At 34.9% G+C, this 72,089-nt stretch overlaps 4 protein-coding genes across 39 annotated transcripts in view; 2 read left to right on the plus strand and 2 right to left on the minus strand.

Moving 5' to 3' along the window:
* Nucleotides 1-4,602: 4,602 nt before the first annotated feature.
* Nucleotides 4,603-24,750, minus strand: LOC148861497 (ubiquitin-like-specific protease ESD4). Of its 33 annotated transcripts, none has more exons than XR_016113276.1 (11): nt 24,423-24,693; nt 23,395-24,305; nt 23,234-23,313; nt 23,026-23,119; nt 22,802-22,900; nt 21,927-22,019; nt 21,705-21,824; nt 18,032-18,135; nt 14,748-14,820; nt 5,223-5,480; nt 4,603-4,977 (listed from the first exon to the last, which is right to left on the minus strand). XR_016113276.1 is itself a non-coding variant. In XM_088986307.1 (11 exons), the coding sequence occupies exons 3-11, from the start codon at nt 24,241-24,243 to the stop codon at nt 5,418-5,420; spliced, it is 1,575 nt and encodes a 524-aa protein (XP_088842433.1). In that variant the 5' UTR covers nt 24,244-24,294; nt 24,423-24,509; nt 24,632-24,688; the 3' UTR covers nt 5,020-5,417. The 33 variants fall into 33 exon arrangements, 20 of the variants coding, with proteins under 20 accessions (XP_088842433.1, XP_088842434.1, XP_088842432.1 ...); XR_016113273.1 differs by having other exon boundaries at nt 23,395-24,294; nt 24,423-24,688; XR_016113272.1 differs by having other exon boundaries at nt 23,395-24,294; nt 24,396-24,681.
* A 17,869-nt stretch (nt 24,751-42,619) lies between these two features.
* On the minus strand, nt 42,620-49,878 carry LOC148861498 (heparan-alpha-glucosaminide N-acetyltransferase-like protein (DUF1624)). The gene is given in 14 exon segments (XM_088982189.1): nt 42,620-42,767; nt 43,286-43,431; nt 43,748-43,836; nt 43,927-43,990; nt 44,029-44,095; nt 44,950-45,040; nt 45,167-45,287; nt 46,129-46,245; nt 46,348-46,470; nt 46,566-46,641; nt 47,898-47,976; nt 47,979-48,157; nt 48,569-48,576; nt 49,837-49,878. Coding segments are annotated over 12 exon segments (1,260 nt in total). The 5' UTR covers nt 48,118-48,157; nt 48,569-48,576; nt 49,837-49,878.
* Nucleotides 49,879-61,109: 11,231 nt separating this feature from the next.
* LOC148861499 (HSP20-like chaperones superfamily protein) lies at nt 61,110-65,365 on the plus strand. The gene is made up of 6 exons (XM_088983713.1): nt 61,110-61,171; nt 62,520-62,706; nt 63,249-63,402; nt 63,519-63,556; nt 63,644-63,698; nt 64,970-65,365. The coding sequence occupies exons 1-6, from the start codon at nt 61,167-61,169 to the stop codon at nt 65,062-65,064; spliced, it is 534 nt and encodes a 177-aa protein (XP_088839839.1). The 5' UTR covers nt 61,110-61,166; the 3' UTR covers nt 65,065-65,365.
* Nucleotides 65,366-71,956: 6,591 nt separating this feature from the next.
* The window catches only part of LOC148861500 (Transducin/WD40 repeat-like superfamily protein), a 13,858-nt gene continuing 13,725 nt past the window's right edge, over nt 71,957-72,089 (plus strand). For all 4 annotated transcript variants that reach the window (XM_088983714.1, XM_088983715.1, XM_088983716.1 and 1 more), the window contains exon 1: nt 71,957-72,089. This exon is cut by the window's right edge and continues 107 nt beyond it. In XM_088983714.1, coding sequence (XP_088839840.1) covers nt 72,075-72,089 — 15 coding nt within the window. In that variant the 5' untranslated portion in view covers nt 71,957-72,074.

Consider the following 72,089-nt stretch of genomic DNA (forward strand, 5'->3'; position numbering starts at 1 on the left):
GAAAAAATGGTCTTTTCAGTTTCAAATTTCTTGTTTTTTTTTTACATTTTTAGTGTTTTGTTATAATTTCCAGTTTTTTATAATTTCTGTTTTTTTTTACATTTTCTATTTTCTACAATCTATAAATTTTCTTGTATTTTTCACTATTTATTTGTAATTTTTGTGTTTTTCTATAACTGTTGGTGTTTTTTCTATAATGTTTATTTTCTGATTTTGCTTTTCAATTTCTATAGTTTCTATAATTTGAAAATATTTTTTTTATTTTGTTTGCAATTTCTACAATTTTTTATATTTTTTGTAATTTCTATGTTTTTATGTATTTTGTTTTTGAAAATATTTTTTAAAACTTTTTCCTTTTTTTCATGTCTAAATATTAAAATGATAATATATTAACACCTGTTAATATATCTTATATTTTTCTATGAATGTTAAAATGGTAATATATTAACACGAGTCCGGATCTCTTGCCTATATAAACTCTCCCCACGTCTATCCACATAACATCGCAGCAACACATGGAGAACATCTCATCCTCCTACATGGTATTATGCAAGGGGAGATGTTCCCAATTCACCAGGGTAGTGTGTTGTGAGTAGAGGTGAGCATAGTTCTCGTGGACAAGTGATCCGGAGTCTATTAGGACCTGTTATTCTGTTTAACGTCAAGTTAGTGACATGGTGAATTTTAGACATTTTGGAAAGTTATAGTGAGTTTAAGAGAAATGCTGAAAACTCATTGTGAGTTTTAGAAAATCTCCCTTTACTCAATTACTCTAGGCTGATTTATTTATTTATTTACCATTTATTTTTGGGCTTATAACAGATAAGGGCAACTTTAGGGCTTTAATATCAATAAAAGTAATATTTAAAAAAAAATCAAAAATATGTTAACTTTTTAAAAATAATATCAATTAAGGGTGAAACACTGTTCATCATCTTCTTCTTGCAATTTATTCATCAGCACCGCTGCCCGCCTCTGCCTATCTCCGTCCACCTCCGCCTTCACCTCCGGCAACGTTGCCGAAGGTGGGCAGAGGCAGAGGAGGCAACGGTGCTGGTGGTCATTCATCTGCCCAACGCCGCCACCTCCTCCCACCTCCGCCTCTGCCTTCAGCAACGTTGCTAGAGGTGGGTGAAGGCAGAGGCGGCAGTGATGCTAGTGGTCATTCCTTTGCCCAACGTCGCCACCTTCGCCCACCAGCGCCGCCGCCTCTGCCTCCGCCACCTCCGCCCACCTCCTGCAACGTTGCCGGAGGCAAAGGCGGAGATAGGCAGAGGCGTTGCTGAAGGCAGCAGCGGGCGACAATAGACAGCAATGCTCATAAATAGATTGCAAGAGGAAAAAGATAAACAATATTTTTGCCCTAAATTGATATTATTTTTAAAAAACTAATATATTTTTTATATTTTTTTAAATATTGTTTTATTGATATTAGGCCTCAAAAATTATCCTTATCTGCTATTTCCTTTATTTTTTTCTCTAAGGTCCACCAATAACAATCATGATATTAACGACAGGGCATATAAAATAAAACGTCCAAACCTGCTTCGCTTATTCGTCAGGCCGATGCGGCGAGTGTATGGTTAGGATAGAGTTTCCTAGGGGTATTAATGCGCACCAAACCCTCTACAAAGTCAAACCACTTACGATTGTGGGGCAGGAAGGGATGGAATCGGATAAAGGATCCAAATTTCATTCGTGTATAACTTAAATTTGATTCGAATAATCGGATACTATTTGCTATGACAGTTTGTTAAAACAGTGTGGTACTGCCATTAAGGTTTTTAAAACTAAATCGGATATCGAACCAGTTAGGGGTCCGCTTTTCAGGTTGAACGGTCCGATTATTTGAATCGAATGAATGGTCCATTTTATAAAAAATAAAAATCAGTTAAACAGTCAAATGGTTCGAATAGTTCAATTTCCCATGTCAATAGTTTGTTAATTAAATCAATGATTTTTGGAAAAATAATGGTTCTGGGAATAGAATCAATCACCTAACCGGTTCCCAATTTTTTCAGTCCAATCTGATTTTGAAAACCATGAGTGCCATGCTAAAACAATGAAATGGAAGTTCATGTCGTTTGATTTGATAACGCACAAGAGGAAATGCATTAGCATTTTAGAGTGAGCTACATTGGGTTCCTGATACTGAATTTATCATTAAATTTGAACCACAACAAAATCTGGTATTATCTAATGCTTTAGTCCTTTAGAATCCACCACACTTTAGAACGCTTAGGCTATGCTTGGTTCTGCGGACAATTACTGAAAAAACATCATCACATCAGCATCACATAGGCATTGTGTTTATTGTGCATGAAACCACTGATTGGTTTCAACGTTTATCAAATAAATATTAAAAAATATAAATGCTTGGTTTTTATGTGAATGGCATTTGGAGAAACATCAAAACCTTGTTTCCTCCAACAGCCAAACATTTATTGAAATAAAATGCTTATGTGGCATATTTTATAGAGTATTAATTTGAGGTGGAAAGTAAGTAATGTTTAAAGTTATGCTCAACCAAACAACAAAAGAAATAAATGTTTAAAGTGAAAATTTTCAAATAAACGTTTAAAGCAATAAACACCCACAGAACCAAGCACGTACTTATAAAAACAATAACTAAAAATATTTTAATAAAAACATATGTATTCCAAATCATCAAACATAATCATTCCATCTTTTCTCTTCAAATCATCAAATAATCAATCCACGATATTCAATTTTAAATGGTTTTTGACACCAATGTGTTCCTGAAAGAAGCCAGTCACCCTACCAAACCAAGCCACTATCAATTGGTTCACCTTTAATTTTTAATTCAACAAATATCAATTTTCAAAAAATCCCCTTTTCACAATGAATACCAAAATTATTCATTGAAGCAGCTTTTTTGGGGGGGGAGAATGACTGCTCAGAATTTTTTAGCCCCACTTACAGGGGGATAAATCTTGACTGTGAATTGATGTCAAATTCACAGGGGATGTGGTTTATGGGGGGCTACTAGTAGACTATGGGGGATTGTCATTCAGAATTCTGCATTGGGTTGCAGTGTACTTAACCCTTTTTTTCTTTGATAAAAACAGCCTGTCAAATGTGATTAAAGAGGGTTTTTGTTTTTTTCTTTTGATCTAACAAGCCGGAAAAGGGACCACTCAGAAAATACATTGATGCCACATACCCACCCAGATGCGTAATGAATGCAAGTGTGGTGGATTGGGCCGGGTTTAAGCTCAATCCAGGCCAAACCCTAGGAATTGGGCCCAAGGCCCAAACCCGGGGTCAAGTCTCATCTGTTTAATCCAGGCTTAGTGTGTATGTGTGTGTGTGTGTGTGTGTGTATATATATAGGAATTGGGCCCAATGCCCAGACCCGGGGTCAAGTCTCATCTGTTTAATCCAGGCTTAGTAGTGTATGTATGTATGTGTGTGTGTATATATATATATATATATATATAATTGGGCTAGACTCAAGCTACCTAAGAACTAGGTTCAGGCCCATCTTGAGGACTAAAAATCCAAGCCCAATCTGTAAAAAATTGCGGACTGAATTGGTCCAAACTTCGATTAGGCCTGCCCAAGTTGTAACCTGCAAGGATTGTGTCAAGAAAGAAGGTTACATGATCTCGTCATCCCTGCTTCCATCTCACAGAATTTTTCATTTGCCCGCTCCCCCAATAATCTCTGTCCAACATAGATGGAACAAAAGTTAAGTTTTCAGCATTGGAGTTATCTTTGATAGGGCTTCTCAAGTGCAGGAAAAATGTTAGTGCAACCGGAGGGTACAGTGAAGTTTGAATTATTCAATATGAGCATGGTAACTAAAGGAAATGTAACAATAAAGTTATGGTTAAGCGAACCATCACTGAGTGGCATACCGTTGCTGGCATTAACAGGGTTTGACAGATACAGATGGAGCTCAAATCTGTAATGGACAGAGAAGCAATGTTTTAGAAATCAACCCAAATTAGAACTGCTTTGGTCACCAGTTTTTGGGTCAGTGGTTCGATCCTCCTGTCTGGATGGATTGTTTCAATTTGAAAATAAATAATAATTAAAACAAAAAAAACAATTAGAAATTGTTGTTCGGGTCAACAGTTCAACTGCCTGAATCAGTGGATCATTGACCAATTTAACGGTTTTTGGCAAAAAGCGGTTCAGGGGTGAAATGAAATCAGTTGTCTGAACCATGGTTTTCAAAACCGGACTAGACCATATGGTCAGACCAGAAAACTGGAAACCGGTCAGGCATTTTACCTGACCCGTCTTTTTGGCTAAAATCCATTGATTTGGTCAGTAAACCAGTGACCCGGATGGTTGAACCATTCAAAGCATCCAACAGTTTTTAGATGTTTTTTAATTTTTTTATTTCATTTGTCAGAACGGGCTGTCCATTCAGTTCAAACGGTTGGACTGTTTGACCCATGAACCGGACCCCGAACAGTTGGTTGTGCGGTTCGGTCGTAAGAACCTTGACCTGAACTATTTTTGTTGCAAATAATCCGACTATCTGGGTCAGCCATACGACATGCACCGATGCATTTAAATATTTTGAACTTGGCCTCCAAAGCATATTGGGATGCGCATCTTGAAATCGTCTTTGCAATAAGGGAAAATCCATGCTGTCATAATGGATCAGCCGACAATATTATTTGTTTATCCGGGGTTGAGAAGATGACAACATTATTGAGGTGGTTTTGGGCATTTCTTTCGGTCTGCAAGAAGCTCAAAAGACAAAAAAAATGGCTTTTCCCCGTTTGTTATCAGTATCACATAGACCAAAAGACCCAATGATGAGCGTGCAAAAAGACTGAAAATGCCAAAAAATCAGGAAGATCCAAATGAAACTTTTGATATTTTCTGCATTGAAAATAGCCTTCCCAGCTGTTTTAAACAGCCCGGTAGACCGCAACGCGAAGCAAAGTCTCGGTCTTTAAAAACAAGACCCCAAAAGTTGAGTGAGTCCTCTCTCGTCTACAAATGGGCAAGAAAACAAGAATCAGAAACTTGCACAAGTGACTGGAAAATGTGGAAGACAATTTAATAAAAATCATCATACGAGGAAAAGGAAAAGAAAAAACAAAAACAAAAACATAGGCCGCCCATGACAATTTACCTCTCCAACATCAGATTCGTCCTCCCGGCACCATTACTCTCACAAATACATAGAATATACAATCCACACCATCCCACCCTCTACATCAATAATTAAGCCTTACCAGGTAGCAGGCAGTCAAGTGAACCACATGTGGAATCTCAGACCCCGTGAAAGTCACTCCAGGACCTCAACTGAACAGGAGTAAGGCATCTCCTATCATGATGAGCTCATCACTTTTCGCTTCTCCTTACCCTATTGATGCCATTATATATGTTAGGCGCTTGGTGATATCAACTTGGGTGCTCATCTTCATGGATCACTCAGCTTTTAATCTCAGAATCTCCTTGGCGGTTCTCCTCCGAAAATATGGCATGTGTTCCTGCAAAATAAAAGAGGTAGGCATGGATTCAAGTTCACCCCATAGGTTTGTTAACTTTTCTTAAAGCAGAATATCCATGTTTTTCATTAAAATGTCTAACTTGGTATTGCCCCAAGGAACATAATTGAGAACATCCAAGGGGTGATATTTGGGGAGCAATAAATGAAAAGAGAGGCAAGGAATGTTAAGTGCGTTTCAGCAACCTTAGTTTCAGAACCAACTAGTAATCATCTAAGGATGTGGAAGTACTGTGACATTAATTAGGCTTGGGCTGGTACACCCCTTTCCCCAAAAAATACATGTAGTACAATTTATTTGGTCACTATGTTCCTCTCCTTCCCCTTGGCACCTTTTATCAGTTGCACTTCCCTCTTAATCACAACCATCTGCTCTACCAATGTGCAATGACCCAAAGCAGAAATGATGTCAGCAGCGGACAGAGACAATGAAGATGAAAGCAACAGGCATTGTAGCTCTCTCGCTTAAATTTTATCAGGTTTTATAGTTGCAAGATTGTGACCCAAGTCACAATGGTCCTATTTAAGTTAATGGAACAAGCCCTACACAAACATTCTGCATCATATCCTGTCTCAGTTCCCGTTTCACCAGTCTTCCCAGACTCCTACAGCAACCATATCCAGAATGAATCATCTATCCATAAAAAAGTGAAAAATAATCCATAAAAAATGAATATACCTTTTTCTCGGCATAACAGCTAATTTTTTTCTGCTTTCGCTAGAAACATACATTGCACTGTTTCCAGCATCAGTTTCTCAAATCAGCATTAATCTATTTGCTTCTATCTCATTCTCCTTCCGGCATCAGTTCAACTAACAATTTTTTCAAGAACATGTTTTCCTATCCAGCAGCAACTATTTCATATCAGTATGTCAGATTTGGATACTGTAGACTACAGCTTACTTTCAGAACCACTTAGGTTGATATTTTCAGAACCACTTACAGGTAGCATATACCTCTCTTTTCACCATATGTGAGATATCCATTAGGTTGATCTTTCAACAAATAAAATGGTCAAAAGAAGATAGCTACAATTTAAACACCCACTTAGGCTTCCATGTTTAATATTCCTATGACATGAAACCCATTATCTATACACGCAATGGGTTATTCTCTATGTATCATTTGCTTGTTGGATATTGTACAGGGCAGTTGTTTCACAACCCACCCCTCCATCCATGTTAGAACTTATAAATTTGCACCATGTTGCTCTCAGCAATGGCACAAAGGGGTTGTGTCTTGGCTTTCGACTTGAAAAGCTTTAGTAACTACTTGTAGGATGTAAAACACTGACATGGAAAGCATTGTGCACCTGGCAAACTGAGAAGGTTTCGTAGACTACTCATGCCATCTCTTCATGTGGTAAGAAAGTTGGCATAACTTCAGCTTCCTCCAATCCTTTTTTATCAATAACACAATTCATTAATTATCACAATAAATTACAGAGAGGAAGACAAACTTTCTTATCTTCCAGCTACATCAAGAGCCCCAAGAGAGGAAACAAGAGAGAGAGAGAACAGAAAAAGAAGAAAGTTAAATTACAATTTTGCCCAGAACTTGACATCTCTATCCACCTCTTGTTTAGCTAGCCCATTAGCAAAAGAATTAGCTGATCTTTTTACCCAACTAATTTTAACTTCCATTTCTCAAACCAGCCATCTGAATTTGCTCTTCAAATTACTACAACTCCATAAACCGCTATCTTCTTTGTTCAGCCACCCAACCACCACCTCCGAGTCCCCTTCAATTATGAGTTTTCTGATTTTCATCTCCCTAGCTTTCTGGACACCTTCCAAAACTGTGTGGATCTCAGCTCTGAGAGAGTCACCCACTCCAATTGGGCCTGAAAACATGGCCAAAACAACCCCATTCTCATCCCTGAAGACACCCCCAATCCCTGATTGTCCGGGGTTCCCTTTGCTACTTTCATCAAAGTTTAGTTTCATGAAACCCACAGGTGGGGGAGTCCAAGACACACTCATCCCTACTTTAATCTGGGTACAGCTAGCAATCTCACCCCACTTCCTCAGCAAGTCATCTATTATTCTGTGAACAGCTCTAGGGACTTCATCCACTGAATAACCCTTATGTGAATCAGGGCCCTCAACTCTTCAGCACCTCTCTCTACATCAGAGAAGATTTTGGAATTTCTTTCTTCCCACAAAGATCAGCATACTTCTGCCCTCAGTCCTTTCCAAATAGTCTTTCCCCTTTTCGTATGCCACCTGAAAAAATGAGCAAAAAGGTTTTACAAATTTGATGGAAGAGTCCAAGTACACCCAAAAAGAGATAAAGTTCACTCCCAAATAGACTTTGCAAATTGGCAAGACACCAGAAGATGAAAACCAATCTTCCCATCAACTTTACAAAGAACACACCAATGAGGGGACAAACAAGTATTGGGTCTCTTCTTTTTGAGTAGATCACCAGTGTTGAATCTTTCTAGAAAAGCTTCCCAACAAAAACTACCAACCTTAGGAGGAATTGGTTTACACCAAACCTCATTAACAGGGAAAGGGGGGTTACAGGATTGGAGGGCTGGCATAGAACTTTAAAGAAAGAGGCACAGGAGAAAAAACCAGTAGGGGTGGGGGTCCAGGTTCTAGAGTCATCCTTAGTAGGGTCCAAGAAAACATTATCAAGAAGAAAGAGGAGACTCGAAATACTGTCCAAGTCAGAGTCTCTCACAGCCCTTCTAAGACCCAAATTCCAACCAAACCCAGAAATAGAAGAGGAAGGGGTCAAGAAGGAGGAAACTGGCTCATTTTTAAAATCAGGAAGTGCATACGAGGAAGGAAACTAGTCCTTAAGAGGTGCATTCCTCACCCAAGTTTGTTCCCAGAATTTTATGGAGTTACTTGAGTTCAAATAATACCTGATACAAGGGGAGAAAACTTGTAATAAGTCATGAATGGCTTTCCAAGGCAAGGCGCTTGTGGTCCTAGCCAGAATTCCAGCATCCCATCCATTTAGCTCTAGCCCATGAATGCTTACCACTATTTTGGCCCATAATTTCTCCTTCTCTAGTGGAAATCTCCACAAACATTTCCCCAAGAGTGCCAAATTCCTTTCTCTAATGTTCCCAAGCCCTAAACCACCATTGTTTTTTACTCCTGGTCACCACCTTCCAGCTTACCCTATGGTCCCTCTTCTCCTCTCCCGGTTCCCAAAGGAAGTCTCTCATCATCTTTTCTAGCCTGTTAGCAACCTTTACTGGGATTTTGAACACTGAAAGGAAATAGATGGGTAAATTTGCTAGAGTTGCCTTAATCAGTGTTATCCTACCTCCAAGTGAAAGATAGTTCTTTTTCCAAGATGCAAGTCTCTTCTCAAACCTTTCCACCACCGGATTCCAGAAACTCTCCCTCTTTGGGTTGTCACCCAATGGCAATCCCAAGTAGTTCAACAGTCATCCTGTGACCTCACACCCTAGCACTTCTACACTCTCCCTAGTTTCTTCCTCCAAATTCACAACCACTACACAACTTCTCAAAGTTCACCTTCAAATTTAACATTCATTCAAAAAGTAATACCACCAGTTTCAAGTTCCTAATATACCCCAAATTTCCTCCTTCACAGAACAAAATCGTATCTTCTGCAAACTATAGGTGGGTGAGGGGGGTTTCCTCCCTTCCAACTCTCCATCCTCTAATGAGACCCCTAGACATCCTTTTTGAAAATCTCAACACTCTCATGAGCAATTAGGATTTGGTCAATAATTTGTCTTCCACACACAAAGGCTCCTTGATTTGGTGTAATGATATCTAGCAATACTTCCTTCAATCTCAAAGATAGCACCTTAGCCAGAATCTTATACAAACTATTTACCAAACTAATTGGCCTAAAGTCCTTCTGGTGGGACGCATCTTTCTTTTTTTGGAACCACAGCTAAAAAGGTGGAATTCACACCGGAGTTAACCACTCCTTTCCTGTGAAATTCCTCAAACACCAACAGCAGATCATCCTTCAAAGTATCCCAATAATCTTGATAAAAAGCCATTGTAAACCCACCTGGACCTAGAGCTTTTGTTCTATCCATAAAAAAAAACAGCCTCCTTAATTTCTTCCAACTCAAACCTTCTTTCCAATCTTCTCCTATTATCAACCCCCACATATGGCCAGTCCAAACCTTCCACCCACACCCCCTACTCACAAACCTCCTTAAGATAGATTTAAAATGCCCTACAAAGGCCCCTGCAATCTCATCTTGGTGTGTAAATTCAACTCCATCCACCTCCAATTTGGAAATAAAATTCCTCATTCTCCTTCCATTAGCTAGAGAATGAAAGAACATGGTATTCCTATCCCCCTCTTGCAGCCATTTACATCTAGATTTTTGCCCCCAACTTATTTCCTCCTAAGGTAGGCATTCCTCTAACTGTCTTCTCAGACTTCTTCTATGCACCTTGGCTGCCTCTCCAAACTCTCCCCTCTCTTCCTCACATCTAAGCTCTCAATTTGGTCCATCAAAGTTCTCTTTCTTTCCTCAATCCTTCCAAACTCCAATTGATTCCATTCCTTGATCTTTGTTTTCAAAAATTGTAATTTTTTATGGAATCCCATCCCTTCCCATTCCACCATTGGATTGCATTCACTCCACCACTCCCTTACTCTTTTAGTAAACCCCGGATGTAGTAACCACATATTTTCAAACCTAAAAGGGGAAGGTCCTCTGCTCCTTACATATCACAATAGGCCAATAAAAAGCCATTGTAAACCCACCTGGACCTAGAGCTTTTGTTCTATCCATAAAAAAAAAACAGCCTCCTTAATTTCTTCCAACTCAAACCTTCTTTCCAATCTTCTCCTATTATCAACCCCCACATATGGCCAGTCCAAACCTTCCACCCACACCCCCTACTCACAAACCTCCTTAAGATAGATTTAAAATGCCCTACAAAGGCCCCTGCAATCTCATCTTGGTGTGTAAATTCAACTCCATCCACCTCCAATTTGGAAATAAAATTCCTCATTCTCCTTCCATTAGCTAGAGAATGAAAGAACATGGTATTCCTATCCCCCTCTTGCAGCCATTTACATCTAGATTTTTGCCCCCAACTTATTTCCTCCTAAGGTAGGCATTCCTCTAACTGTCTTCTCAGACTTCTTCTATACACCTTGGCTGCCTCTCCAAACTCTCCCCTCTCTTCCTCACATCTAAGCTCTCAATTTGGTCCATCAAAGTTCTCTTTCTTTCCTCAATCCTTCCAAACTCCAATTGATTCCATTTCTTGATCTTTGTTTTCAAAAATTGTAATTTTTTATGGAATCCCATCCCTTCCCATTCCACCATTGGGTTGCATTCACTCCACCACTCCCTTACTCTTTTAGTAAACCCCGGATGTAGTAACCACATATTTTCAAACCTAAAAGGGGAAGGTCCTCTGCTCCTTACATATCACAATAGGCCAATGGTCAAAGGTCAATCTGAGAAGAACCCTAGAGTCTAAATTCCCCCAATGTTCTTCCCAATCCAAAGAGAACAGAAACCTATACAGGTTGGATCATATGGAGCTTTCTTGGAGATTTGACCAGGTGAATGTCTTATGGGCTAAGGGAATCTCTTTAAGTTCAAAAGCATCCACAAACCAGTTAAACTTCCTCATACTAGTTGTCACTCTTTGATTGATATTATTGGTTTCCTCCTTGAATCTTATCACATTAAAGTCCCCACCCCACACACCAAGGACCATCTCATAGCCCTCTAATATCATCCAGCTCCTCCCATAATTCTTCTCTCTCTCTATAGTCATTTGGTCTATAAGCATTTGTGAGCACCCACACAAATCCATCCTCTTGCTGCTTGAACTTCAGTGAGACTGAGTATTTTCCAATTAGTTCCTCCAATCCTTCAACTACATCCCTCTTCCACATTGTCACTATCCTCCCTGAAGCACCCCAAGAGAGAGCAACCACCCAACTAATTGCTCTAGCTTTCCAAACACTTCTTGCCCATCTATTATTATTAAACTCCATTCTCTTGGATTCCCGCATTAAAACAATGTTTGGGTCATACCTCTTTATTACATCTTTGATCGTAGCTCTTTTCGTCGCACTTCCTATGCCCCTCACATTCCAACTAAGTATATTCATATTCACTCCTTCCTTAGCTCCCTACTTCAACTCACCACTACTTCCCCCCTTTCCTTCTATCTCCTTTTACCTCGAAGCTCTTATCTCCTTTATTTTGAATTCCCCACAAAGTCTGCTATCATGTCTTCTCTGTTAGATCCCTCCACCACTATCCTCTCTCTATATATTCCTCTCCATTTCTCCCCTCCTCTCCTTCTCCCCTCTCAACGGATCCCTCCCCTGTTCTCTCCTCTAAATCCTTCCTCTTCGTCATGTTCTGTTCAACTTCACTGAATATTTTTTCAATAATTTCCCATACTTTCACATTCCTATATCTTCCTTCCACCATTTCCTCACAATCCATCAATCCCTTCTCCATACCTTTATAAGACCCACCATCTTGACTGGCTACACATACATTCCTATATCTTCCTTCCACCATTTCCTCACAATCCATCAATCCCTTCTCCATACCTTTATAAGACCCACCATCTTGACTGGCTACACATACATGAGCTGTTGAACTTGGAATGGGAGCAGAATCTGGCACATAGGACACAGAAGCAACATTAGTAGCACAAAAAGAATTTACATGATTACCTGGGTTTGATCGGCATGTTGGAAAAGTACACAGGACATTATTCCCAGCCTTCCTTCCTTGTTCAGAGGATTGGTCAATAATTGTCTCCCTGGGTTGGTTGAAAAGCATTTTTGTCCTTTGGACAACATGGCAAACTCTCCTCTCTACCCTTGGTTCACCCTTATTAGTATATTCCTACTCTGCCTCAGGATCTCCCAGTTATCCCCTTCTTTTGCACCCTGTACAATCTGAAATCTTGGGAATGGGTTATTCCGACTACTCTCTTTATCCCCATTTGCTTCACAAGACCCAAACTTGCTTCCATCATCTACCAGACCTTCCTGGCCATCTGGACTATACATTTGTTTCTCCTCTAAGTCCCCCTGAAAAAGATTTGCACAATTCAGCATACCCATCTCACCCACATCACAGTCGCCACCATCGTTCACACTTCCGATGCTTGTACCTTCGTCCGAACTCTCACCCAAATCTTTGTCGTTTACGCTACAGCACACCCAGCCTTCGTCCACCTCCTCCCTCTCTTCATTTCTTTCTCTTGCATACCTTGGATTCGATTTCTCTGAGAAACATTGCACTGAGGTATGATTCTGCAGATTTCCGTAAGGTATCCATTGCAAACCACCCTGTTTGCCTTCTCTCCGCCACTGCAACTTCTCATCAGCAAAACTCGCGAATGAAGAAGATGATAGACCGAATTTTTTATCTACCATCGCTGCCTATTACAAACCCTTGTTCCGACCCACGTGTGTCACTTAAAATGCCTCCCGGTTTAATGGTCAACCCGCCCATCATTTTAAGCGGCTCGAACCATGCATTTTGCCTATTCTGTCCTTTAAGCTTCTTCGCCACATCAACAAAGGAAAAGAGGTGCGCCCTGACATTGATTAATTCAAATGAATTCGAATTTATTTCCTTTACAGGCATGCGAGTCGTTTGGAATACCCCAGACGACTGATTAAATGCCTTATTAGTTCCTCCCTACATTTCCTTTTTGCATCCCACTATCTTTCCTCCACGTGTCCACCACCCTGCCAACTCAGCTTCGTCTTCAACCTTGGGAAACCTTCCCCAACATGACTGCTCAACTTCTGATGCCACCCACACCTTATACCACACACCATCTGAACAAATTTCAAAGAGCCTGGGCAATTTCTCATGTTTGATTCTGGCGGCCTTAATCTCCACGGCACCCAGATGACTTTTGCCAGTCTGCAAAAGCACCCCTTCGAAGCTCTGAACAATATGTTCAAGAACAGAGTCTCGCCAGAGGTTGAAAGGAAGACCAATAAACTTCAGCCGGGTGCATCCATCTTGAACTGCAACTTCATTACAACTTGGGCTCCAGTTCTGGACCTGTATAATGCCTCCATCCACAACCACTGCTTTGAAGCTTAACTCCTGGTCGCCTACATCAAGAACGGCCTTAGTTTCTGTAAACGGGAAAATCATTGCTTCATTACCAATGCCTATCTCCCCTGCAACTGCATTCAATACTTCCTTCCAATCTCTAACTCCCTTATCAGCCACTAATACCATTCTTTTTTTCCATTCATCCGTCCCTGCTCCTACCCATATTCTCTGGTGATTAGACGAGCATGCAACCACCACGCCCAGAGGCCCAAAGCCTTGCATTCTTACACTCCCTGTAGTCTCCACCATATCTCCCTCCTCCAGAGTCTTCCTTCCTTGATCCTTGGGTTTCAGACCAGATGCCTTCACTTCCTCTGACTTCTTTCTAGCCGAGGCAACAAGAAAGGACTGCAACTCCCCCACAAAAGCCAACCACCCACTGCCTTTTCCCTTCTATCACACAAACCATTTGTTTTCCATTTCTTCCAAAAAAAACTCAATCACTGTTATAAACCAACCTTTGTTGTTCCTTCTCAATTCAATTGCAAAGGTCTTGCCAGGAACTGACAAGGAGTTTGTCCAAACATCCTCCTTGCATGAATTAACAGCACCATCAACAAAACCTTTCACCCATACTATGGCCTCCTTCGTTAACAAAATTGTCGCCCTGTTACTCTCTCTGACCTTCAAGACACCATTTACTTCTTCAAACTTAAAGCTCTTCGCTTCAATTGATACCTCAGGCAGCCATCTTCCAACTACTGTGAAGTTCTTCTCCAAATGATACCTCAGCTTCCTCCAATCCTCCTTATACAATCCATCCCACGGCCTATGGAAACAATAACAGGGCCAATTTGGAATGCCCTTGGCCATAGGGAAACCCAGGAGAGGCCAAGGGTTTACTCCCCCAATACACATCAATGGCATTATCCTACAATCTTTTATCATCAAGTGGCATAATCGTACATTAATTGGAACTTTTTTCAAGTGGCTTTCATTCAAGGGAGTAGCTCCAGCCAGTAGCAGTTAACTGCCACCGTGAAATTAGCTCATCCCAGACAAGGAAACACAATTTCCATTTTCGAGTCATCAACTATGCAGTCATGCATGAAGTTCCTGTAATGTAGATCTCTTCCCCAAATGACTAATCTAGGAAACCTGTACTTTATATACGTGATGGAAACACAAGAAGCCATGCAAATAGCCATGCATTAAAAGAAATTTACCTGCTTGAAATATAGCCCTATACCTCTGCTGTAGAAATCAGCATATTTGATCATGAACATACCACAGTCCCACCTGTCACGGAGCAGAAAAGTCTTTCACTTACACCCTGATGAACAGATGCAAATCCACAACAGAAAGCAATATCAAGAAAGAAAATCCACAGCATTTTATCTTTTTCTTTTTGAAAAAGACAAGGCATTGTATTGTACTAAGTATAACTACAAACAACCAAGTACAAAGAGATTCTGTACATCAAGCCCATTAAGTACAGCAAAAAAACTCTATAGACACAAAAAAAAAATAAAGATTTTACTCTCCATTTGCTTACAAAAAGCCAGTCCCTGATTAAGACAAAAAAGAGATAGATTATATCCTTAGTTGACTTCAATCATTTCTTTCAAACCATGCCCAGATAATAGCTACAGCATGGATGGCCCTTACTGCCTTGCCCACTTTGTTCATACCCCTCACGTGCCATCCCCCTCATCAAATCAATAACAGGAAAAGGGCAGTATCCTTTCCACTGTAGCCTTCATAAAATGAGACCAAACCCTGGTAGTGTATTCACATTGAATGAACAAATGATTGCTTGACTCTTGCTCCACTTCACAGAGAAGACATAAAGAACTATCCACTGTTATGCCCCTTCTCAAATCCACAGCCATTCGAGTCTTGGTCCTTTTTTTTGGTTAGTTGAGTCGTAAATAATTGTTTAACAAAACCAAGATTGGTTATTGATTCAGCCATTAATACATGGATAAAAAGTATCTTATAGGGATAATTGTATTGGTTCAACCACCAATAGGTAGGCAAAGAGTCTATTATTATTAAGCTAAATCAAACCAAGAGGACACCAAGCTGTATGTGTAAGCAGCATTATGTATGGTCAATACAAATTAGCCATAGGCACAAAATGTGATCAACCAAAAATGCTTTCCAAGAATGTAAAATATGCAAGCCTTGAGAATGGACCACTTGCTTCAACAGAAATATGAAATAAAATAGAAGGGAAGATTCTTAAAAGATACTGCTTCAAAAAAACAAAAACAGAAGTGTGTTATATGGAGTATTACAAGGTGTCCAGATAGCAAAAGAGATGAATGTTGAAAACTTTGTGATAGAAAGGGACTCTAAGGTGGTGGTGGGCTGGATAAAGAATCCGGATTCAGTAAAATGGTATTATAGAGATGAAATGAAGAAGTTCAAATGGCTAACACAACATATGAATCTGATTATACAATGGGTGGGATGGGAAGCTAATTGTTTGGCTGATTCTTTAGCCAAGCAAGGGGTAATGAGGGATCAGTTGTTTTGGGCACAGTTATAAATCTCTTGCTGATTTTTCTTCAAGTGTGAGGCTGCACCTCGCGCCTCTCCTTGGGATGCTTGTAACTGTTATTTATTTTTTATATCAATAAAATTTCAACTTTATTCATCAAAAAAAAAAAAAACAGAAGTGTTATCAAGTAGCTGAGTCAAATTAAATAGAATTAGAAAAGCAAGCTATGAAATAAACAATTTCTTCTAGTCCAAATTTCTTTTGAAATAAACTGTAACTTCAGACAAGGATAAATATGAAAAATAAAAGATACAGAAGAAGCCAATGGTTGCTTTCTTTGTCCTGGTAATAAAATGCTCATTACCCAATACTGACCTAGAACTTTGGAAGGGTGGACTGGAGACAGATCTAACCTTTTCTTTTCTTCTGGTACACAAAGCGAACTCTCTCAGACTCAAACTTGTGTTCTGCACTTGTTAGCCCAAGATTTTACCATTGCACCAAGCAACGGCCCCTTGTGGTAATGTCTTTTTTTTTCTGATCATTAAGAAAGAAAGTTTTAATAATATCAATTTCAAGTATTACAAAAGGTGGAATTTCCACCTTAGAGACACTCTTTATAATTTATAATTTTGCTCAGAACATTTGGTGCCTCGTTGTCCCTTGTTTGGCTAATACATCTGCCATCCCATTTGCTGATCTTCTCACCCATTTAAAGACAACATTCAGCTCCCGTGATATACTTTCTATTTCCCGGAAAGTATGTCTATAGACCCATGGGACTTGGGAGCTACCTCTTGTCCATGAAATGACCACCTGTGAGTCCCCTTCCACCTCCATGTTGTGGAAACCAAATTGCTTAGCAAATTTTAGCCCATGGAGTAAACACATATCCCTGCTTTCAATGCATTACCATCTATTAGTGGCCCTGAATATATCGCTAAGATCTTTCCTTTCGAGTCCCGGAAAACCCTCCCAATCCCACAACAACCCTGAAAACCCCTTGTGGTAACGTCTTCATAATTTCTTTTTTTGAGAAAATTTAACCAGAAACATCTTCATAATTTCTATCCAAGAAATCAAGTTTGGAGGTTTCATATATTTGCTAACGTATTCATAAAAAACTTTACCATACTCTATTTTATTTTGCACAAAATAGTAAGACAGCAACCATGTTTTCTAGGATTGTTCTGCACATTATTTTTTTTATAAATAACATTTTTTATTTAAAAAGTTAAAAAATAGGATTTTTTTTAAGGAGGGCTAACTGGCTAAGCTGGAGCTTAGGAAGGAGTATAGAGGAACACAAACAAGATCGCAGAGCAATTCGGAATATACTGTTCACTCCTTGGAACTTTAATCAATTCTGTCTTGGAATCCATTTCCCATTCCCCACTCCTCACTTTTCATTTCATTTCAAAATTCAAAACTTGCATTATTCAGACGGAAGCCCAGAGGGGGGAGAGAGAGATGAGAGAGACTCATCACTTTTTACTGTATAGCCAATGAGAAAACTAAAAACCCTACAGTTATATTATCTGAGATTTCTTTGTGTATATTGCTTTCTTTTGAATTCTTTTGTTATCTAAAGTTACCAAATATCATGGCTTATAATATATGGTTTTCTTTATTCTTTTTCTAAGATCAAATAGAAAAAATGTAAAGAGTGAAACTTCAGCATTAATTTTCCCAATCTTTTTTATAGTAAAGAAAAAAGAGAATTCATTAAAAAGAAAAGCAGAAAAGTGCAACCTAAGGTGATAAGGCATCATAAACCAACCGTCCCAGTCCAAATACAGACCTCTCAAAAATTTTCCAATCTCCCCCCCCCCAAAAAAAAAAGCTTTCTTTCTCTGAAGCGTATGCTTTTGATTTTTTTATTTTATCACCTTCATACTGTTCACAACTTTATTACAAATATTTCTGTTGTTTTATAACTTATCACTAATAAAATTTCCATTTACTTCATTTCACATTGACAAAGTTTGGGAATAGCATACATACCCATTCTCCTGTTCAGGAAGGTCATCAACATATTCATACTTCCAAGAACTCACATCTATTTCTTTCCCACTTTTATCCTTCACTTCATCCACAAAGTACCTAGCCTGAAACATTACATACAACAATAGAGAAAAGCATATTTCTTCAGCCTTGCAAGTTCATAATGCCTTACAAATTCTAATACGGACAAAAACAAAATAAACAATAATTTCGCTAATATAGTATCCACTTCCCGATCCTTGGATATATGGACACGAGAGAAACCATACTTTTGGCTGGGGAGACAGAGCTGGCTAAACAAGGGGGTAAATAGAAGCAATTTGTACTGGGGAATTATTTCCCACAGGGGTTGAATGTAAAACAAGTTATGACAAAATCAGGGATTAGATAGATGGGGCTAGCCTACCACCCAAAATATTTGTTATACATTCTTTTTCATAAATCAATAAATTACACATTCTTTTTAATAAATCAATGAAGTTTCAAGTTAACAATAAAAAAACCTATATATAATATCCAATCCCTTTCTATGGTTTTGGCATTTTTCTACCACAGGGTATATTTTGGTAATTTTACCATATATGCACACTCTAGCCTGGTGACTTTCTTAGTTGAGTCATTATTATGTTTTAACATTTCATTTGACATGGTTGGTTGCATTAGGAGTTAGAGATGTATTTTTTTATCGATAAAATTTATATTGTATTAAATTAAATTGAAATAAGTGAAAAAAACATTACAAGTTTAATTTAATGACCATAATATCAGCCCAACCACCGACACTATGTTACAAAGATGCCCAAAACAATTACTGCCTATCTACCCCTTGTTTAGCAAGGGAGTCAGCTAGCCCACTTGTGCTTCTTCTAACCCACTTAAATTCAGCATTCAGCTCTCTTGCAGCCCTTTCTATTTCCTTGAAAGCATTCTTGAGAGTCCATGGAATATGTGTTATTTCTTGCCCAAGAGATGATAACTTTGAAATCCCCTTCGACCTCAACTTGTCTCAGGCCCAAATGCTTAGCTATCCTACGACCTTGTAGTAAAACCAATAATTCAGCTTTAATGGAGTTAGCCACACCAATTGGCCCAGAGTAAAAGGCTAGCAATCTGTCCTCCAAAATTCTAATTGCCCCACCAATACCTGCCATACCAGGATTGCCCAACAAGCTTTCATCAAAATTCAGCTTAACTTTACTACCTTGTGGGGATTTCCAATCCATTATTATGCTGTCTTTGATTCTAGAGGGTTGTGCTATCTCCTTCCAAGCTCTTAGAATATCAGTCACTGTGAAATTCTGAAAGCACTCCGTGTTTTTAATCCAGAATGCAACCTTCACTTTTATTGTCTCAATAATCTACTCTACAGATCTATTTTTGCCATTGAAAATTCTGTTGTTTCTTTCCTCCCAGACCACCCACACAGTTGCAGCCTTAGTAACTCTCACATCAGTCTTCCTCTTTTCTTTGATTGCCTTGGGAAGTTGGGCCGGAAAATTTCCGCCACCTCCTTGGGAGGGATCCACCTGCAGCCAAAAAGATCACAGAAAAACACCCAGATAGAAGTGATAAAGGGACAGGGGTTAGAGATGTTTCTTTGGTAGAAAGGAACCCAATGGCAGTACTGCTTTTTACTTACTCCTGGTGAAAGGTGGTCGTCATTGATTTTATTGATATCAAAAGAAAAAGCTACGAGGGAGGGATATATAAGCCTTATCCCTCTAAGAAAATCTATATACAAAGGGATCCTTCAAATAATATAATGTATATGCAACATAAACAGAAAAGGATTCCTTAAACCCCCAAACAAAATAAATAAAAGAAAAACTCAAGTTCTTAGAAGGAAAGGAATAATGAGGCCATCACCACAGAGAAGTCTTTGAATATGAGTAAGCAATTGTTCGACTGACCAAAAATATATGAAGATTGGCTATGGCAAGCAAGATCAACAAGTCCATCAGTTACTTTGTTTCCTTCACATAAGATGTGATGAAAAACAAGATTCATTCTCTTAAAATCATCTACCATCTGCCACCAATACCATAGACAAGGAATCATCACTGACTTCTTAAGAATAAAGCAGAGGATCTGAGAATCCACAACCACTTCCAATGGCAGTATTGTAATTTTGCTTAATATTAGTTCAAGAATAGCTCACCTGAGGTCCATAAATATGTATTGTTTTTTAATTTAGATTTTTTTTTGAGAATGTAACAGAATGACAAAACAAGATTCAGGTAGCTGACGCCAGTCACGCCATATAGTTGGGATATGGCTTGGATGATGATGATTTAGGAAAGTCAGTTTTCACTTTTTGTACAGAACCTACCCAGCATCCTATTCCTACCACATCTGGTCAACCCTTACAGTCCTTCATCCTAAAGTTTACACAATATATATATATATATATACAAATCTACATTCCTAGACTTAATTCCTTGAATTTCAGAAATTTCACAAATTTCAGGGGAAAATGGCAAATTGCTAATTTTGACCTAAATCCTTTTTAGATCAAGTTGCGCATACAAACTTGCTCTAATAAACCCTGCATCTGCAAGTTTTCTTTCTTGAGTCAGTTCCCTAGATCCCAAACCTACTTGGCTCCTATAAAACTCACATATCTTACATCAATCCCCTATTACCACCACCCCCACCCCAAAAAAGGACCATTAACCAATGTTCATCCTGACTATTTGGGGTCATGCTGTCATGGAAGGGGTGGACTGGATACAGACCTAATCTTTGGTATTTTTCGCACAAACAAAAAGGAATAAACTGCATGAATACTTCTTTAAAATAAGTGTGAAAAACTGAAGTCTTTATTCATGTTAGTCTCTTGTTGTATCTAGTATCAAATGGTTTCTTTGCCATTCAAAGCAACTGAAAATTACCATGGGTATATAGGCATGAATTTAGGGAAATAGAGAGCATCACATAGGAGCTGAACATAACCTCTAAGTGGGTAAGAAGGACAGCAAATGGGATGGCCAACACTCTTGCAAAGCAAGGGGCATATAGGCAACAAATGTTTTGGGCACCATTGTAAATCTTATTCCTGAAATGGGATTGAAATGAATCCTTATGGGTGGATACACCATATCCTTGTAATATCCAGATTATCAGTTTAGTATAATCCAATTTTCTTGCTGATCAAAAAATAAAGAAAAAATAAGAAGTGGCAGAAAGAAACTAACTCCTTACTAAAAGAAAAGGCCTCAAAGGATTTCTGAATCATAACCAAGGTTCAAAGTATCAACAAGCCCCCGTGTACCGGCAGAGGCATACCGGTACTAAAAAGCATGCAATTTTGTACCTTTTTTTTTCAAAAATCGGTTTTTGGGTAGGTTTATATATTTTTTTTATTAAAAAAGAGGGTTCCCGAAACACCTGTAAACAGGTGTTACGGAACCCAAAAGATACAATACGATACACCCAATACAAGGTGTATTGTATCGAAATTTTGACCCTTGATCATAACATGCCACAAGAAAAGAGTCACATGAAGAAAGAGGTGGACCAACAAACAATGCACAAGGAAACATAATACTAGGATGGGAAAGCAAGATAGATAAGAAGATAGAATGGATTACAATCCATAGTTCTGAATTCCCTGCATAAATAAATAACAGCATAAGAATAACATGCATGAATGAAATGCACCTGCCAAACATACCAGTACATTTAGCACTTGACCATCCACGCCTCGAAGTGAATCAAGATATTGGAACTTTTCATCCTTTTTATTGATAACTGCTAAGCACCAGTGTATCTCTTTATGAATTGGAACAAATATCTGCAAAGGTTTAGTGAATCCAATCAAAAGATGATTGCCATGTCTGACCAAACAAGTTGAACAGGTAATCAATAAGCATTATGAAGGGGAAAATAGCTTTACTTTGTCACACTCAATAAGGCCGTACCCTATCTTCTTTTGAGTAGTCCACCTTCTAACAGCTTTGAAATCATAGCCACTTCTCCCACTAATCAACTAGATGATAGAACCACATACACACACATAGAGCAAAATATCAGTGAACCTTTTCTTTCAATCAGTATTATCAACAAACTCTATCAATTGCAGTCAGACTACATATCCTGATAAAACAATGAACTGCAATCAGAAGACATAGTCTAAAAAAGGGAATAATGGCAGAACTAATGTATGAATATTTTAAGATTTAGCAGCAAATCAGAATGTTCTCTTTTCATGGATAGAACATTACCCATGCAGTGTTGTCTGGACAGTTGGAATCAACATTTCAGGGAGCTCAAACAGGCAATATGAAAAGGGAATGGGGAAAGAGACCTATAAGAACTCGACACAAAATTGCATATAATATCAAACACATGATATCTTGTAAATTAACACAATTATGCCAATAGAAATGCTCAAGAGAAATGCAATTTGTTATCTTTGTTACCAAAAAATTTTCTAGGTAAGGTAGCATATGGTATGGGCCGTATGGCATGGCTCTCCAGTCAGGAAGGATAGTAATGGCAAGTCCAAAATAGTACTTTGAAGATGTACCAACTTTTAAAGATGTAATTTAGAGGGTTATCCTAAAATGAGTTTCCTTGATAACTATTTAGAAAGACGCCCTTTGACAGTTACCAAAGGAAACAGAATTAGACATGTACCCCAAGAGTTACTTCATCCATTTAGAATAGTCCATGCAACATAATCTCCAAACATGTTCATCAGCAATAAGACGTTCACATGAAGCCTCAGAGATACAAGGTGGCGATCAATAAAGGAAGAAACTAACCAACCTTTTTATAGAAAAATGTGTTGAAAAAGTGGCATTTCAAAAACTTCTTTGGTTCTCTTTTTTCCCTCTCCTTCAGTAATTCAAGGTAAAGATTTATGACCTACAAAAATAATGCAAATGCATATTTATGAAACAATGTAACAACTCTATTACACAATTCAATGTCTAGTGCGTAGTCAGACCATTTTAATAATTTGCATATATAAGAGCTTAATTAAAACACACCTCATCATTCAGCCAAGCGCCTGGTCCCAAGCACTGCAAAATTTCTCCAGTAATCTCAATATTAGAATTCTCGTGAGTAACTAAGGCTTTCCGCCTGCAGAGTAGAAATAAGGAAAACATCACTGCCAAAAAGCTACGAGATATGATGAGAAAGTACCAATATCCAACCATAAATCAAAGAAAAGTACCATATCCAACACCTTCATACCTATTAGAGAAGGAATGTGCACTGGAGACTTGATCCTCTTCCGCGTCAGTAAGAGGAATAAAAGGTTCCCGAAGCAGAGCCTGACAATTATTTAATGATTTGTGATGTACAACGAGACATAAGAACCAAAAATAGAATTAGAAAAGCAGGGCAAATAATACCTCTGATTTCTTTGATGGACGATGCAAGGATAACGCTGCCAACTTTTTCACGTTTAATAGGATCTCAAAACCTAAAAAACTCAACCTGGAATTCCTTTTCTCAGCCGAATTGTGCAATTTTTTGTGAGGAAGCTCCCCCTGCTCCTCCACCCCATGACTTACAGATGGAGAATCCATCTTGTCTGCTGCATCCACTTGTGTAGTTATATTAGTCCTATCAGATACCGTCGATGAGGAATGCTGAAGCTTATAACACGGGAGCTTTGCGTAAGCTTCCCGCAAGAATCCATCCCCATAGAACTCACGATGCGTCTGGTCCGAGACGACGGAGAGTCCTGCTCGCCCATCATCTAATATTTCAATTTCTTCTATGCTCGAGTCTTCGGAAGTTAGATCCTTGGAAGATTCTGGTTCCACACCTATCACCTCCTTCTCCTTTACAAGATTCTTTATGGCACCCAGTGCATTAACTTTCGCCTTCTCCAATTGCCGTGACAAGAAATTCCCCATCTCATCAGTCGACTCTTGTTTCCCGCTACCTTGGTTGCCCTCTTGCCAGGATTCTTTACCAGAACTTAATAAATGAAGACCAAACTTAGGCCTCCTACAAGGAGCGTGAACTTCCCTCCGGAAACTCTGAGTCAATTCCGGGTAACGACGAAGTCTATATACTGAGCTCGTCAACGATAAGGGCCGTTCTGGACTGAGACGCGTGGATGAAATTCTGGGCTTCTTTGATATATGAAGATCAACACGCCAGTCGGAATCAGGGGTATAGGGAGACGAGAAAGGATGGCTTAAGCTGAAATAGCCATCACCGCGCTTACGATTGCTCGTCAGAGCACCCATGGCCGCTCCAGCAAGTTCTGTTCATCACCCTACAAGCCCTAGAAACCAATCCTGTCGACAAGCTGAAATCCCATCAAAACCACCGGAAGATTTAAATAACTAAAACAAACAAATGTGAAACTTGTGTGCTAAATTGCAGTAACTGTACGTGCTTCGAGATTCAGTGCAGCGGAATATACAAAGGCAATTAGAAGAAATTTCTCGATCAAGTACTGGACAGACGGACTAATGAACGTGAAATCGTCAGAATCGAGGCCCCAATGATGCTGTAGAAATTAGAGAAGATAAAACCCAAAAAGAAAAAAGAAAAAGAAAGAAGGAGAAAAAAGGAACAACAGGTAGACTGGAAATCTCAAATTTGGACTAGGGCTATGAAGTCAGAACGGACCTCCGCGGCGCGTTCCCGCCTTCTGAATGAAATTGGGAACGAGAAGGGCAGCGATTAGTTCCGTTTGTACGTCCAACTCTCCCAGGTTAGGGTTGTTGCGAGTCGTGCGGGCTGCGCCGGGTTTTAGTTCAACGGTTCAACCCACTAAATCCTAAGAATTCGGCCTAAAAGCCGAGCCCGACTCCAAGGTCAAATCTGAATTATTCAGCCCGAACACAGCCCGCACTCGAATTCGAATTCGAGTCAGGTTTATGCATATACTGGCAGGCAAGGTTAAAAGTATCCACACGTATAGGCCCATATTGATCGATGCATATTATTTTGGGACCCCTTTGATATGCCCTTATGGTGAGTATATCTAAGGTCTGACCGGTTCAAGGGGTAGAGGAGACCTAAACTGGCCCCCTTAAATTGGTTGCAAAAAAAATTAAAAAAACGGCTCCAAAATGTGTATTAATTTGCCTGATACACCGATAGGGGCGTATCGAGCATATCAATATTTTGAACCTTGCTAGCAGGGACCCGTGCAATGTATGGAAAAATCTAAAAGATTTAATTTTTTTTTTTTTCATTTAATGTTGATTTATAAAAAATAATTATTATTAATTGAATATGAACAAATATTTTTAATAAATTTAGTTTTATTAATCATTTATAGTAGTTTTAATAATTTTTATTCTTTTTATTATTTTTAAATAAAATTTTGATTAATTTTAAATGAATAAAAATAATTATAAAAACTAACATTCTTATTAATTCCACTAATAATTAGCAATTATATAGGAATAATAACGTGGTGGGTTCAAGGCAGGGCACCCATCCCTTTCCCTGCCCCATAATCAAGACATTCTATCCCATCCCTGCCTTGTCCCCAATGTCACGCAAGTTCATGATAAGGTAACCACTCCTCAATGTCGGGCAAGTTCAGGGGCAAAGCACCCCACTCCTCGTCAATGACGAAGAATCCTCGAATTCCCCTGTCTCATTCCCAGTATTGGGTGGGTTCAAGTAGAGGTGTAAATTGGGTCGTGCTAGGTTGACACGACACGACCCGCATATGACCGGCACAAAGTGCGAGTCATGCCATGCTAGCGCACAAGGCATTCCGGGCCATGCCTCTCTCCTCTAGGATAATTTGGGGGGTCAGTTTGGCACGGCCCACGGCTTGAGCCCACAAGGGCCCATGCCATGCCATGGGTTGGGCTGATCCATGGGTTAGGCCTTGGACCAGGCCATGCTACACACCAAGCCAAGCTCAAGGCAAGGCACCAACTCCCCATCCAAGGTTTTTTTTGGACCAGATAAGGAACCGTTATAGGATTGAACAGCCTAATTGTTCGATCCAAACGAATGACTTGCTCTGACAAAAAAAAAATAGAAAAACCAAAAAACGGCCAAAAACTGTTATCCGAGTTAACAGTTCAACCGCCCAAGTCAACGGTTCGCTAACCAAATAAACAGTTTTTTGACAAAAAGCGGTTTTAAGGTGAAATAGTGTCTAGTTCCCAATTTTTCCTGTCTAACCATCTAACTTGATCCAATTTTGAAAACATTGTCCTCGTCAACCCAATATTCAATTTGATGATATAAATGATCAAAAGGATATATCGAGTACCAACCACATGGTAAATTTCTAAAAGTACACTAAATTGTCTTTAATATTCAAAAATGTAATTTTTGAAAGTTTTGGAAAAATTATTGTACTTGTGTAATTTTGAAAATTGATTCAAATTTATTTAAATTTTTATTAAATAAATTATTTTATTTTTAAATGGTTTACTTACAGAATTATACTAATTTATCTTGTAATTTCTAATATAAACTAACCAATATTTTCCTTTTTCCAATATTATACTAATTTATCTTAATAAAATGTGTGTAATTATTTGTTCAAATTATAGTTTTCCATTTCCCACAGTCATTTATCTTTAATAATTACCAACAATTACATAATTTTTAAATGATTTTCCAAAATCTATTAAATGTAATAAATTTTCCAAAAATTTACAAAATATTCTAATATTTTTCAATAATTATTTAATGCATTTTAAATAAACTTTCAAATACTTTATATCTTTTAATTTCAAAAATATTATTTTACGAAAATGTGTTTTTATGAAAATTTTTGAAAATTTTATTACATTTGCGTAACTATGGGGATTATTTGATTTTTTTTTTAAATTGTTATTAAATATATTTTTCATTTGGTAGTTTACTAACAAAATTACACTAATTTATGTTTTATTTTTCAATATAAATTAATTAATAATTTCATTTTTCTAACATTATAATATTTTGTTCCCGCATTTGTATTTGGTTATTAATTATAATAATAACAATAATTAAAATTTTATACTTCTTGATAATTGTTAAATATAATTCTCAATTTTATAGGAATTAGTTAAAGAGTTTTCAATTTATATAAAATGTTGTTAATGAGTTAATTAATAACAATATTTATTAAATTTTGGTAATTTACTAACCGTACTAATAAGAATATTTAGTTTTTGGTAATTTACTAACCGCATTTATTAACTTTTGGTAATAACATTATTTAATACTCACTGAATATGGTTGGGATTAAATATTAACCGTATTTAACTATTTATTAATTAATATGAATATTTTAAATGAGGGATATTGGATATAGATTGGGGGGATGCATTTTAGGAATTGATTAGGGAGTGGGGCAACATGATACTTTCCCATTGGTTTAAATGAGATACCTTAGAAGAGAGATTATAGGAATATTTTTAGGTGGTTGGGTGACATGATTTAATGGGAGTGGTGGGAAGGGGAGAGGAGAGAAAGTCAAAGAGAATGCAGGGTGGGGATAATGGAGCAATGAGAGGCATGGTGACGAGGACCTGCTTTGTTAAGCGAAAGTTAAACAATAAAAATACATAAGATATATAATTGTTTTATATTTTAACCTTTTAATAAACAATCTAATCAAACTAAACCCGAGTTGGTCAGTTTTCTAGTATTTTAGATTGGCTTTGGTTTAATAAATATATATTAATATTTTATATTTTAAATTTAATAATACAGGAAAATAGGACAATTCCCATATTTGTTAGTCTAAAATATTTTATATCATAGATTTAATTTTTGTAATTTATTTTTTAATAATATCATTGCAATTTATGAAACTTAAAGTTAATTTTTAGGTTTAAATCTTTTGAACAAAGAAACTAAACCGAAAATATACCTAAATTGATACAACCCGAGTTGGTGGGTTTTCGCTAACAATCGATTTTGAGTGACAAATTAAGGACTTGACCAGATCGATTAGGTTGGCAAGACAACCTACAAATGAATTGAACACTCATAATTTCAACTAAATTTATAGTCTAATCTCTAATAAATAGCAATAGTTTAATCACCAATAATTATTGAAAATTTATAGCAAATGTACACAATCATTGAAAATAAGTTTATAATGAAAATATAATAGATATATAATAAAAATACAAAAATTAAAAAAATATAATAAATAATGAAGATATACTAAATTTGTCAATAAATAGTGTAATCTTAAATAATAGTTTAATCTCTATTAAGTATTAATCTATAAATTATAAAAATAAATTTATAACAAAAATACAATAAATACGATAAATTAAAATTCAAAAGTTAAATTATAGTTGTTTAATCTCCAATAATTATTGATAATTTTCTATTAAATAACAAAAATAAAAATGCATTTATAAACAATTATTTAAAGCAAATTTATAAAAACAATAAATAATTACTAAAAATAAATTAAATATTAATTATAGTATATATAAATATATAATGAATATATGCATATAATTTTGTTGATAGTTATTTTCTATGATTATTAATTGATATAAGTGAAATTAGTTATTTACAATATTATTTAGTTATTATAATATTATTATTATTTAAATTCTTAAAATAATAATTATTTATTGAATTTAATAATCCATAAAATTATAATTGTACTATTATTACATAATTCGTTATTAATTTTGTAATGAATATTATCAATTCTATTATAATTATTTTTCTACTTTTAAGATTTTTTAAATTTATTACATAATTTTGTTATTTTAACTGTTTAAAATTTTGTCATGTTAAATATTTTGTTATAAATAGTTCTAATATTTTTTTAATTGAAACTTTCTTTAGATAGATATAAATAAAAAAGTGGGGGAGGGGATAAATAGGAATTAGAGATAGTTTAGGAGAGAATCTCCCTACTAAATTAGAGATAACTTAAGAGATAAATAGGAGTTAGAGATAATTTAGGAGATAAACAGGAATTAGAGACAATTTAGGAGGAAGTTGGGGAAATTTGTGCCACTTGGCTAAACATTAGAAAAGCAAATCTCTGTTTCTTTATGGTTGTTAGAAATAATTAAGCATATGTCTATACATGTACATATACAATATATATAATCAGACTGCCCTGATGGGATAAGGTCAGGTTGCACTCAAATTGGATTCAGGTTTCCTAAGGGCTAGATCCGAGCCTAACTAGTGTTTGATTCAAGTTGAGCTGAGCCGAATAGCTAGTTATTCAAGCTTAACTCGCCAAGGTAGTACAAGGCTCGAGTCAAAATCTCGTAAGCTCGAATTCGATTTGAGAAAAATGTTTTATAAAAATAAAAAAAATTATATATAAAAATATTTTTATTTGATATTTAAAAAATTAAGAATTATAATAATTAATTATTGTTATATATAAAAATAAAAATATTATATATAATATTTTCTATAATTTTATATATAACAATAATAATAATAATAATAATAACAATAATAATAACAATAATAATAATAACAATAATAATAATAATAACAATAATAATAATAATAATAATAATAATAATAATAATATATGTATTTAGTTAGGCTTGAGCTCAAGCTCGAAGCTCGGTTGAAACTGAGTCGAGCTCGAGTAGCTCGTGAAGAGCTCGGCTCGTGGCCACCCCTAAGCCTTACCCAAAAAAATTTGAAAGCTTGGACTTTTGGGCCCAATAACAATAAATTTAAGCCCAGCCCATGTAAAATTATGGGCTAGGGTCTGAGCTCAAGTTAGACTCACTCAAGTTGCACCCTTACTCCCACAAATCAGTGGGATGGCATAGAGAGGGTGGTAATGAATAACCAATTACCCATATACATGACAAATCTGGCCTCGAAGGCATGGGCCCACGTACTTTAAATCTGATCACGATTAGGTCTATGTCAAAATCCGACTCTAACTCCAAAGTTTGTTTAACGGGAATTTGATATAAATATTTAAATTTTAATCAAATATTTATTTCCTTTTATTTCAATTTGTATGTATGTATGCATGTATTATATAAGTTCAGTCATTATTTTTTTCTTATGGCTTCATTTGGATGTGATGTTGTTTTACGCTCTTCGCTAGTGTTTAGATGTGATGTTGTTTTACATCACAAATGAGTATAAAACTTCACTATGGTCAAGTTTTACATCAAGATTAAATGGAAAGTTACCACTGACAAAACCGATATAAAAATTTCATCTTCTTTTAAAAACTCAATAGAAACTTGTATTTACACTTTTACACTATAATAAGTGATGACTACCAAAGAACAACAATGTAAATCTCAAAAAAAGTCAACAATTCACTTTTACATCGTTCAGCGAATCGAAAGCCTAATAGAGACTAAATTCAAAAATGAGTATTTTAGTTAAAAAATGTTCTACAACCTTATTTATATTTTTAATAGTAGTGTAAATATAGAATTATAGATGTGTTCAATTTTTCTATATTTATTTTATATTTATGTGTAAAAATAATTCAAATATGGCACACTTACATTTTGTTTAATATAATAATTAATTAATATTATACATATGCCTGAATTTTTGGCAACATTTATGTTTTTTTTTCATTTTTGTACTTTTATATTTTATTATTTATTTATGACATTAAATGTTAATACATTTGACCTCAAAGTTGAACTATTGATCTTTGTCAAATAGTAATATAATTATATTTTTGGTTAGTTCTAGAGTATGTATTTCATTTTCATTATCATTAAAATTAATTCTCTTTATTATAATTACTTTTTTAATTTGATTAATAAAAGTATCATAAAGTCTATTTTTTTTCTATATTTTTGCAATTTTCTATATTTATTTATATTTTAAAAGTTTTATTGCCTAACTATGACTTCATAGGTTTATCAATTTGATTTGAATGGTTGAATTGCTTAGTCATCACTTGAATAAAGAATGTTTTTGTTTTTTAGCTAGTTTTAAAATATATGAGTTTATATTGTTAAAATTATTGGCATAGATCTTTTTTTTTTTTGACAAGTAAATCAAAATATATATTAACAAAAAGAACAAATTACAAAGTTTTGGACACTATTTGCAGAAAGAGGATAAGAAGGTAACGAAACATGTTCCTATATAGTATGTTTACTCCACTTTGCTACTTGATGAGCAAGAACATTATACATCCTATTAATATACAAAAGTTGAAAAGAACTAAAGTTAGAAAGTAGATTATGAGTATCTATTAGCAGTCTTAAAGACGACCAATGAAGTGATGATTGATTTTGAAAAACTTTGATTACAACTTGAGAGTCTGAACAAAAAATTGGGTGAGATTTTCCAAGTTGTTGTACAAAGATGCTTCATTGATGGATTGCAAAAAGTTCAACTTCTTCTACAGATTGTAATTTCTTCCTTCCTCCTAAAATTTGAATACATTGTATATGAATATTCAGTATAACAATCCCATAGGAGAATAAAGAGTGATTAATTTTTCCTGCACCAGTAAAAATGAGACAATCAGTATAAAGCTTAAGACTTAAACACGGTTAAGGTGGAAAGTCTATATCCGAATCAAACTATGGATGAGAGCCTTGAATTGCCTGAAAGATAGAATTAGTTTTCCTAATAACCCAAATATTATAAATATTTAAATCTTTAAAAATCTTCTCATTTCTAGCATACCAAATGTAATATAAGGCAATAGCAAACCAAGAAACCATTAACCGAAAAGTATCTTTATCTGGACTCTTGTGTTCAATATGAATGATATAGTCAATCCAAGATGAATGAACTATTTCCATAATATTGATATTCTAGGGAGAAGCAAAGAGCACATATTTTGTAAAAGGACACTCAATGAAGGGGTGATTTAGGGTTTCAAATTGTTGTTGAGAAATGGCACATGATAAATCTTGAGTGTCAAGAAGAATTTTCGCCTTTACATGTGCATAGTTATGGGTAATTCTCCATAAAAAAAGTTGATATCTTGGGGGACAAGAAAGTTTCTAGATCCATTTGGTACAAAATTTATCCTGATCAAAAAGAACAAGAAGAGAATCTTGAATCAAGGTAGTATAAGTAGTTGAAGTTTCAAATTTCCTAGATGAATGTTTAGTCCAAATCCAATGAATGTGAGTATTTGCAGGTAAAATGGGAGCATTTAGAATTTGAGATATCTGGTGAGAATCAAATTGATTTTGGATTAAGGAAGTATTCTGATAACCATTTATTATGAGATCAGAGAAATTTGTATTTGTTAAATGATCATAAATAGGTTGATTAATTAATTGGAAAGTATTATTTTCTTGAATTCAAGAAATTTGGATGATATTTTCTATAGAAGAGATGGAGACTAGAAATCCTACATCTAAGAAAAGATTTTTCAATTTAGGTGCTAAATATTTTCAAAAACAAGAGTTATAATGAGGAATTTTGTAAGGAAAAATTATATTACGAGAAAGATATTTGGATTTCCAAAGTTGTGCCCACCAATTTTGTTGACTATTAAGAAATCTCCAAGCAAGTTTCTTGAGAAGGACACAGTTGATTAATTTTGTTTGTCGAAAACCTAATCCACTAGCTGATTTAGGAATAGTTAGTTTATTCCAAGGAGCCCAATGATAAGGATGGGGATTTTTTTTTCAAATTTATTCCACCAAAAATTCTTAATGATTTGATCAATTTCAGTAATTGTTTTCTTAGGTAATTGAGCTAGAGACATGGAATGAGATGGAATTGATTGAATGACTAACTGTATCAGTACTCGTTTACCTATTTGACTAATGGTGGAAGCTTTCCATTTATTGAGATTATTCTTAAGATTATCCAAAAGGAAAGAGAATTGGAAATGTTTGTTACGTCCCTAAATTAGAGGGAGACCCAAATATTTTGAGTTTGTAGGAAGAGCTTTCATTTGGAGCTATCTCCTAATCATACATTGGTGTTTTGAATGGGTATTTTTGCTAAAATAAATACCAGGTTTGTCCAAATTAATGAGCTGACCTAAAAGATTTTGAAATTAGTGGAGAAGAGATTTCATAGAGTCCAATTCATCTCTATGGCTTCTCAAGAAAAGAAGAATGTCATAAGCAAATAGAAGGTGAGAGATGGTAGGGGCCTGAGGTGAATTTTTTAAACCTTGGATTTGATTGTTGTTTTCAGCTTTAGAAATCATACAACTGAAGTATTCCATGGCAAAAATGAAGAGGTAAGGAGATAAAGGATCTCCTTGCCTGATACCTCTAGTGGGTAAAATCCGGGCCTCTATGGCACTATTAATGAGAATTGAATAAGAGATCGAGGAAATACATTCGTGAATGATTTGACAGAAATTTGGCACAAAACCTAAAACTTTGAGGATTTCAAGGAGAAAATACCACCCAAGACGATCATAGGCTTTTTCCATGTATAATTTAATAGCTACAAAGCTTGTACCTTTTTTATGATGTTTCAGGTAGTGGAACATATCATAGGCAATAATGGCATTGTCCAACATTTGACGGCCTGGGATAAAGGTTGATTGATTAGGAGATATGCATTTATACAGGACAGTACGAAGTCTATTAGCTAGAATTTTTGAAAGGATTTTGTACAGCACATTACAAAGACTAATTGGATGGAAATCCTGAACTATGGTACAATTTTCCTTTTTGGGAATGAGACAGATAAATGTATGATTGAGACATTTTAAAAGTTTTCTATTTTGGAAGAACTCTTTAGAAAAAAAGTTATGATATCATCTTGCATCACATCCCAAAATTCTTTGTATATCAGGGCATGCATGTCATCTGGTCCAGGAGATTTTAGACTCCTTATACTAAATAGAGTTGATTTGATCTCTTCAAAAGGGACAACAGTTAACATTTGATTATCTTCCTCAATTATGGTGGGGTGAAAAAATCAAAGATAGAGTCTAGATTAGGGGAGGAACAATTATGAAATAACACTAAGAAATAACCAATAAAGGTGTCAGTTATATCCTTATGACCAGACACCCTTGTCCCTTGGTTATTTTGGATTCATTGAATTTCATTTCTTCTTTCACGATAGATTGTGCTTTTATGAAAATAATTAGTATTTCTATCTCCAAAATTCAGCCAGAATTGTTTGGATCTTTGTCTCTAAAAACTTTCAATTTGAACAAGTGCTTCATCGTATTTCTTGTATGGAGAATTTAATTCCATCTGGTTCCAAGGAGTATTTTGTTCACACTAAAGTATCTGGGATTCCAATTGATTCAAAAGATGGTGGGGATTAGTAAATTTGATTTTCTTCCAATTAATGAGATTTTTCTTAATTTGGTATATCTTTGAAAAGACTCAGAATGCCACATATCTAAACACAGAGGAATTCCAACCATTCAAAATCTCAGATTTACAAGATTCATCTGAAAGCCACATTTCAAAAAATTTGAAGGGTTTAAGGTGTTGATCTCTCTTTGGGAAAATATCAATGATTAAAGGATGATGATCAGAACCCCATCGAGTAAAAATATTGGGAGTTGCATGAGGAAAGGTTAAGATCCAGTATGGGCTAGCTAAGGCTCTATCTAGAGTTATATTAATTAAACCTATAGATCTCTTATTGGACCAACTCATTCTATCGCCTTGAATATATATTTCAATAAGATTATGATCAAGGATCAAGGTACGGTATTGAGTAGAAGAAAGTCTAGTAGTTCTATTAAAGGGAAAAAGGGTATTGGATTGTGATGTGGTCTGCTTCATTTAAGTCTCCAATAAGTAAAAAAGGACAATTAAAGCTTTGAATTTGTTGATTTAATTGGGACCAAAAATTATTTCTATGGGCTTTAATTGAAGGTCCATAAATAAAAAACCAAGCAGCCAATTACCCAAAATAGGAGGTGAAGATATGTTCAGAAAAACGTACCTCGGGTCACTCAAAAAGATAGAAACAGGAAAACCATTTTCCAAAAGACGGCTAATCCTCCTGCTCAACCTTTAGGAGGAAGTAAGTACGAATTAGAGTAATGAAAATGGTCAGCTAGCAATTGCATCTTTTTAGCAAGAATTTTGGTTTCACAAAGGAAAATAAAATCATGATTAAAGTTTTTAACCAAAATTCCTAAACCTTGAACTACCTTGGGGCGTTCAAGCCCATGACAGTTTCAACTCATAATTAACATTGGCTGTCGTGTGGCTGTTGTAGGCCAGCCACCATCGCCCTTTGTAGAAGAAACGTAATTGAAAAGAAAAAAAAACGGACCAAATTTGTGTTAGCCTCTAGATTATCTTCAACGGACATTATAGTTGGAGTAAGAACTGTCAGAGCCGTCTCATTTTCCAGATTGGGGTGGATAACATATAAGATACGTTCGATTTGGTTACTATGGGAAGATTCTGGTCGGTCATTGATAGGGAGATCGCGAGAATTTTCCATTTCCAAATGTTGAAGAAGGCCAATCCAAGGTCGTTTTCCTCGAGAAAAAGGACCCATGGAAGAGGAAGAAAATAAATAGGTTAAAAGATGTTGGGCATGTTCAGCAAGATGAAACGTTTCTGAGGAGACTCTCATCATAGAAAGAGTACTAGTGGAATGAGTAGAAAAGACTTCTGAAGAAGTAACACGAGCTAAAATAGTATTAGTTGGGTGAGATGAGTGTGGTAGAGCAATTGGAGTAGAAACCAGTGGAGTGGTTGTTGGAGAAGAGTTTGGTGGAACCGGAATGTGAACAAAAGTACGAAATGAGGGTCGATGCTAGTTACGCCTCATAGGAATTTCTACATGTAGCCAGGGTCCAGGAAGGCGCATGACTGTTTGATTAAAGTATTATTCAAATGGTTGTCCAAAGACATGAGGTATAGACTGAGAACATCTTCGAAATAAATGACTAACTCGACCACAAATATAATAAGTAGCAGGAAGATCCTTATAACGATAAACCACTCAATGAGTGGCACTATAAAAACAACATACTTTTAGGGGTTGGTCAATAGTAACAAGCACCTTTGCTCGGATATAATTTTGAATAACTGCTATTTCACGGGTGGGACCAATTCTTTCAAAGAGGGGATGCCCTACACCTTTTGAAAGAATTTCATACGAGAGATCATGTAGTTGTACCCAGAGTTCAATTTGATTTAGATGCCATTCATGCTGAGGTCTTCCTGGCACCCACGGTTTGAGGATGATCCATTGTCCATTAAGAATCCAAGGGCCATTGTCACGAATTTGAATGAAATCATCTTCATAACGAAATCTTAATCTAAAGTGTCATCACTAAAAAGGAGCCATTAGAAGGCAGTTAGGACCAAGATTCCAGAGAGAGTAAGTTCCTTCTTCTAGGTCCTAAAATTGGTCGATTAGATGAGGGAATAATCTACAGATAAAAGAAAAGGTCCAATTTTCATGATGGTTTTTTGGCAAGTGGGGTTGAATATCAACAAGCTCAATACTAGGCAAGTTGTTTTCGTTAAGCATATTTCGAAAAGCTTCATTTAAGGTTTCTAAGTCTTCCATAGAGAAAAATCGAGAAGGTAGAAAGGAAACAGACTAGTTAGGGGAAGAACAAAAAAAACATGAAGAGAGAAACATGAAGGGATGGGGAGGAAGAAAGTTTGGAAGAAAGAAAACGTAATAAATGGGAAGTAAAATCGCCACCTAACCACACCTAAAGGCAGTCACTTCCAAGTGGCAGGGAAGAATAAAGAAAAACGAGTTGTTACATAAAAAATTGTTGGAAATCGAAAGGATTGACATGAAAAGACTAAGACTAAGATGAAAGGCTTGAGGCTAACTAAAGATGAAAAGTAACTAAACTAGAATAAAAAAAGAAGAGTTAAAAGACAATTAGAAAAACAAATTAAATAAGATAAGAACATAAACGCAACTAGAAATAAGGAAAGATCGATTATATCTATAGTAAAAGAGATACTCCCTAAGTAAGTAGATGATGAATCATTCCATAGTAGTATGATGAAAGTGTACGTAGAGCTCCACTCTAACGAGTCTTCAAATCGAAGGTTAGTTCTATGAGATTCACAACAGCTAGAATGATTTTACTTCATCCCATAAAAAACAACATCCAGTCTTTCAGAAAAAGCTTGCAGAGGACATGAATTAGGTTGTCGGTTTGAAGAGATTTTTGCATAAAGAAGTAGCCCTAAACATGAGATTGAATCCCACCTTTGGTATTCCAATAACTAACAGCTAACCACAAACACCAATTCCCCTGGCATAGATCTAATTAATATCATTGATTAGTGAAAAATAACTTGAGTATAGGATTTAATAAGAGAAAATGAGAGTTAATGCTTTTAAGTATAAGACTTAATGTGAGGGGATTAAATAAGCTGGAAAGTAATAATTGTAGTTACATTTTTATCCCTTACAATTAGAGATGAAATAAATAGACAAATATGGGTATTTTAGTAGCCATCAAAAGTTTGCATTAAAACTGTAATAAAATGACTTTCACACCCTTTATCGAATAAAGAAATAGAGGGCAATTTTAGTCCAAAAAACTTTCACTCTGCATCCACACTTTTATATATATATTATAGATGTTTTTTCTTTTGTTCATTTATTAGAAAAATGTAAGATTTAAATAGAGGAAATTGAATAAGGTGAGAAGTAGTAGTTCAATTTACAATTTAAACCTTATAATTAAATAGTGACTAAATTTAAAAATGAGTATTTTAGTCAACATTTTAAAAATCAGACCAGATCAAATGGTTGAACTATTTTGGCTCGGGAACTAGTTAGGTCACCGGTACTGTTTTGGCCATAAACTATAATTTTGCAAAAGAAAAAAAATGTTGAAAATGGTAAGAGAACCATTGATTCAGATAGTTTAACCGTTAAAATGTTTGACCCAATTAATGGTTCTCGGGTTGCTTTCAAACTAATTCTAATTTTTTAAAATTTTAAATATAAATTAGAAAATAAAAAAAATGATGAAAGAAACTTTCATATCTCAAATCTTGTTTGATTATTCCAAATGACTATAATTAGTTAGGGTTTTTAGTTATTCCATTTTAATTTTGAGTTTTCTCATTTCTGTGATTCTTTTTAAGGTGTAACTACAAAAAAATGCAACTCCGATGAAGAAATTGAAAATTGATGCAAGAGATGAGAGATCAAACACTAATCTTGTATTAAAATTTGAGATACCAATGAATCAAAATGATTTGGGATTTGAGAGAGATTTAGAAAGATGTAAAAAGAGGGCAAACATTGTTGTAAAGATGGTTGAACCATTGGCTCGAAAGCTAGAAGTGAAAGCAGATCCATTTTTGGGTTGGCTTTTAAAACATTGATTTTAGTCAAAACAAAGTTCCACAATTTTATTTATATTTTTAATAGTAGTGTAAATATAGAATTATAGATGTGTTCAATTTTTCTACATTTGTTTTATATTTTTGTGTAAAAATAATTCCAATATGTTACACTTACTTTTTGCTTAATACGATAATTAATTAATATTATACAAGCTCCCAATGTTTTCTTTACAACATTTATGTTTTTGTTTTCATTTTTATATTTTTATATTTTATTATTTATTTATGACATTAAATGTTAATACATTTGACACAAAAGCTAAACTATTGATCTTTGCAAAATAGTAAAATAATTTCATTTTTTGTCAGTTCTAGAGTATGTATTTCATTTTCATTATCAATAAAATTAATCATTTTTATTATAGTTTTTTTTTAATTTAATTAATAGAAATACCATAAAGTCTAATTTTTCTATATTTATTACTATTTAAAAAAATTTTATTGCCTAACTACGACTTCATATGTTTATCAATTTGATTCGAATGGTTAAATTGCTTAGCCATCATTTTGATAAAGAATGCTTTTATTTTTTAGCCAGATTTAAAATATATGAGTTTATATTGTTAAAATTATTGACATAGATCTAATTAGTACCATTTATTGGTGAAAAAATAACTTAAGTATAGGATTTAATAAGAGAAAATGGGAGTTAATACCTTTAAGTATAAAACTTAATGTGAGGGAATTAAATAAGGTGGAAAGTACAATTGGATATGGATTAAATACACAAATATGGCCATTATAGTAACTATTAGAGCTAGTATTAAAGCTATAATAAAATGACTCTTATACCATTTCTCAAACAAAGAAATATAGGATAATTTTAGTCCAAAAAAAGCTTCACACTATATACCAAATAAGCATAACATGCTTGTTAAAAATATTCAAACAGGAATCATTTTGAATGGGCTTAAACCCAAACCCGAGCCTAAATAGTTGTAATTCTTTAACTCAAGTAGTTCGAATTGCAACTTTGGAAAGTGGGCTCACCCAATTTTTTATTTTATTTACCATGGAATGCAAATGGGTTGGACCAACTTGGGAACATAAACAAACCATAGAGACCATTAGTTGGCAAATATTAAAAAGACCAATATTTATCATAGGAAATGTTTCATCCTAAGAGTGCTTAAAATTCTAAATTAAGCTATAAATATGAGGGGGAAGAGGTTAGGAGAGAAGAAGAAGAAGAAAACAATAAAATATTTCAAGTAGGTTTGGTCTGTTTGGATATAATGAGTTAGTGACTTGGTGATGGTTTATAGTTTGACAGACATTATCATTTGAGCATCCAAAGTCTTATTTAATAGGCAAATACCACTTAAAGTAAAACAGAAATTCTATTTGCATAAAAAATAAAAAATAAAATCTACATAATGGCTATAAGTTCAGTTGTTTTGTATGGAACAAAGTGTTGGACAACCAATAAATAGGTAAATAAATGACTTGTTGTGAAATGAATAAAGAAAAACTAAAAAGGACATGGCAAAAAATAAAATTATTTGAATTTCAAACAAACCTAAAAGTAGTTCTAATAGATTATATAACGAGAGAAGTTGACTAAGATGGTTGGTCATATGCATAAAAGGCCATTGACAACACCCATAACAAGTGATATATTGCAAATTGAAAGGGTAAAAAGGCTTGGGGTAGACCAAAAAAGTTACATGGTCAAAGTAATAAGAATGATTTAAGCACTCATAGCAATGATCAAAATTTTGATAAGATAATCCTTGTATATAAAAGCATACCCTTTTTTAATAAAAATATATATAAAAGCGCATGTTTTTATTATCAATACATCAAAAGTGATATATTGCAAGTTAAAAGGGACAAAAAGCTTATATGGTCAAGCACTCATAACAATGATCAAACTTTTGATAAGATACGACCCCGTATATAAAAGCCTGCTCTTTTTTAATAAAAAAATATATGAAAACCTACCCAAAAACCAATTGTTGAAAAAAAAGTGCATGGTTTTTATTATCGATGCACCTCCTATCGGGTGTATCAATACTTTGAACCTTGACTTCATAATTTAACAATTGACATGGAATTAAACAAAATAGAATATTAAAACAAGATCCAGGTAGCCAACCCCATTTAGTTGGGATAAGGCTTGGATGATGATGATGATGATGATGATGAGGCATTTATACCATTACCATATATTATAGTAGGGGATATGCTTACTTGCCACTCTATAGAGTTTTTTTTTATGAATTTTGTCAATAATTTTTGTAAATTTAAATTTTCAGGTGAGATTAGTCATGTGTTCCATCCATTTTTTATTGATATATTTTGCTTTTTATTTTCTTTTTATTTCCAATGCCAGGTGATCAATCATTATAGTCCTCATTCTCCTAATTTGTTTATAATTCCTTAAATTCCTACTTTCTCTCTTCAACCCATTGTTTTATTAGGAGTGCAAATTGGGTAGGCTTAGGTTAGGAAATTGTTAAAATTTCAATAGGCCTAGCCCAAAATCTCAAGCCCAATACAGTGTAAATTCTTCAAATCAGGTACTCGACTTGCACCATAGTTTTTTTGTCCCATAAGTTCTCTTATATCTCTTATCTTTTACTTTCCCCATTCTAAATATAATTTTCCTCCCTTAAAGTTCTCTCCCTCACATGCAAATTCTCTTTAGCAATTAAACCATTGTTGTTGTTGATGTTGTTTCTTCTTTTTTGTTTTTCATGCTTTTGCATCAATGCACATGCATAGGTTCCTTTACTAGGTTCTTATTACACTTTCCACTATGAAACATTTGTTCTTGACTTAAAATTTGATGATTTTGATAAATATCATAGAATAATGGAAACTACTAACAAAAATATAGTAAAAAAATGAAGCAATAGCTTAGAACTAACAACTATAACCGAAACATAATTTCTCTTCTTTTTCCTATTGCAAAATTGGTTGGGGGGAAGATAAGGTAACTAGCCTTCAGAGTAAAATTTATAAGTTTACCAATTTCAATCTTTACTTATACACAGAATTTCTCATGTTCACATTAACCTTTTTTATGCTTTCTTTTATATTTTCATAGTCATTATTAGTGAAAAAGTAATCAACATCAACTATACAATGACAATAACATGAGTTTTTAATACAATTTTGTATTCCTTATGTATTTTACAAATATCTTCATCCATCACACATTCATCATTTTAACTATAATAAATTTGGTCAAACAATTCACATTTCAACCAACTTTTATAATTTGAGTCGAAGGAATTCTCATATGTTGATTGATCCTGGATTGGATGGTTTGGGATTCAAATCAGTTCTTGCTATTTTACATTATCTAGTTGAAAGTGTAGGGAATTAATATGGTAATTGGGCTAGTTTAACCACACAAGGCTAGTATTATAATACTATTGATGAGTGAACAATCTAGCCCATTCCTTTTATGGGTTTCTCCAAAGTTGTCTCATAGCATAAAGGATTTGGTGTAATTCTCATTCACAAGAAAAGAAGATAAGATCCAAGTTTAAACAAATTACATCAATCATGGCTACAAGTATGTATACATCATTATTGTTTGAACCATTGAATTTAAAATAATGGAAGATGAGAATCTATTTAATGTAGATCAAGGTAGATATCTAATATCAGCCTCCATTTTCCTTTTCTAAAGGCCTATTGTCATTTTTGTTAGAGGAGTATCAACATTCCATTGTGAGCAGGTCTATTATCATCATTATACAAATCATCATAGTTATTGTAGTCAAGTTTGTAAAATCCAATTCAACAGATAACCAAATTTGTTTATGATGATTCTTAGGTATTATAGGTCAACCTCCCAACTTGGCCTAGTTTTCATAACTATGACTTGAATAACAAAACCACAACATTGATTTAGTTAATGAATCATATTAAAAAAGATACTTCCAATTAATTTTTGTTCACAGTTTAATGTGTCCTTAATAATATGTTAGGAAAACTATGAAAATAAAAATTACAAGTCAGGCCAGAACTTTAGGTGGGCATGAGGGGTGTGTGTGTGTGTGTGTGAATGAATAAGACCAGCCTCCTAATTGTTAAGAATTTACTTTCTCATGTCCTATGCACAAGGAAATCTTACCATATTATTGCAACCAAAACATGAACTGGCAATCCGCTTGTTAACTTGAAAGAAAAGTTGAAAACTTCATTTCCTCAATAACAATGCATGTTAATACCTTCCCAAACATTCCTTAGGTTTAATTTTATTCCTTAATAATAACAGAGATTGTGTGAATCTTTCTTCAATTAATAAACCATCATAGCTTCCATAAAGATATTAATAAAATATATACATTTGAACTCTCCATGAATAGGGATCGAGAGCAAAATTCACAATTCTTAAGAAAACGAATATAAGTTTTTTTAGTTTTTACAAAACATTTGACATGAGTAGCTAAAGTTTACAACAAATGCCCAACCAGTGCAAAATGCCAACAATAACACCACAGAATAGGATCTCTGGAAAGATTACATAGAGAACAATGCCCTCACGTCTTGAATGCCATACTCGTATGAAGATGTGCTTTTGAATCCAATAAACACGTTCAATAGATTTATTTGCAGTAATTAATACATAGTATATGGAAAACAAAGCAACAACTCTGAAGAATAGTAATAATGGTATTTTGGAATCTGGTACATATCCATCTGTATGTATACTAAATACATTGTATGGTTTGGCCATTCATATACAATTAAACAAATAATAACCCAATTTGTTGGATGAGATGTGGTCATTGGGTAGCGAAATCAGTATCAATAAACATTAAACATCTTGTGCAAGCTAAAATGTCCATTACCCTATATAACTTTTGGCATATTTTTTTGCACAAAGTTGATAGGGTTAGTTCCTAACATGGCGTGCCATAGAATTTGTACCATACAATTTGTAGCCCAACAGAATAGAACCAAATACAGAAGATGACCCAATTAGTTTGAATCTAGATTTTTTTAATGGATAGCCAAATAAGTGGCATTGAGCATTTAATAATTTGTATAGAGTCTGTAATAATTATATTAACTGAATAACTCCAATTATGCCATGCCTTGGAGACTTACAAGTGTATTATGGGGATCATCATAATACCACCCATTAATGAATCCAGCAAAGATGCCTTTAGTTGCCATCACGAAAATAAGCATTGCATTCATGCCAATCCATTCTAATGGCAAAAACAGGTATTGGAACCCCAAAATGTCAACCTGGTATAATAGTGTAAGTTTTGGATTATTGATGAGTTAGTTTTTTCATGAATATATAATTGATGAGTTGTGACAATAAAGGGAAATTCTAAAATCCATTGTTCACTAATACAAGAATGAGAATGAACTTAGCAAAATCAAATAAGAGATCCTCAATGCAAGTAATAATTTTACTTTGCCTTGGTCTTAGTTAATAATTACAATGGTATAGTTGTCTTAAAGTGTAACATTAGGGCCTATTAATCGACCACATAGTGGTTGGTTAGTCTGAAATATTACACATCTAATTTAGAATCAATTGTATAGCTAGGCATATCATAATATAGAAGGTTGATAACAACAATCCTGCTACACCAGCTGTGAGACAAACATAACTAAAGTTGTACAACTGTTTGTTTAATGGTATAACTGCAAAAAAGTGAAACACATTACTAAAGTTGATGCAAAAATAAAACTAAAGGCAATTTCAATCATGAAAACTTCATTCCAATATATTACCATTTGTGAAATGAATAAAGATTCCTAAAATGAGGAAAGTGAGCCCCATGAAAATCCAATGGGACTTGACTAACCAGTGTTAAGTGGAACTGTAAAACTGACATTTACATGTATAAGAACATGTCCAAAATGTACGCCTAGGATTGTAGTAAGGATAGATGAAACTGAGCTGAAAGGCAGCAAATGGAAAATAATATCTATGTACATATTTTTTTAATGAATATAAGATTGAACATATGAAGTCAATACAAGTTCAATATTTGCATGGTATTTAGTAAGAAACGAAGGCAAAAAATATTAATATTTCTATTCTTGCTACATGTATGCAATCAAACATAGTTAATTTATCGGAGAAACAAAGAACTATTGGCAATTACTTTTTGCACTAAAGCACGTAGATCCTTCTATTTTCTATTGGCAGAGAGAATTAGATGTACGAGGTGTGAGCATTATTGTCTCTCCCTATTGTGCATGCTCTGCTTCTTCTTTTTTTTTCTTTTTTTTCTCCATGACCTCATTAGCTATTCATGATTTATGAAACATGTGTTCGATAAGTCAAATAGTCATAGCGACCATGATTCACAAGCTTATAGTTTAATTACACTAGTGTCTGAATTGTAATTCATTATTTGTAATATGGCTAACGAATTTGGGAATCTAGATTCAATTGCACATAAATTCACTCAAATCATAATATGTTCCAAGTTGAATAATCTACAAAATTTGTTGGTTATTAACAAGTGCTTAGCATTTATAGCATGTGCTTCCAATAAATTTGTTTTCACTAATAAAAATCATGGTAAAAATATTTGACCTTAATAAAAATCAATATATGATTGGATAGAGTCACAATTATTAATGAATTGTTCAAAGTGAATTGAGAATTAGTTTGGCCAATTTCTAGTTCCCAGGCAGCTATGGTAGTGATCAACCATGGTATCTATGATGTGTAAAATATGGTAATGACAACAAAGAGGATGGCATAACATATACAAGATGATAGAAACTTGTTTCAAGGCATACCTCAAAACTCCCTTTGGTTCAAATGGTGCTTGGCACCAAGATGGAGCATCTTTTCGAAAAGGCCCTTCATAAGGGGAATTCTCTGTACAAACTTGCAATACTTCTTAGAAAGATGGAACAAGAACAATTGCAATAATAATAAACAAGTAATTTTAAGTTTTAAGGAAAAAAAAAGAGGAACAAAAGAGTGATATACATTATTTTTATAATAAAATACACACCTCCGATATCCTCCAAGCTGGATGTTAATACATGTGATTGATTCCTAATGCTTTTCTATTATTATATCCTACAGCATTGCATGGAGGATCCAAGCTTCCTCTTAATCCACAAGTTACCTAAATTAGAGTCATTTAATGGTAAACAATTTCTAATTGTATATGTAAAAGAAATTTGATGTCCTAAACAAAATTTAGTCAATAATGTTATTACCATGACTCTCGTAGTATATATACACAATATATAAATATGAATAAAACAAACAATTTTGGCAAGAAAATGCATGCATGTATTAGTTAGAGACATATGTGAAGCATTGTCTCATACAGGATACATTATGCATTAGATGAAGGCATAAAATGTACATGAGCAAGTTTTTTTTTGGCTAAAAAATTTTTTCAAAGATAAGATATGATTGAACATAGATTTACTTCTTTCTCTATGAAGTTTACCAGAACCCTTTGCATCATGCATCCTATGTTTAGGTTTGATATTTACAACCTATGTCATTGATTTGAGGGAATGTACCACATGCAGTTCACTGAATTATTGCATAAAATTATTAAATGCATGTACATTCAAAATGTATTGTAATTAACTTGGTTAAAACTGTTGTAAAATTTCCGTCACAATACATGATACATCTAATGGACATAGAGTTCACTTCACACTTTTATGAAAGGAGAGAAGACTTATTTCTGTGGTGAATGACAAAACCAAGTCAGCCATGTTATTACATGAAATTTAAGAAATATCAAAATTGGTAAGTTGCTTCCTTATCCAACTTGAAAGGAGCCTTTTTGTCCATTCTGAATGAGCAAAGTTTTCCCATAGAATTTTATTTCCCAAGTACATCTCATAGCCTTGTTCTATCCCATCTTCATGTACAAAAAAAGTGTATAATAGTGATATTCTAAAATATTTACATTTCAATGTAAGATTTAAAGAAAAAAGACTTACAGTGAAAACCTTCCCATAGTCAGGGTAATTTTTGTTATGGACTGTAAAGTGCCAATTTGGAACATATGTCCCATAGAGTATAGCCAAGTAAACCACAAGGACACATGCGCTAACAAGCTTACAAATCATGGAGAAGAAAAGCCAAGTTTTGAAGGTTATTGTTTTTTGTACAAGTTCTACATAGTTGGATAGAATCCTCAAACACATATCAAATCCAACTATTTACCATTGCCAATGGTATAACTTGAATATGGAGCTCCAGACAAGTGATAGATCATCGATTTGTGCCCTCTTTGTTGAGATCTCCAACAGTGCAACAACCAAATATGCAAGAGCAATTCTCTATAAATGGCAATAAATATCATTTCAATAACCATTTTCATAATATTAAAGATGCAATCAAATTATATTGAAATGAGCAAATATGATTCACCAACCAGGAGGATGCCACACCACCTTATCTTTTTCATATCAACTCCATAAGTAAGCTTGTTAGGAGCATGAGGGTAACCCCTTGTAGTAAAGTTGGTATCGAGCATTATATGAGATGGCTTTACCAAATGTGAGAAAGGAAGGTAATATGTACAAAATATTTTAATTTAATCCTGTAGAAATAGGCAAATCTACATTCATCTTATGGAGTGTTTGAGCTAACCACCATATCTATATTTGAATAGATCTAGTATGTAGAGTGGCTCTAATAAACCTTTTTCCACATCTAGATGCAGAATCTATGCAACTTCCAGGCATTTTGTGGAATTCCCCAAACAAGTAGATTAACAATCCTAGGACAGGAAGTTAGCATAACCATGACCAACTTGCATTGTTTTAGATGTTTCCAACAAAATAAGTTTTAGGATAGGTGACTACATGGCAAGAGTTGTTAATACAAATTTTAATTCAGTTCTTTTATATCAATGGGCTTGATGAGGGGCGATTTGGCTCTCTATTGACGTGATGACACGTAGCATTTTGTAGCAGTCATTTGACATCTTAGCACCACGTAGGCAGACATCGAGAGCACTTCAGACACCTCGTAACCGCCTTGATGACCTCGGCACCACTTTGGTAGGCCGAACTATGAACGACCCAACAAGACATTAGGTCAGCGTAAGAGGCAACCTGCTTCCGCCAACCTGACCCGAGTTCGATTAGCGACCTGCTTGGCGTGCCAACCGACGCCCTTCTTAAGTGGACTATCGTCTTTGACTTCCCTGGGATCAAAATGCAATGTCGAAAGAGCCAGTTATCACCCCGCCTGCTTTGGGCAGGATTGGATAAACACTAACCACATACACGGAGTCCACTTCTAGGTGTGAAGCCACCTCCGAACCAGACGGGCTGGAGATCTTGGATATTTCATGAGTCTCATAACAGCTTGCCTATGTAAAGGCCTCTCCTTCAACCTCACGAGGAATGCGTGATTTAGCTCTCACAATTCACTAGTTTCCTAGCTCTCTCGCTTTTTAACTCTCTCAAAATTCTTCGCTGACTTAAGCATCAGAGTGCCCACCCTAGGTCAAGCAACCCATACACTTTAGTTGCTTCTTTCTTGTAGTTCGGCCATGTGACTTACCCAGTCCGACGTCCAAGCTGTTCGCCAGTAGGGAGGATCAGATTGCGCAGTATTAGGACTATTCTCAACTTAGATAAGATTGAACATAGAAATCGTACTTACATGTTACAAATAAAAGGGAAATTGAAAGAGAGATGGAGATTCGACTTTTGAGAGAAAGCCATATTAAGGATAAAGAAGGAAAAATATCAACCAACCTTGCAAAATGAGACCCCATAAGAGGAGTTTGAGTGTTCTAAGAATCACTTTTCTAATGGCTTGAAGGGGACACCAACCTTAAGTGCAAGAGCTATTGCCACTCCCACAATGAACAGAAAGAATGGCATCACAAAATCAGTGAGGTTGCACCCGTTCCATGGCGTGTGTCCAATCATTTGCCATTCCCCTTTGGCGTCATCCACCAATATCATCATCTACGTACATTGCGTTTCAACAATCATCCACATTGTTAAAGTAGACATTACTTGCCCTTAAGGTTGTATTTGGCATGCTTTTAGATGAATTACACTGATGCCTTTTGGGTGCCAAAAAAAAAAAGAAAACAAAAAAATCTAAAAAAAATGATTTTGTAGAGCTCAAACAGTCAAACCCATTCTCATAATTAGTCCATTGGAGTTAAAAAATTAGGCTCAATTGAGGAGTACAAATACAAATATGTAGAGTGTAAAACCTTGTATTTTGTATTGCATACTTTTTTCAAATTGGATAGAAGACAACTGCAAATACGTAGAATGTAAAAGCTTGTATTTTGTATGTATTTATACTTATACATATTAATACTTGTACACCACGGCCCATACATGATGGGTCAATGGATCATACACACCATGATTGGCCCAACATCATGGTGTGTTGCAATAGGATTCGGTGTCCTATAGAGGTAGCACTTCACCTAAGCACATGGCTTTGGTTTGTTGCAATATTCACCTAAGCACATGGCTAAAACCAAAGATCATGACTACAGATTTATTATTGCAATATCACCATAATGAAGATTGAAGACTAGAGGTGTAAAAGGGCCATGCCGGCCCGCGATAACTTGGGATATCAGCCCGGCATGACCCAAAGTTCAAGCCCGTGCGGACCCGTGTTGTGTTGTGCCACAGGTCGGGTTGGTCTGTGGGCCTTGAGTCAGGTCGGGCCATGGATTGGACAAAAGTTATTTATTTAAAATTTTGAAAAAACTAAAAAATATTAATTTTATATGAATTTTGATGTATACAATTGTTTATATGTATAATAATTAAATAAATTAGTATAATAAATTTGAAAACAATTATTTATTTTATTAATATACTATATACTATATATTATTATATAATTATAGTTTATTTTATATATTATATATAAATAATATATATGGGCCGTATTGACATGCATGCCACGGGCGGCACGGGCCACTCGGTCATGCCATGCCGGTCCGACCTATAGACCTAAAACTCTAAGCCCAACACAGTCCACACGATCATGTCGGGCCTGGCACGGCCCACAAACTATCATGTTGGGTTGCGGATAACATGACCTGATTTACACCTCTATTGACTCCATCTAATTCGAGGCGGGGTCATATCAAAAGATTAAATGTTTGATTTTGTTGTGCCAGGGCATCGCTAATTATTGCTAAGAGTTAGTTAGAGATTTTTATTAATAAAACATGTTTCAACCCTCTACCAATATGCTTTAACACCACACATCTCACTATAAGATTGGGACCTACCATAAAAGTGAGACCCACCATATATAGAGGGTTGGAACGTTCAGTCCTAGGGAGTAGCTAATTCCCCCTGATTTCCGAGTACCCATTACCCAATGATAATAGACCTCATCTCCCATGTACAAGATAAAACACCTCATAAAGGGGACTAGGGGAGCAATTTGGGAACCAAATAAATTGGACTCTTATTGCTATATGATCATCGCAGGTTTATTTGTTGGACTCCGATAATGATCAATCAATAGACTATTCTGACATGACCGACCTTTTCGACCGGTGGTCCTGTAATGATTTTCCATTCTTAACATATTTGAGTTATGAGGTATTTTGATGAAATTCAAAGCCAGTGAGGAGAATAAAGCATCACAATGGAAGTTAAAGAAAGAAAGAAAGAAAACCAAACACGGCCTTAAATTACTACTACGGTGAGGCCTCTGAAGATGTCGAGTGATGCAACGCGCTTCACCGTCTGCGTCTTTTCATTTGAGATCTCAGGCTTCTCAGCCTCCTCTATCATCAGACGGTGTTGGCGTGACGTATCACCACTCATGTCAGCATCCTCTATCACCAGTTGGCCACAATTTTAGCTTCTCGAAATATTAGTTCAGTGTGTTGTGTTGTGGAGGAAGCTAGAGCTCCTTTCTTAAGTCTTAATGTGATTGGCTTGCGATTCACGGACTGTGAGAAACAACAAAATATCTTACATTATTTTAACAAACCAATCATAAATATGGATAAGGGTTCATGGACTCAACTGTAGCTGGTCTAAATTTCTATCGCCAACATCTCCTTCTCTATGATTGGGGTTGAGTTGACAGATAAAACAAATTCAATTACCATCTATGTTTGTTTGCGGTGTAAATCTAAATTTACACAGAGGATTATTACACCGGTAGATTCATGAGAGTGTAAAATGGGAATCGGATGTTTGTCCAGTTAACACTCTTCTCATTTAGTAAATCATTGATGTTGGGCCCAATGGGATGGAAGGTTTTAGTGGGACCCAAATAATGTATGGGCCCTCTAACTTATTGGCCTAAGGTGTTGGAGCTCAATATGAATTGAAGAAAATAAATAATAAATAAAAAGAGGGAGGAAGAAATTCGGGTTGGATCTTGACCAACCACATTACTCATGAGGTGTTATTACACCTAATTGCCAAATGACCTCTTCACAAATGAGTTCTCAATCAGTTCAGCATGGCCCCTTAATTAAGGGAGGATCAATTCACTTGCTATTTCAATCTAGAGAAGAGCAATTAAATTGAATATTGTCGGATCTCAATGGCATCCAAATTAATGTAATTTAAAAAGGAATGTTGCAACTAGTCAATTGGATTTCCTTTTATGTCTAGGCCCAACCATGTGCCAAGTGGCACTTGGTTCCAAGTACAACTAAGGATTGAAATTAACTTCAATTAAAGGACCTAATTACCTTAATCACAAGTCAACCATATGGTCACCACATTATCAATTTGTGGGTCCCATGTCAATCAACATTAAATGGTGATTAATTAAATTGCAACTATGATTGGTGGAGGTGATTATGTTAATAAAATTGGATATGGCAATCTCAAATTAATCTTGTGGGTCCCTCTCTAAATTAAATTCATTTAAAAGGAAGCCACAGCTGTCAAGGATTGGTTTTCCTTTCATATAAGATTTTAAATGCATTTGAATGGAGTTGGGCGGACTCTTCAAATGAACCCAACTCATTATAAAAGGGGAGATGGGATGAGAAGAACAGACCTCATTGGAAAGAGGAGAGTAGGTTCTTTTATAGAAATGAGAAGATAAAAAAATAAGATAAATGAAGGAGAAGACAGAAAATTTGGAAAAAGAAGTCTAGCACCGACATTGTTGCTAAAGTTTCAAGAGAAGAAGAGACAGGCTGCACCAACATCAAGGGAAGAAGAATTAGAATTTCGGCTCCTCAATCATTAAAGCTTTGAAACCATTATAGCTCTGCGCCACGTCAGTGGAAGAATTCTGGCCTTTGAGTTGCTGTAATCAAAAGATTCATCAAATTACTACAACAAAAAATAAAAAAGAAAATTCTCCCATCTTGTGCATGTACAATTGATCGTTGCAAGTTATTTCTACAACTACAAATTGTCAAGTTTTTCGGATCGTGTTCGTAACAAGCTACAAGTACAAGTTTGGGTTGTGTTTGTGACAAGATAATCAGGGTGTTTTCTTTGTCAAAAGAAAAAAAAAAAGAATTTGTATCCCATTTACATTTCTGCAAAAAAAAAAAAATCTTTGAATTTGTCCGCATTTTTTTTGTGCTCCAAATTTAGCATGAAATTTGTGTTGACACAATTACCCTCCCAAGGACTTGATGTACATATTTTCAAATCTATAGTTTAAGTTTTTTTCCCCCAAAAAACCAAGAACTCATCAAATAAATATATTAATAAAGCCTTCGAAAAGTTCAGATTTTGTTATATTTGGACTATGAAATTTAGAACGAAGCAATAAAAAGATAAACCCAAATAGAAATAATGGTTAAATTGTTCTCTAGATCCAACTTCTTACATCGATTAAACAACTAAATTTGTAGGAAACATAAATCGAAAGAAACAACTAAAATTACAACTCTCCAATTGGCATGGTTCTAACCTACCGAATGAGCTAAGCTATGAATTAAAGATAAGAGTGATAGAATTATGAAGGCTTGAAGATTTAACAAACAAAGCCTTGAGGACATTGATCCCATGAGCAATATATTTGTCATTGAGCTCATTGCAACACTCGATGAGGTTGAACTCTAGTTTAGCGACGAGGTGGCCGAGCAGCGTTAGATTGAAGTCACTTGCATAGAGAACATGTCATGGATACCGATTTGGAACAACCGACGATTGAGGGTGCCACTAGAGGAGCTACCTCAATTAGTCCTTTTGTATTGGGAGAGAAGATTGCATTATCTATCGGTTGAAAGGTTATTTAGAAAAATAAGCTTAATTTGTCTTATTATATCAGACTGTTTGGTTTCATTATATGGAAGGCCCATCCCGCTGTTTTTGCACGGAAAAAACGATTTCACATATGGATACCTTTTCTTGCGGGAAGAGAATGGCATGTCGCCTTAACAAAGGCCCATCCCGCTTTAATATATATAAATAGATTAGGTTTGGATTTTTCAATGTGTATGCATCTATTCAACCAGTACAACATTGTTTGTTGGATATGTGGATCGCATATTAGATGTTCCCACCTTAGAAGAGCTATTAATCATTCGATCCATGTGAAGTTGGGTCCAGTGTTGTGTGGGAATTGGGATTTTCTCTTCACACCGACCTCACAACCACATTTCATCGTGTATTGGGAACATCTCTCCATAAATAATAAGTACAAGTATGAGAGATGTTTCTGATGTAAGGCCAAGAGATGTTGTGCGATCGGTGTGAGGAGCAGATCCGAACTCGTTATATGGGCTCTAGTTATAACAATGGAGTGCTATATAGTTACGAGTCTAGATCTGCTCGATCCTCACACCAATCGTATCATGCGTTTCAGCCGCACATCAAGAATATCTCTCATACTTTGTCTTGTCATGGGGAGGCGTTCTCAATCCATGATGGGATGAGGCTGTGAGGTATTGAGGTTGGTGTGAAATGCAACTTGGACCAATGCGAATGATTTTGTCCTAGACAACAAAACTAGCCATTCACATTGGCTAACGCCTCTTAAGTGTTTCGAGTTTAATCGTGCCAACAGGGGCAGGTGACCATTAAAGATGCAACTTGGACTAGTTGAATTAGCATTCTTTGCATTGGTTTGGGTTTAGACATTTATGTTTTGACAAAATCCCAGTTCAAGTCTACTCAAGTTGCACCACTAGCTCCACTACACAATACCATTGTACTAGACACCCTTAGGAATTGGGATTAGAGTTAACATGAGCCAAATGTATCCCTAATGTAACAAAAACTCTTTAAATCAAATAACCTAACTTTGATTTCAATGAAAAAAATAATCCCAACGTGCAACCTTCGGGGGTGTTTTGAACTGGTGGGTGTGGACTGGTCCACACCACACCACAACCCACAGTTTGTTCTGAACTATGGATAAACTATTGCAATTGTGTTATGTAGGTGTGGTTAGGGGTGTCAATTGGACTGGATTTGGTCCAATCTAATATAGTCCAATGTGTGTCCATATTACATATGGACCAAGTCCAATCCAATCCAATGAATATTTTTTACCATTTTGGGTCATTCCAATTCAATGTATGGGCTATCCAATCTATTCAAATTTGTTTTAATTTAGATTGGTTCCAACCCAGTCAATTGAAAGATACGAAGGAAGAGCTACTAAATTACACAACTCTCATGTTATGGACAATATGGAAGTGTAGAAACAAATGCATTTTTGAAAATGAGGTTCCTAACCCAAATACATCTCTATTGTCATTTATTAGGGCTTGGAAGGAGAGGAAGACGATTTTGCTGAAAAAAAAATGGCAAGGTTCTTTGCAAGTGATTGAAGAAAAAAGGTCAAGTTTTTTTTTGTGGAAGCCTCCAAAAGTAAATGAATTGAAAATCAATGTGGGTGGCAGCTTTGTAAATGATGGCAAGGTAGGTTTGGTGCAGTGATTAGAAGTCATTTTGGTTGTTGTGAAGTAGTATGTTTTGGTCCAATTTCAGTAGCCTCATCTTTTCAAGCTGAAGTTGTAGCATGTCTTCAAGGAATTAAGCTGGCTAAGAGTATTTGCAGGGGCTCTTTTGTCTTTAATTCAAGCTTTGGCTTCTTAGGATCTCTTTGGGGTTCAGGACACTTTCTTTATTTGTAAAGATATTTTGGTTGAATGTAAAACCTTGGATCTAACTTTCTCTTTTATCAAAAGGGAAGGCAATATGTTAGCTCATAACCTAGCAAAAAAAAGTCTGTCAGAGTCAGGTGTTTATATTGATGCGATTCCTCTTTGGTTAGCGAAATGGGTGGATCTTCCCCCCTCTTTCTGTAATCTTATTCCCTATGTTTGCAATGAAAATTAACTAGTTTATTACCAAAAAAAACCCAAACTTGGTCCATCGACACCTATATTCATATCTTATATCAATGGACCAGATATTAGCTCAATCCAACCCAATCCAATATAAATTCATTATGGATGGACCAAGTCCAATCTAATCCAATAAATACTTTGGACCATTAAGTCTGGACTGGTCCAATTCAATGTGTCTTGTCGGTTTGTCCAATCCATCCAAATTGATTTTGGTTTGAACGAGGTCCAACCCAAAACCAGATCATTAGCACTCTTAGGTGTGGTGTGATTTGGTTCACACCACACCTTTTTATTCTATTCATCTCACATACAAATTGTGAAATAGCTACACAATCAATTAATTACAAATAAGTAATTATACCTAATAACCCAAATTAATTTGGAGATATCATCGATAAATTCATATTAACCAATAAAAATTTATTTTAACAAAAAATATGAGTAAAAAATTATAAATAGCAATAGTATATGTTATTAAAAAATTAAATAATTCAATAAATAACTATTGAATTATTTAAAACTTCAATAAAAATAGAACTTATGCTACAAATTAAAAAGTCGTCATATTACAACTTCGAATGTGTAATGGTAAAAAAAACAACAAAATACTAAGGCATGTGATGGGGACCATCCACGAAAAATAAGCATGGATGAGAAATTCATATGGGATGGTTGCGGACAGGGACCATCCCCAGTGAACCAAACACCAATTATTATTGTGTATGAGACCAAAAAAACAATATCAAACACTACCTTAAATAACCAATCCCCAAGACTATCAATGGTTTGGATTTGTTTGGAACAAACTATATTAGTCTTGAATCAATTACTTAATAAAGACCAGACATAGGTCCATAGCTGTCCCAATTAATAATCAAGATGGCGTTTGGAAAGCCTTTTCATGCAGTCTTCAGGGCTTCGACAGTCTTGGAAGACTGAAAATTGATATTTTACTATTTGGTAACCAAAACCCAAAAAGATGAGAAGACGTGTGCCTGGAAAGACATGAAAATACTAAAAGTTTGAATTTTAGGAAGCTTCAAATGAAGTGTTCTTGTATTTCTGTGTGATATATATAGCTTTTAGACGCCTTTTAAAAGCCTAGTAGACCAAGTCACTTACCAAAGGTCTTTATCTTTAAAACAATACCCTAAAAGCTCAATATGTCTTTTGGCTATCTGGGCTAGAATATCTTTCTAAAAAAACTTGCCAATGGCACCCAAAATAATAGAATCTGACCTAATAGACTTGATACGTTGGCATATATGTTTTTATATAAACACTAATTTAAAATATGTTTTTTTATAATATAGCCTTTATAAAAATGGCGATAAAATAGCAAGTTATTTATATGTTAATCAATCAAGTTTTTTAATCAAAGGTATCATATATCTATCAAATTTACATTTTTATATAGAAAAAATAATAAGATTTACAAAAAAAACTATGAAACTTTTATATATTATTAATAAAATTAGCATTCAAATCTAAATCGCTTGGATCAAAACAAGCAAAAACCATAACCGAGCTAATGCTTTATCGGGACAAGTGTGAACCATAACTGATATACTTGATTCAACTCGGTTCTGTTTGATAAAGTAAAACTGACCCATTGAAGTCCTACCATCCCCCATGCCCATAACACCCCCTCAAACTTTAACACGGGTTCCATTTAATCACCTATAGATATTCCCAATTGAGCCATTTAACTTATGACATGAGCTTTCATTTTATCTCACCGTCCAGTCAACTTTTGCCATTAGGGATGTCAATGGGTCGGGTTCAATACGGGCTTGCATCAACCATAACTCGATCCTACAAGTCTCAACCCGAAAACACCTAACTTGCCTTAAAAATACATAATTTCGAGCCCAACCCGGCCCTATATCTCCTTGCTTAAAACTCTATTTCCTAATTTTTTGTATTTTTGATTTTTTTTAATTCGACATAATTACCCATTTTCTAACAACCATAAACAAAGAGGGATTTGTTTTTCTAATGTTTAGCCAAGTGGCACCACTTCCTCCTAAATTGTCTCTAATTCCTATTTATCTACTAGATTATCTCTAACTCCTATTTATCTCTTAAATTATCTCTAATTTAGTAGAGAGATTCTCTCCTAAATTATCTCTAACTCCTATTTATCCTCTTCCCCACTTTTTATCTATATCTATCTAAAGAAAGTTTCAATTAACAAAATTCAGAACTATTTAAATGTTATAACGAAATTATGTAATAAATTCAAAATATTTATTCAAAACACATAAAATTAATAGATTTAATAATATTCATATTATTAATAATTTAATACTTTTACAAAATTCATCATGAAATTATGTAGTAACAATATAAATTATAATTTTATGAAATTATGCAATAAATTTAAAAAAATTAATAAGTAGAAAATTAATTATAATAGAATTCATTATTCATATTAATAATAATTTAATATTTTACAAAATTAATAACAAATTATGTAATAATAGTACAATTATAATATTATGAGTTATTAAATTCAATAAATAATTAATATTTTAAGAATTTAAATAACAATATTATTTGAAAAACTAAATAATATTGTAAACAATTAATTTCGCTTATATAAATTAATAATTATAGAAAATAACTATCAGCAAAATTATATTTATTAGTAATAATTTTACAATAATAGTATATATTCATTACATATTTATTTATACTATAATTAATATTTATTTTATTTTCAGTAATTATTTAATTTTTTCCTTTATAAATATGCTTTCAATAATTATTTATAAATGTATTTTTATTTTTGTTATTTAATAGAACATTATCAATAATTATTGGAGATTAAACAACTATTATTTAACTTTTGAAATTTAATTTATTGTATTTTTGTTATAAATTTATTTTTAGTAATTATATACTTTTTTATAATTTATAGATTAATACTTATTAGAGATTAAACTATTATTTAAGATTACACTATTTATTGACTAATTTATTATATTTTTTTAATTATTGCATTTTTATTATATATCTATTATGTTTTCATTATAAAATTATTTTCAATGATTGTGTACGTTTGTTATAAATTTTCAATAATTATTGGAGATTAAACTATTGTTATTTATTACAAATTAGGCTATAAATTTAGTTGAAATTATGAGTGTTCAATGATTGGTTCAGTTAAGTTGCTGGGTTGTTTTGCCAACCAAAATCGATCTAGTCAAGTCTGTAGTTTGTCACTCGAAACCGATTGACCATAGCGAAAACACACCAACTTGGGTTGTATTGATTTGGGTCTATTTTTGGTTTAGTTTGTTTGTTCAAAAATTTAAACTTAAAAATTAACTTTAAATTTCATAATTTACAATGATATTATTAAAAAATAAATTATAAAAATTAAATCTATGATATAAAAATATTTTAGACTAACAAATATAGGAATTTTCCTACTTTCCCATATTAAAAAATTAAATTTAAAATATGAAATATTAATATATTTATTCAACCAAAGTCGATATGAAATACTATAAAACCGACCAACTCGGGTTGAGTTTGATCGGATTGGTTATTAAAAAGTTAAAATATAAAACAATTATATACTCCCATGTATTTCTATTGTTTAACTTTCGCTTAACAAAGCACTGGTCCCCGTCACCATGCCTCTCTTTGTTCAATTATCCCAACCCTACATTCTCTTTGACTTTTTCTCCTCTCCCCTTCCCACCCCTCCCATTAAGCCATGTCACCTAACTACCTAAAAATATTTCTATAATCTCTCTCCTAAGGTATTTCATTTAAACCAATAGTAAAGTATCATGTTGCCCCACTCCTTAATCAATTCCTAAAATGCATATCCCAGTCTATATCCACTCTCTTTCATTTAAAATATTCATATCAATTAATAAATAGTTAAATATGGTTAATATTTAATTCCACTCATATTCAATGAGTATTAAATAATGTTATTACCAAAAATTAATAAATACAATTAGTAAATTACCAAAAATTAAATATTCTTATGTATGGTTAGTAAATTACCAAAAATTAATAAATATTGTTATTAATTAACTTATTAACAACATTTTATAGAAATTGAAAACTCTTTAACTATTTTCTATAAAATTGAGAATTATATTTAACATTATTATGGTTAATAGCAAAATACAAATGGGGGAACAAAATATTATAATGTTAGAAAATGAAATTATTAAATAATTTATATTGAAAAATAAAAGATAAATTAGTGTAATTTTGTTTGTAAACTACCAAATAAAAATATATATATTTAATAACAATTAAAAAAATCCAATAAATCCCCATAGTTACACAAATGTAATAAAATTTTAAAAAATTTTCATAAAACTACATTTTTGTATAATAACATTTTTGAAAAAGGAAATTATTGGTTAGTTTATATTAGAATTTTTAAGATAAATTAGTATAATTATGTAAGTAAACAATTTAAAAAGAAAATAAATTATTTAATAAAAATTTAAATAATTTGGAATAAATTTTCAAAATTACACGAGTACAACAAATTTTCTAAAATTTTCATAAAATTATATTTTTTATTATTAAAGATAATTTAGTGTACTTTTAGGAATTTACCATGTGGCTGATACTCAATATGTCATTTTGATAATTTCTATCATTTTTATCATCAAATTGAATATTGGGTTGACGGGGATAGTGTTTTCAAAATTAGATCAAACCAGATGGTTAGACCGAAAAAATTGGGAACCAGACACCGTTTCAGCTCAAAACTACTTTTTGTCCAAAAATTGTTTATTTGGTTAGCGAACTACTGACCTGGGCAGTCAAACTGTCAACCCAGATAATAGTTTTTGGTCTTTTTTTTTGTTTTTCTATTTTTTTTTGTTAGAACAAGTCAACTAAAATGGTTCCCTATCCGATCAAATTTTAAAAACCATGGACGGGGAGTGGGTGCCTTGCCTTGAGCTTGGCTTGGTGTGTAGCATGGCTTGGCCTAAGGCCCAACCCATGAACCAGCCTGACCCACGGCACGACACAGGCCCGCGCGGGCTCAAGCAGTGGGTCATGCCAAACCAACCGCCCAAATTATCCTAGAGGAGAGAGGCATAACCTGGGATGCCTCGTGGGCCAGCACGGCACGACTAGCACTTTGTACGGGCCACATGCAGGTCATGTCGTGCCAACCCAACATGACCCAATTTACACCTCTACTTGAGCCCACCCAACACAGGGGACGAGACAAAGGAAATTCAAGGATTCTCTATCCTTGATGAGAAGTGGGGTGCCTTGCCCTTGAACTCGTCGAACGTTGAGGAGTGGTTACCTTGCCCTGAAGTCGTGTGACACTGGGGACGGGGCGGGGATGGGGTAGAGTGCATTGATTATGGGGCAGGGAAAGGGATGGGATGCCCTGCCTTGAACCCACCCCGTTGTCATTCCTATATAATTTGTTAATTATTAGTGGAATTAATAAAAATGTTAGTTTTTATAATTATTTTTATTTATTTAAAGTTAATCAAAATTTCATTTAAAAATAATAAAAAAGAATAAAAATTAGTAAAATTAGTACACATTATTAATGAAACTAAATTTATTAAAAATATTTGTTCATATTCAATTAACAATAATTATTTTTTATAAATCATTAAATGAAAAATAAAATTATTAAATCTTTTAGATTTTCCCGTGCATCACACGGGTCCCTGCTAGTTTCCCATTAAAAAAAAGAAGAAAATAAAAAACAACATATAAATAAATCTTAAACTTGAAGATTATAGGTTGCGTTTGGAATTGGTGTAAATCAAGATCGATGTAAAAATTTACACCGGTTCAGTTTTGTTGGCTTTTGGAAACAGTGTAAATGAAGATCAACGTAAAACTCCACTCTGGTTTAGATTTGTTGGTGTTTGGATGGAGTGGAAGTGGGGTTTTACATCATTTCATCAAACATAAAGTTTTACATCGATTGTTGATATTACATCGATTTTATCGATATAAAACTTTACACTTTTTTATCACATTATTCAAAATATAACAATCACCTTCATGTAAAACGTTGTCAATGTATTGGATCCAAAGGAAGTCATAGAATTACAAATAAAAAAGTTACACAAATACTTTGTATAAGAAATCATGACCCAATGAGACGGTTCAGCCAACGCCCAAACCCAACTCGAGTTTAAGAATAAAAAACCTAACCCAACCCTAAAATCAAATATGTTTACCCTAACCCTATCCTCGGATCAAGCCGAATTTGAAATCACGGTCTTCATTCTTCAATGCATTGCTATGATCCTACCTTCATGGCATGTGACCCTAATTTAAGGTGGGGCCACTGGCCCACGGAAATACATCCGAAGGCCGTGATTCACGGTAGTCACTCAAAAGCTAAAACCACGTCGCAGCAAAAGTGAGCTTCTCCTTTTCCACCCCTCGATCCCTCGTTCACACTTCACAGTAAAACCCAAAAAAAAGCAAAATGGAGGTTCTGTGGCCAAGTAAAAATGTCAGACTGGTCCAGCCAAACGGCCCAAACCACAGAATTCCACATCACATCTGATGGACTCCAGCAAACGTCAATTTTCCACGTGGCTGAAAGAAGATTGGTACTATTGCGGAGATGTCTATGAGACCCGTTTGGGTCATTTATGAGCCTTTTCCCCCAATTATATATATAGACGAAGTCTTGCACTCAGGACTGTGCACTGGCGAGCTTGGACTTCATTTGCCTTTCTAGGGTTTCCATTTCGTGACGCGATGAGGTAAGACGCCTGGACTTCGATATTTCGTTATTTATTTATTTATTTATTCGGTCCAGACAGGTCTTTCTGTTTTGTAAAAATGTCATATTTTTTTTTGTGATTTTGTTCAGTTTGAGTTGCGATCCAATCTGTATGGTAGATTTTGCTTCTCTTCTTCTGTTACTATCTTGTTTTTTCTGAAATGTATCAGTTATGATTTATCTGCTTCAGCTTTGAAACCGTGGTTATCCAGTGCTTTGATGCCATGGTGATCTTTGTAAAATTTCCATAGTACCTTGCGATCTTACTAATCTTCATGGGCTTGAATTAGAGCATTTTTGTTTCATTTTTTTTCCTATTTTAATGTTTGATAATAGCTTGAAAGGGTTTGTGGTTCCTGATGTATTCACAGAGACTAACTGGCACAACAGAGATAATTTTCACTACAATATGAACGAGGTTGCTCTCTTTGAATTGCATGGGTTTCCCAGTGTCTTGTAGGATGTAAAACATTGAAATTTGTAGTCTTGTACTTCAGAGCCCATTCTGTCTGTTGAAACCTATCGATCAAATTAAATAAGTAACAACTAGGATAATCTTTTGAACTTATTTACAATTTGAAAACAAAATATTTCAATTGTTTATGATTCATTTAATTGAGGAAACTATCTCAGAAAAGTAATTTCCAGCTAATATTTGTCACAAATTGTTAAATCATGGTCATGTTCATAACTCCTGCATTGTAGTGATTGGCTGAAACATTTATCAGATATTGCTACATTCATATCTCTCTCTAGTGGATGCAAATACCCTAAACACCCATTTCTACTTATATATAAGCGGTTTGTTTCCATTCAATACCTTGGCAGTCAAATCATGGACAGTTTCTGGTAGAAATGTAGTGAAAGTATAGGTTCTAAATGCTAACCCTAAAGGTTAGGATTTTTCAACTTTGATTCCACAAGAATTAAATGGAATAAGGCCTGGATAATGATGATGATGATGATGATTCTACGAGAATTAAATACATGCCCATCATTGCCATATTGTGGATGTGATCTGCCAGACTGCCAGAGTCTGTCACAACAATGTAGCCCTCTTTGTTGACTACAATCACAATTAGGATGCTTGAGAAATGAATTAGGCGCATCTTGGACTCTTTACTTTCCACTTTTTTCTTGTAAAATCTTCAATTATGTCGTCGACTATATGTTACCAGTACGATAACCATCATTATGAACTATCCTTCCATGGAAAATTTGTAGAAGCCATGTACCTGTTATACGCCACTATTTTCCCCTGTTTTACTTTTTATTTGATTCCCTTTTTTTCTGTGCATAGCATTCTAAATGTAATTTGGATGTTGCAGTCGCCATCCTGAGGTGAAGTGGGCCGAGAGGGCAGACAAGGTTTTTCTTACAGTGTTGTTGCCAGATGCAAAGAATCCAAAGGTCAATCTTGAACCTGATGGAGCTTTTACATTCTCTGCTACAGCGGGAGCAGAAAACCATCTATACGAGTTCAAGATAAATCTTCATGATAAGGTGAACGTAGAGGTAAGAGCCTTATTTCTTAAAAAGAATTGATACTTTCTGAAAACAATGTCATCTATTATGTTGATTATTGAACCGTAATTTATTAAACTAGAATGGACAATTCCCCACCCGCCCAACTTGCCTTTCCTGGTTTCTGGTTGACTGGTACAAGACTAAGCCTATAGTACCTATCTGAGAGTATGAGCCAAACATCTATCTGTGTCACTTTGGAGATTTCCTTCCCAAAAGGCAACCGGATTGGGTGATCCTAACCAGTAGGTTCATTGCAATCTTTTTCAGAAATCCTGGAAGTTAAGTGAAATGATTCAGAGGAAAATCAATTTCTTTGTTGGTAAAAAAAGGCCCAGAGAAAAATATCAAATATGAGCAGTCAAGTCACCAAACTTGTTGACTCATTTGTGTGGTATCTTTTAATGGGAACCTGTGTGGTATGGTTGTGCAATGTATAAGTTGATGGTTAGGCCTTTAAAAATTTGCATAATCCATTATCCCTTGTTTTCATTAATTTATCTTTTACTTTATTTCACTTCTTTTGCCACCAGGAAAGTAAAATAAACATGGGTGTGAGGAGTATATTCTGTATAATTGAGAAAGCTGAGCAAGGATGGTGGAAGAAGCTTTTGAAGGGGGATGAAAAGACACCACACTACGTGAAAGTTGATTGGGACAAATGGGTGGATGAAGATGATGACAGTGGTATGCGATTCTGTTAGCAGTGTTTTGTTTTTTCAGGCACTCTGACTGTATATGTTCATATGTGCATATGCAACTTTTGATTGAAGTTATTGAATTTTACTTGTTCATTTGAGTAGGTCCAGCTGACTTGGATTTGGGAGGGATGGATTTCTCGGTATGGATATCTTAGCTGATTGTGCTCTTAGTTTTGAAATTTTAGTTAGAAATTTTGCTAATTATTGTATTTTTACATCTTGTATAGAAATTTGCCGGCATGGAGGGAATGGGTGATGATCTCGAAGATAGTGATGATGAAGGTAGGCAAATCTCATGCATCTCATAAGTGATAATGGCATGCTTATGATTAAAGAGGGCTTATACTGCAATCTTATATGACCTGAATAAGTGTCTCACTGTAAAGGCAAAAGGTATTCTGTAGTGTTGCTCAGTTGCTGTAGGCTTCAAAGGCCTCAGAAACTGATTTTGCCAGTGGAGTGATGACTTGGCAGACCCTGATGGTGATGGATCTTCTGGGTTACCAATAATCACCATTATTTACATTAGTACCATGCTCCTTTGTATCTTGAAGCTTTGAGTAATGACTAATGACCCAGAATCCATTTTTAGGAATGAACCATCCTACGACCATCTAGTTCACGTGGTTTTTGGGGATGGTTTCCAGTTTTTCACCTAGTTGACTTCAATATCTGGAGCTTCCCCATAGGGTTTTAGTCTCAATTAGAACCAGTTTATCTGTCTGACTCTGATCTAGTTAAGTTTTTAAACCATTTTGCACCTACAATCACCGGAACGGATTTAGCATAATAATAATAATTGGGAAGGGTCCATTTTTATATATTGATGTCTACTGGGTGCTTTACCATTTATGGTTCTATTACAATGCTTAATGATATGAAATAGTTTTTTCTCCATTATATTTTACATCCTTGAAATTACACCATAAAACACCCGACTGTCATCCATATTCTTTGTTTTCTTCTTGTCACATTGTTTTATTTTGATGTGGAGCACTTTGAAGGCCAAAAGACAGTGTGAAGATCTCCAAATAGAAGATTTCATGTTAATGAAGAAAAGCTATGCCTTTTTTTTGATAATTAAAGAAAAGCTATTTCATAAAAAATTTTGGATCTAAGATAACAGAAACAGAGCCTCCACCCCTTTTTACCTTGCTCCTTCCTTTGTGCAGAAACAGTAGCTCCATAACCTTCTAACTCAAGGCTTATTTTTCATAGCCAAGGACATAATCAATCAACCTGTAGCTCCATAACCTTCTCTCATTACCAATTGAGTTATCTGCTAATACTAAACTCCCTGCCATTGGGAAAGATACTTGTGTCAGGACGTGTACCCATTGGGTGCACAGGCTCCTATGTAGGAAATGCACTAGGTTGTTGTGAATAGGTTATGAAAATGGGTACTATATCACCAGGGGTCGGCCTGGACAATGGGGCTAAAACGGTTTTTTGAACACCAAATGATTAAAGCAGATTCTAAGATGAATGTTCGACAAATTGAATATCTCTCGCCTCTTTTGAGTTTTATGATGCATTATGTTTTCTTTGTATAGATCAAGAAGTGGAAAAACCTGGAGCACAACAAGAAGAAGAAAAGAAGGAAGGAGAAGCTCCGGCTGAGAAGGCAGAACCTGCCTCAAGCACATGAAAATGATCCTCGTCAAGATTTAACTGCAATCAATTTCAACTTATGGATTGGTATAATCAAGGGGATACAATTATGGGACTGGCCAGATGTGTGTATTTCTTTGGCAGCTCACTTTCGCTGTTTGTTTTGATTTGTAGTCCCTAGCATTTTACTGGTTTGGGGCCATTAGAACTCTGATTTTCTATTTGTTTGCCGGCCAGATGTACGTTGAAAGATTAGGATTCGGAGGTTAACTTGCAGCTGGAGATAGGCATTTAGTGTGCTTTCCAGTATCTTTTTAACATATTATCCGTTTGTTCAATCCGTGAGTGCCTGGTGCGAGGGTTCTAGGCTTCTAGCTCTTAATTAAGTGGACTATGCATTGTTTTACATCGGACTTAACCAATTAAAATTTCCAGTATGATGTGAGATTACCAGTTCTTCATTAGTTCAGTCTGTTGTTGGACCAAAGCTTTTTACCATTTACCGACTTTCAGTTTCAGTGATTCAGGTAGCTCCCCGGTCAAGTTAGATGAAAGGCCTTGGGTTTTGGGACACCGCCGGCTTACCACCTCTCCCATCTTTCTAACTTCTAAGTGCCCCTCTGGTAGGGCTAATCGGCCAACCCAATGTACCAAGGACGGTCCGATCATGAAAACCGGTAACCGGTGGCATTTCTGAGTCCTAGATAATTGATGGTTTTCAATTTTCATAGGCTTTTAGTCCGGCTCAAGTCATATACCATTGGGGATGGTTCAGTCGAGTACTTGAGTTCAAGATTCAGCTAAGCTGGCTTTTGGCTTGCCAAGGTAGGCCCTAACGACAGCCTTGAAGTTAGATTTGATGTAAAGAAAATCCCAGGGAGCCCAACTCGGTTGCCAATCAGTCAGTTTTTGGGCTGTTTCGCTGTTCGCCTTAGCCTCTTTTAATAGCTTGTTTGGCTCAGCCCCTCCCAAACGGGCACTTGAAGAGGCTGAAGCAAACAGACCATCGAATCAGCTGTCATTGTGAGGCCCACCCCAGAAAGCCAAAAGCCACTATGCTAAAGCTCTCCCAAACAGGGCACCTAGTTTCTACGATGTAGACTAGAGGCGAGCATATATGGTTAAAACTGCAAAAACAAAATAAAAATTTTGGTTTCGTTTTTTTTTTTTTTTTTCGATTGGTTATTTTGGTTTTATTTTTGGTTTTTGGGTATTTTGGTTTCGATTTTTAGATTCAGATAAATAAGAAATTTGGTCCAGCATCCCCTCTCAGGCATTCGATTAATTTGGTTTTGATTCATTCAATTTGGTTTTTAATTAAATAAAGTAATAAATTGAATATTCAGCCCTAGATGTGAAATCCATTTGGAGTCATATGACATCATACAATGTATTAGATATATGCTATTAAGATGTATGTATAAGGGTCGTATTGTATTGTAATTTTTTACCTTTAGGTTCCGTTTGTTTGTGATACAAATGTCGAATTGGGGTATTTATTTACCCCGCATTTGTTTGAGATATAAGAATGTAATGATTAAGAGATCAAAAATATATTTTTTAACACTTTTGTATTTTGGGGAGAGAGTATTGTTGAACCTATTTTTTGGATACAATTACCTCGGTTCGTATTTGCGAGCATTTGTTTAACATGTAAAAATGTAATGATTAAAAGATCAAAAATGTATTTTCTAACACTTTGTACTTTGAGGAGAGAACATTATCGTACCTATTTTTTGGATACAATTTTGTGTTCTTCTGATAATTTCGCTTTTTGACTAAAGTTAATGGGGCCTACGCTTTGCATCGATTTCAAACAAACAAGAGTACAAAAATTGTTTAAAAATGTGAATCGTGTTTGCATTCATGAATTGAAAAGAGGGTAATTATGCAAAGTACATATTTGCGTTTGCATCACAACCAAACGTAGCTTTAATTTTATGTGATATATATATATATATTGATATCTATTTAGTATAATGCAACATATGGCTAGCAATGCTCAGAGAACTAGAGGTTCAGTCGAGGTTAAACCGAAAGTCAAACCATGATGATGTGGCATATATGTATATATACTATGGTCATATAAATATTATATATAATATATTTACAATTTCTATCATACTTAAATATGGTAGATGGATGGAAGGTTTCTGCATTTTAAAACAAATGGCTAGGGTTTAAGAATCCACATTTTTCTTTAAAAGTGAAATAATGGTAATTAGGTAATACTTGAAAATAAGAAGTCATGGGTTAAAGTCTTATTATACATGTTTTGAAATTTCAATTGTTTAATGACTAGGGCAGCTTCATGAAAGCAATACCGATTCACCAATTTAATGGTCAAAATGGCTAGTTAGTCGATTTTTCACCAGTATTTTAACAATTCTGGCTCTTGGGGTGTATATCATGAATCTGATTTGAAGCTGGATAACCAGAAACATATAACTCGGAGAGGGAAGAGGAGAGAGGGGGATTATATAATACTTTATATTTATAAATATAAAAGTGAAAATGTTTTCTATTTAAATCCATTTTTCCTACTTAAATCTGAATACAACTTGTAAATTCAAAAATTTAACATCGAATCAAACTTGAATGATATTGGAATTAAGTCAGATGTCCTATATCAAATTCAAAGAAAAAGAGAACAATTTATATTTATAAGCCTTCTTATATGAATTTAATTTTTTATTTTAAATCAATTTTTGAGATGTTGAATGACCTAAAACGTTGGACCAAAAATAGAGAGTAGAGAGAGAATCGAGTGAGAGAGAGAATTGAGGGAGAGATGATTTTTTTTCAACAAATTTCTTAAAGTACCCTTATAGTTTATGAAATTGATTAACTATACTCTTACTGTTTACATATTGCCTTAAAATACCTTTAAGTTTAAGTTTTCTAACATTTGTCTAAAACCTTCATTGCTGTTAACTTTTCGTTACACTTTGTTCAGATGTTACATCATGTGACTGATAAATTTAAAAAAAAGTCTTAAAATGCCCTTTTAGGAAGGGGAGGGAGGAAACTTACATAGAAAAAATGTATTTAGTGTGCAGATTTCTAGACAATAGGGGGGCCATGGCTCTCCTAGGTCTCCCCTAGATCCGCCCCTGATCAGATCTCACTCCTTGTCATAGACCTCGTCGAGAAAGCCAGTAAGTGGCTAAATGCTAGTTTATAACAGTGGTTGCATCGGAGAGAGGCATTAGCCGCTAAGCAAGTGGGCTAAGAGCAATAGGTTTGGAGGAGGTCATCAACCTTGAAGAGTTGGGTATGATATTTGCTAGTGTGGGCGTGCAGGTAAGGGACATCTTTTAGGTCTTCATGGACCCACTTGGGGTCTTCCTCGATAAACATAGTGATGTCGGTTGGGTTGAAGGCGGTCTACATGAGGGAGTTGTGGCCAAGGCCAAAGACAAGGAAATTACAAGGAGCTCGAGTTGTTGGACGCTACCATGCCTTGGGATGCCATGATGAAGGTAAAGGTGGAGGAGTCCTTGGGGCAGAAAGCGATGAACACAGTGGCGTGTGAAGGCTGTGAGTGAGCTTTATTTTGAAAATTTGAAAAATAATGAAAGGTAAGTTAACAAATTTTCTTTTTTTATCAATATTTAACGATGATGATAATTGTCATAAAACTTGGGGATACTTCAAGACAATATGTAAATAATGAGGGTTGAATTAGTCAAATTTCTAAACCATAGGGATACTTTAAGAAATAAAAGGAGATAACTTTAATTGTAATCATTACTTTTTGTTTTATACAATGGTGCACCGTAATATTTGAATGTTTAAAATCAAATATAAAACATAACTTTTTTTTTTTAATTGGCATTATTACTTTTTTGCCTTATATAGTGGTAATGTTATAAATATTTGGGTAAAAGACTTAAACCTCCCTTGATGTTGCTCCTAAATATTGAAACTTCCCATCACTTTTGAAATTGGATTTAGACATCCCCCTAGTGGATGGTGTTAATAGATATAAACCTCACATCCATTAGTACTCCATCCAAATCCTTTAACACGTGACCAAGGTTCAAAAAATCGATATAATACACCCCATATTGAGCGTATTGTATCATATCTTTTGAGTTCCAATACGCTTGTTTACAGGTCAAACACAGCCTAATGCACAAGCCACAAGGCAATCCACCTCTGTACACCCAAATGGCAATTGCTCTCACTATTCAATGACATAAGCTTATTATGTGTTCTTACCTACTGTTCAGCACACACTAAGAATTCTTAGCCCTACCATACAGTAAGGGTAAGTGTCAACTCGGAATTGATGCCAATACATGGCCGGGTATTGATGTTTTAGGATAGAGGTATTTGTCATTTTGAATTGTGTATAGTTTCAATGGAATTCAGAATTCTGTAGTGTACTTTTCCGAAAAAAAAAAACAACTTTAGCTTCGAGTACAGCTTTCCATAGCATTCTCCATTCAACCATCTGTGTAGTTGTTTTTTGTATGGCTAACAAGTTATATATAGACTTACTGTGAAATCTTCTTTCCTCTCCAATAGCTACTACCACCATCCATGTGCTCCATAGTTATGAGTTTGCAAAGAAATCCACTAGATTTCCATCCTGTCACCCTCATTGAAATATCATATCGTTGGAGAAGCCTTACATTCCATTGTCTGTTCAGCAATATAAGACCCGTCACTCGAACTAGACTGTTGGAATAAGTCCACAAGGACCAATAACCTAACATGTAGACTTGGGACGAGTGTTGGTTTTTCAAAGAGAATAAAATGCATTTACAACTTAATAGGTTAGAAGAGCTCTGTGGATAGTAATTATTGGACTGGATTTGGTCCAATCCGATCCAGTCCAATGTGAGTCCATTTCAAATGAACCAGGTCCAGTCCAATTCAATGAATAATTTGGACTATTTTGGATCGGTCCAATTCAATTTCGGACCATCTAATTTGTTCAAATTCATTTTAATTTAGATTGGTTTCAACCCAAACTCGGTCCATTGACATCTATATTCTTATCTTATATTAATGGATAAAATATTGGCTTAATCCAACCAAATCTAGCATAAATTTATTATGGGTGGACCAGGTCCAGTCCAATCTAATAAATATTTCGGACTGGATTGATCCAATCCACTATGTCTTCTTGATCCATCCAATCCGTTCAAATTGATTTTGGATTGGACAGGGTCCAGTCCAAAACCGGTCCATTAACACCCTTAGATATAGCGGAGATGTGAACATTGGTCAAGATTTTATTGATCCAAGGTTGAAGAGGATCATAAGGTTTTCTCTCTAAATCGACTTGGAATCCATCTATCCCAATATTTGCTCAAGGCTATATTAGTTATTCTTTCTTTTGTTTAGAGATAACAGTTTATAAACCTAATAGGAGAGGTTTAAGTCCAATTTAAAAAGTGAAGAGGTGTTTTGTTATTTAGAAGAAAATCCAAGGGAGGTTCAGGTCTTTTACCCTAAATATTTTGATGTGTAATAGCAATTATAAAACAGGGATAAGCTCTTCACCTTTCTAACTGTTCAGTTAGTTACATATGTAATATGTTCCTAGGTCTTGTAACAAGGCAGTCCCTAAATTGGCTAAATTTGCGCTGTCCTGTTCATCCCTAAAACTTCGTCTTTTGTGTCAGATTATCTGTTGGATGTTTATCACTCGGATGTAATTGAAAGTTGACATTGAATGGATTAGCTTGCGGGCGTTTTGTTTTTCAAAAGAAAAAAACAAATAAATAAAGCCCGTTGTATGTAAGATGCCGTTTACTGCAAGGAGAGGCGACCACTTAAGTGGAAAAGATTCCACTTGTTAGTATATATATCACACTACACTACACCCACTTATTCAAGTGTAGTTTGCAATCACGAAAGTATTTTGTATACTCATACAAAATCTGAACTTTATTCAAGTATAAGCTATGAATAGGATACGGTATTAGGCTAAATCCATTCCTTTCCTACCCGTGTTTTGTTGAGGATTTGAAATATCAAAATCCATCCCTGTGGGGGCCTCATCGTGGGCAAGGTACAGATTCGGAAATAAAAATTCTTAGATGTGGAATTTACAAAACGATCCTTAAACTTGTTCCCATTGCTACTCTCGGAATTCACATTTGCGTCCGTATGTCTCAACCGCGTATTGAGAACATCTTTCATGTTTCCACTGCACTTTGAAATGTACATGTAGGGCGCTAATGTGAAATCATTTGGGATCTCTTATCCATAAGTTGTTCTTAGGGGTATTTACGGTTTGGTTAATCGAACTATAGCCTTTTTTTTTTTTTTTTAATTAATCGGTGGTACCAGTTTTTTTATTTCTCTAAATCGAAATCGAATCTATACCACCAGTTTTGGTTTTTGACCAATTCGGTTTTTTGATTTTTCAGTTTTTTATATTTATAATATATATTTTATAAATATATGTATAATATTATATTATAAATAATAAATGATATATAATATATACAATATATTTATAAATAAATCATTATAAATATAATATAAGAATCTATTTATATATATAATGAATATAAATTTATATATAATATATAAAAAATATGTGACATATATTATATATATACATACCGGTCGGTTTGGTTAACCACCGTTTTTTTGTAGGTTAATCGAAAATCAAACCGAATTTTTAGTTTTTCAAAAATTTAAATCAAAACCAAACCAATCAGTTCGATTAACCATATTTTACAGTTCAGTTTTTTCGGTTCAATTTGGTTTTTCAGTTTTTCGGTTTTTGATAGACACCCCTGGTTGTTCCCATATCCCTACCCACAGCAAGAGAGCACCACAAGGTCCCACAAGGGCCACAGCCGTGTATCGGAAAAATGTGGGTAGGGATGTGGGAACAGTTGGTGGGTAGCAGATCGTAGACGTGCCTCCAAGTTGCATATACTGGTTGCTACTTACAAGCATTCCCGGCATATATCTAAACGACTAAACCCTCGTTAAAACCAGTTTTGCTTTGCATCGTCTCTGTGTAGCAGTGTAGGGTATAAGCTTCAATTCCTGGACCTTCTTTAGGCGGAAGGAATGGAGATGGATATC

Source organism: Nelumbo lutea, chromosome 4 (genome assembly GCF_056320005.1).
Source record: "Nelumbo lutea isolate HS-2025 chromosome 4, American lotus-T2T, whole genome shotgun sequence".
Taxonomy (NCBI): Eukaryota; Viridiplantae; Streptophyta; class Magnoliopsida; order Proteales; family Nelumbonaceae; genus Nelumbo; species Nelumbo lutea.

Coding starts and splice junctions, on each gene's coding strand:
- LOC148861497 (XM_088986303.1), bottom strand. CDS start 24,243: ATGGGTGCTCTGACGAGCAATCGTAAGCGCGGTGATGGCTATTTCAGC. Junction 18,136..21,704: donor GTCAAGTGCTAAATGTACTG/GTATGTTTGGCA, acceptor GTAATGTTTCAG/GCTAGGTACTTTGTGGATGA. Junction 14,821..18,031: donor CTTCCTGAACAGGAGAATGG/GTATGTATGCTA, acceptor GCTCCGTGACAG/GTGGGACTGTGGTATGTTCA.
- LOC148861499 (XM_088983713.1), top strand. Junction 62,707..63,248: donor ATGATAAGGTGAACGTAGAG/GTAAGAGCCTTA, acceptor TTTTGCCACCAG/GAAAGTAAAATAAACATGGG. Junction 63,403..63,518: donor GGATGAAGATGATGACAGTG/GTATGCGATTCT, acceptor TCATTTGAGTAG/GTCCAGCTGACTTGGATTTG.